The sequence below is a fragment of the Trichomycterus rosablanca genome, chromosome 25 (assembly GCF_030014385.1).
Source record: "Trichomycterus rosablanca isolate fTriRos1 chromosome 25, fTriRos1.hap1, whole genome shotgun sequence".
Taxonomy (NCBI): Eukaryota; Metazoa; Chordata; class Actinopteri; order Siluriformes; family Trichomycteridae; genus Trichomycterus; species Trichomycterus rosablanca.
In genome coordinates, this window is record NC_086012.1 from 17081595 (window position 1) to 17142538 (window position 60944).

At 42.2% G+C, this 60944-nt stretch overlaps 2 protein-coding genes and 1 long non-coding RNA gene across 5 annotated transcripts; 2 read left to right on the forward strand and 1 right to left on the reverse strand.

Moving 5' to 3' along the window:
• The first annotated feature begins 2763 nt into the window (after positions 1 to 2763).
• Positions 2764 to 37513, forward strand: pex5lb (peroxisomal biogenesis factor 5-like b). Its single transcript, XM_062988098.1, has 13 exons — positions 2764 to 2945; positions 21516 to 21627; positions 22278 to 22475; positions 22575 to 22701; positions 25395 to 25482; positions 25838 to 25924; positions 33013 to 33132; positions 35125 to 35268; positions 35449 to 35519; positions 36020 to 36238; positions 36556 to 36721; positions 36854 to 37011; positions 37097 to 37513. The coding sequence occupies exons 1-13, from the start codon at positions 2925 to 2927 to the stop codon at positions 37284 to 37286; spliced, it is 1701 nt and encodes a 566-aa protein (XP_062844168.1). The 5' UTR covers positions 2764 to 2924; the 3' UTR covers positions 37287 to 37513.
• A 1420-nt stretch (positions 37514 to 38933) lies between these two features.
• LOC134302889 (uncharacterized) lies at positions 38934 to 46702 on the reverse strand. The gene is made up of 4 exons (XR_010007592.1): positions 46620 to 46702; positions 46256 to 46376; positions 41317 to 41471; positions 38934 to 41233 (listed from the first exon to the last, which is right to left on the reverse strand). It is a non-coding gene; the product is annotated as an uncharacterized LOC134302889 (long non-coding RNA).
• Positions 43871 to 55470, forward strand: gnb4a (guanine nucleotide binding protein (G protein), beta polypeptide 4a). 3 transcript variants are annotated; one of them, XM_062988117.1, is made up of 11 exons: positions 43871 to 43897; positions 44008 to 44067; positions 47437 to 47544; positions 48118 to 48156; positions 49697 to 49803; positions 51035 to 51098; positions 51195 to 51357; positions 51438 to 51504; positions 51628 to 51829; positions 52137 to 52353; positions 52959 to 55470. In XM_062988117.1, the coding sequence occupies exons 3-11, from the start codon at positions 47488 to 47490 to the stop codon at positions 53063 to 53065; spliced, it is 1023 nt and encodes a 340-aa protein (XP_062844187.1). In that variant the 5' UTR covers positions 43871 to 43897; positions 44008 to 44067; positions 47437 to 47487; the 3' UTR covers positions 53066 to 55470. The 3 variants fall into 3 exon arrangements, with proteins under 3 accessions (XP_062844187.1, XP_062844186.1, XP_062844185.1); XM_062988116.1 differs by lacking the exon at positions 43871 to 43897 and having other exon boundaries at positions 43963 to 44067; XM_062988115.1 differs by lacking the exon at positions 43871 to 43897 and having other exon boundaries at positions 43963 to 44063.
• Positions 55471 to 60944: the final 5474 nt, after the last annotated feature.

Consider the following 60944-nt stretch of genomic DNA (forward strand, 5'->3'; position numbering starts at 1 on the left):
CTAAAAGCTTTGCACACTTGACTTTAGGCAGTTTATCCCACTTTTCATGGCAGATTAAGTCGAGCTCTATCAGATTCCATGGTGAGTGTCTTTGAACTGCAATTTCCAGGTCTCTCCAGAGGTTTTATGTGTGGCCCTTGGCTGGACCACTTGAGGATTTTCAGAGACTTGGGTATGCTTCAGGTCACAGTTGTGTGAAATGTATTTGGCTGCATTTGTTCATCCGAATACTTCCAGAATCCACTTTATAACATTTCGTGGGTCCTCCTGGTCTGAGAATCAATAGTAAAACCAAACAACCATTTTACTACATCGTAAAATCTTTTATTAAATATCAATGTCACCTCAAAGTGACTGTGTTTATGATGGATGACACTTGGCGCAGAGGCTATTCAACACACAACAAGGCTAGTTTATACAAGCGTGTAAGAGGGAATCATTATTTACATTGTGAAGAATTTAATGTATGATTTACAGTAAATAACTGGCATAAACGTTTTCAATTATCTGCTATAAAAATCAATTTTTCTGAAAATCTGTTGGCTCAAAAATATACATACAGCAATTTAGACGATTAATTTGGTGGTGGGGTGGCACAGTGGCCAGGTGGGTAGCACTGTCGCCCTCACAGCAAGAACGTCCTGGGTTCGATCCCCAGGTGAGGCGGTCCGGGTCCTCTCTGTGCTGAGTTTGCATGTTCTCTCCGTGTCTGCGTGGGTTTCCTCCGGGTGCTCCGGTTTCCTCCCACGGTCCAAAAACATGCAGTCAGGTTAACTGGAGACACTGAATTGCCCTATAGGTGAAGGGGTGTGTGTATGTGTGTGTGTATGTGTGTCTGCCCTGCGATGGACTGGTGCCCCGTCCAGGATGTTACTGTGTGCCTTGCGCCCATTGAAAAGCACCCCCCCCCATGTGACCCTAATTGGATAAGCAGTTAAGAAAGTGATGTGGAAGGTTCTATCAAGTTTTTCCATTGTTGCATGGTCTCCAAATTCATTCTCACTGGTTATGACTGACTGTAGTTGGTGACGTCTCTGTGTCTATACAAAACAGACTGCACCCACTTAGAATGACATGGAACAGGAGTGTTTTTACCAAGCTTAGAAGAACTGTCAACCAAACCATCACATTATGGGCTTAAGGGCTTCTGTGCAGGAAAGAATCCTTTGATCCTGTTTTTCCTTTATCCAACTGATCCACAACAAAGTTCATAAAAGCTTTAAGGTGTCTCTGATTTTGAAGCGGAGGCTTTTTATGTTGCACGGCAGCTCTTACGCCGGTACCTGTGTACCTATAAAGCTGTGCTGCTTCTATAGCTGCATAAAACTATTTAAATAATAGAACTTATTAACAGTAAGTACAAAAATGCTGAATATTTTAACTAATGCTAATGAGAGACACATATGAGGAATGTGTTAGGACATGAACAGAATACTAAGCTCAGTCTTTGCTGTGAAGTTCAACAACAAAGTAGTGTTTTAAATGTGCACCATTAAGAAATATTATGGGAACAGCGAGACACACAGTCAAAACTTATGCATTAGCACCATTTTCATCTGTAAAGCCTCACATTAGATGTAAATAATTGATCTTGTTTTGCAGCACTGGTAGCCATAGACGGCACTTTACAGATACACAAGTTCCAGTTTAAAGGCTCCTGTGGAAGAGGAAAAGCTTGTGCTTCAAAATTAGCACCTTAAAGCTTCATTTGAGTGGATATAACACACCAACATGGGTTCTGAGGACCCTGTGCAGGCACTAATTGTATGTTGGTATGCTGGTATGTTGTTTATATTGGTATGTGTACATACATCTAAAAGCGGTCCACAGTTGTGACCAAATGCAGTGCAATCAATTGGAGATTTGTTTAAGGTCAACCTGTAAGCGGTCACCTTTTGATCACTGGTCAAGGATCTTGACCTCTGAGCTACAACTGCCCTTAAGGAACGTTATTGTCTTTGTCTTACAGTGTCTCATAAAAAGGAGACAAGATATTCTTTAATAATCTTAATTAAAGTGACAAGTAATAATCTTTTAAGAATAGGTGCTAATCGATGATGTGTGCTGTGACACTGTATCCCACTGGTATGTTGTTATATTGTTATATATGTTGTTTTTGGGATTTGGTGCACACTTTCATCTAAAAGCGGTCCACAGTTGTGATCAAATGCAGTGCAATCAATTGGAGATTTATTTAAGGTCAACCTGTGAGTGGTCACCTTCTGATCACTGGTCCAGGACCTTGACCTCTGAGCTACAACTGCCCTTAAAGAATGTTATTGTCTTTGTTTTACAGTGTGTCATAAAAATGAGACAAGATATTCCTTAATAATCTTAAGTGGTGTAACAAGGATAGACTACTAAAATCGTACTGTTTATAAACTCCTGCGCATGCGCATTTTATAACGTGGACAGTCACTAGTGTGGTTAGTCATTCATTTCTTGTACAGTTTAAGCAAATTAAAGCAACACAATTCACATCCTGTATTCATCATCACCACCAACACCAACACCATCATCATCATCACTCCTAATAAAGAGCAGGAGAAGCGTAGTCCGCATGATTACAGCTGTACTGCTGGAGTGATGAAGTGAGGTGGTGCCGCCCTGACCAGTATCAGCTCCAGTACTGTAGGAGAGGAGGAGGATCCGTGCATAGTGGGAGGCGCTGGGAGTTGGGACATGTCCTGCAGTCACAAGGTTCGCTCGGGCTTAAAGCATGACACACGGAGGGAGTCGGGTCGATTTCACAGACTCAGCCGCGCGGTAGCATCCTCACATGTACCCGGGATTCAGGACGTGTGATGCGGGGAGAAGTGCACCTCTTCCCGCTTCCTTCCTCTCTGTAGAGCGGGACACGGAGTGAGAGTGGCAGGACCTGCGCACCCCACGGCTCCCTTCTTCATCCCCCCAAAAAACTGAAGATGTATCAGGGTCACTCACAGGTAAGATCTACAGCATCTTTTACCCAGTCCTTATGGAAATCGTTTGGAATAGAATGCGGATCGAAATGAAAGTCTACTCTGGATCATTTGTGTCGTGAGGCGCCGTCGACGGTGGCTGGAGTTTCTATTGTATTTCGTGAAGAACATCTGACATGGGTTCCACACTGGAGAAAACGTTCTTCAAGAGTTCTTGGGATGGGTAACAGCTCTAGAACTAAATCTGCTGACAAAAATAGGCTCTTCCATTCACTTTGTAAAGAAAATTATCCTGATGTTTCTTTAAGTTTTAATAATTTTAAGGGTTTACAGAAATTAATTCTAAATTTACATACAAATTAGGAACATTCATTATCATTTCTAAATTGCTGATTTCTTTTATTAAGGCTTTATTGAGGAAACAAGGTTCCTTAAGGGTTCCTCGGGTTTTATAACAAGCCATTACTTTCTTTATAGTGAACATTACTTACTTTCTAATGAAAACGAGTGTAATAGCTTCCAATAAATAGTTCCCATCAAGATCTAATGGTTTAATTAAGGAATTCCTCTCTGGCACATATGCATGTACAGTACAATGGAATTCAGAGCACACTCTCATCTATCCTACATTTATAGAATTAAGGGTCTTGCATAAGGGCCCAGAAATGGCTCCCTGGCAAAGCTAGGATTTAAGCTCTTTACTTTCGGATGGACAGCTCAAAGCTTAGATTCACACAGGGATTAATCCAGTATTTTTATTTTCTTTTTTATCCAACATGCACCACTTATATCTATATAACCAGAAATAATCTTTATCAGGGTCTAAATGTGCATTAGGGAAAAAAGGTTGGCTCTAATGGTGTCAAGTTGAACTAAAACCAGAAGAAGGCACATCTGCACAGAGCTACACCTGTCAGACTTTATTACGTTCACACACAGTAGGTTTCCAAATTAGAACACTCACATCTACCGGGTTTAGTCATCTTAACACTTTTTGAAGCAGATTATGGTTTCCCTGCAAGTATAGCTTCTTCAGATACTATCATTTTAGCATGACATGTTTGCGTTTGTGTGTATTAAAGATAGGGATGAGGACTAAGGGTCTTGGGGGCATGTCTACAACATGAAGGATGTAAACAAGCCGGCTCTGTGGTTTTCAGGCTCGCTTAGATTATATTGCTTTTACGATTCACTTTCATTATGTTCCCCAGATATCATTTATTTATTAATTCATTGTTTATTAATACCTTTAAATATTCATTTTGGGGTCGGGCAGCAATACAACAAGCTGTATAGGGTGCAAATTCATCGCAGAACACTCACTCATTGCATTTTAAAATCTGACAAATCTGATATGATGATCTTGTTCTATACTTAGGTCTGTAATAATTTCCTGAGAGTTTATGGTTAAAAGCTCCTCAAAACAGAAAAAAACTAAATTTTTTATAGGGTTACAGTTACAGGGTTCCACATGGCATGTTCAAATGTTTCCCCATTACATAGAATTGCTGACCATCGAAAGATCTCTTGAGGAACACCTTTTGTTTAATAGAAAACTAGATATAACTGTCGACAAAGCAACTTTGTGTGGTTGTAATTGGACTTATGTATACAATGCAAGCATTTTAGGGTTAAGGACCTTGCTCAAGGTCCCAACAATGACAACCTTTAGATGCCTAGGGCTTAAACTGGCAACCTTTCAGTTCCCAGTCCAGTACTGTAACCACTGCCCTATAATAAGGTCCACATACATGCATTGTATGTTTGTGTACACGCTGTGCTTGTTATGGCACAAGTTCCAAAACATCAGTTTGGAAGAAAACGAAACCATACAGCCTTTTCATTTCACATATAACGCATCTACATGGTGTGAGTATCGCGGACGTCTTGCATGTTCATCCGGTCTCCATCCATGTGGTGTGTACGAGTGCAAGATGACCTTCATAGAGTCAGACGAACTTCGGTGTTGCATGGCTTCTGTTCACATGACTGATGGTGCTGTGCTTGCACTTCCTGGACCGGCTATCAGGTGTTATTTGCTCCAGAGGTTTCGACACTAATGTACTCTGCAAATCAGAATGTGTGTGTCAGAACGGGTCCAGCTTGTTCCTCTCACGACGGGCCGTGTAGACTGACTGATGACTTTGGGAAGTGATGCTGATGTTATTTGTGAGTAATTATGCTGTGCAAGCAAAAAAAAAAATCTCCACAGATAGAATTAGGGTTTTTTGTTCTTTCCTGGTATCATTAATTCAGCTTCACAACATGTGACGTGGTGACGCAAACACAGTCTCAGACTCAGTGCTGAAGATTTTGACAGATGTGTTAAACCAAGGCCTGATGTGCTCGGCGTGCTGTATTCACACACTGTAAATAAACGTGGCTCGTTTACTCACTTCACATTGCAATCTGCCATCGTTTGATTAACGCCACACAGACACTGTGGCATTTGAGCCTGTTTAAATCCGACTCTGTGTTGGACAGTCATATTTCATATCCAGGTCTATTGTGCATTGTTTAGGGGGTAGAACCGCTGCTCCACATAAGGAGTGGCACATGCTGTATGCCTTGCAGTGTTGGGATTGTAATCAATCGTAAGCACATGTACATGTTCCCAGCTTTTAGTTCTTGGCAAATTTGTTTTTATTAGCTACTGGATTACATTCACCCATCTGGACAAATGTCAGCAAGCAGAAGCCGACAACAGTTTGGCTTTTCCTTCCAGACCTTGGTAAAACACCGCAGTTCCTTTTCATTTTAATGGGTGCAGCAAAAGAAGCTATGTTTATATGGGCACAGAGACGTCTGCAGCTCTAGTCAGAAGTCACTTATGATGGGTTAGGCTGTGCTACAAAGTTAAATGCTATAGTAGAACTTTTGAAACACCCAGATTAGCTCATATCCTCACTAATTTACATTAAAATTTTCAGCATTTAGGAGACGCTTTTATCCAAAGTACTGTGACAGTACACAATCTAAGCAATTGAGGGTTAAGGGCCTTGCCCAGGGGCCCAACAGTGGCAACCTGGCAGTGGTGGGACTTGAACTGGCAACTTTTTGATTACTAATCCACTACCTTAACCTCTACAGCTGCTCTCAATTAATTAAACTTAACTAATTACATTGTTGTATGTATATATTTCTTCTGGATTTTCCCCATTTAATTCCTAATCTAGTCATTTCCAGTTCCCATTTGTGAATCCTATGCCGCTTAGACAACCCCTGACATGATCATCCTCTCTAACAGAGAGCTGTATTGCGTACAGAGAGGCATGCTAGCCTTCATGCGACCCCCCCCCCCCCCCCCCCACACTCATGCAGGAGATGCAAGATGACAAGAGACCCCATCCGATCTTCCCTCTCTCAAACACAGCCAGTTGAGATTCAGATTCGCAATTTCGATCACTCTGCGGTGTGTTGTGGGCTGGCATGTTAGACCTCTGTGCCACCTGATTATCCTTTATCTTGGACAGTTTCGGCAACTCAAATTTCTCACACTTTTTGATTTACTATTTGGGCCAGTGCAGAACATCAGAAGTGAAGGACGGTCCACTCCCAGGATCAGCCATGGAATAATGTGATCGGTGGAAGACGGCACATTTTCACCCTGCTTTAAATTGACCCCAGCAAGAAATGGGATCCTGTGACCTTCACATAAATTATATAAAACATATAAAACTTTAAAATACTTTACTATGTGAGTGCAAATGTTCAGCCAAAATTCACTCAATCAGTGCCAAACAAAAGGAGCATCAAATACACATTATGAAAATAATGAAATAATAAGGAAACTCAGTGAAATTAACTTTAATGGCCAGATGCTCGGGTTACGCTGTCATTTGGAAGGAGTTCGCCTGTGGTAAAATTGAAATATCACAGAATTGATCCTGTCTTCAGACTCAGACTTCAGACCATTCGAGCATGTGCGCCGGACCATGACGTGACTTGATAACTGTACAAACACAGAGCATTCAGATGGGCGGGTTTAAAATATTTACTGTATGGATGCACATCAGCGCGTTTTCTGTAGCAGCGTGGATTTTTTTCAGCTGTGCACACATGCAGAACAATGCATCAGCACTACTGTATGAGACTCAGGTCTACAGGGAGTTGGGGGATGTGCTTTATCCTGCCCAGCCTTCAAATCGCCCTGAATATAAAGCAAAGAGGCGCTTCAACCACCGGCTTTTACTCTTTGATTGAGTATTGATGTTTAAACATGCATATTGAATATCAAGATTTATATTATGGCTATGGAAAAGTCTGGTTTCTGATAAGATGGCATTATTAAGCTTGTATGGCCATTTGCCATTCAATTTGGATGGGGGGCCACAGATATGATATCATCTCCTTCTGCATTTCCAAATTTGGCCGGTAAAGGGGGGCATGGAGGTGCAGATGATTGACATGCCAACAAACTGACACTGATGTTTACGAGCGTCTGTCATACTATACATCACAGGTACAGCACTGGGTTTAGAACAACTCGACTCATGGCCAAGATTAGTCAGCATTATTCAACATGATGTGCACATACAGCATAAGACACATCAGTGCAATTATCTGTCCAATACAGACCCAGCGTTACAGGACTTTATTGGTCCTGGTACTGCCACTCGGTGCATCCCTAATTCACGTTGCATAAAACGTCTTCTGCACTGCTGCTGACTTTGTAATTAAAATTTGTCCAGCCATTGAGCTGAATGGAATCAGATTTTTCACCAGCTTAGTAATTGTTTCAGTGCAGGCGGTAAATGTGTACCCAGGCATTGATTGACATTTCCCAGACATTTATGAAGGCAGCCAGACACTGTAGAAGGCTGTATTCATTTCAATCATGCTTGAGACAGCCGGCTACAAGACGCATGTATATATATATATAGACTCGGTTGCATGTACAGCAGAAACGTTACGCACTATAGAATCAATATGAAAACATTTATTCAATAAAGGAAAATGTGTCAACTTTTTTAGTGCAGGTGTCAACATAAATTAAAATAAATTTAAATATTTATACACCTCTTTATTGCTTGTTGCTTGTCTTTTAACTTGTTTGCTATATGTTTGTGTCAAAATACCAAGTCAGATTCCTTGTACTCACTCTGTACTTGTCCAGTAAACGTAATTCTGATTTGACACATGCATACTTATCTATTCTCAATGTACATGTAGGAGCTAAATCTATTTTCTAGCAATTAGATATAATATAGATATGATATAACACCTACCTGATATTATCTGGATAAAAAGAAATACATTCAGAGCTGTAGTTGTGTGCTCGAAGGCTACACACTGCGTTGTAGAATGTAAATATATTATTTATGTGTCACGCACAGATGTACCAAATCCTCCTTGGTGCGCTGGTGTCAACATGAATGTAATATAAAGACTGCGACTGGGGTTTATGGGGCCAATTTTGTTTTTCTCTGTTTATTCCCTTGTTATGACTTAAATTACACTTCTAACACCATCCGTGAACGTTGAGTGGCCACTGGAGAACGTTCAGTAGAAAGGTCGTAGGCCCACAACGGAACCCTAAGGACTAGCCCGCAGATGTAAACTCTGCCTAACATCTTGACGTCTGTGCTCTTTTAAAGTACACAAGCAAAAACAGCAGCTCAAACTCAAGAGAAGAAATGTTTACAAAAATATTTATAGATTTAGTCTTACTGTTTGAATCGAATCCCATAAAAGAAGAAGACAAGTGGGCATCTAGTCGTATCCAATTACTCTAATTGCGTTACGCTTCACCTCTACTGATAAAACCCTCCACTGCTGACTGAGGAGCTTCGCAACTGACACACGCCCCCTCCGACACATGCACAGTATCGACTGCATCTTTTCACCTTCATGAGGCGAGTTCACATGCGGATCAGCCTTGTGCACGGAGAGCCACACCCTGATCAACATTATTCCCCAACTCTGCGCATGCGCCATCAATCAGCCAGCAGTTAAAAGGAACCCTGGTCCGGGTCATCCCACCCTGTGAACAACAGCCAATCGTTCATGTAGCCGCCCAGCCCAGTCGGATGGCAGAGCTAAGATTCAATGCGATGTATTCGAAAACCCAGCTCTGGTGTGCCAGCGTATTTTACCGCCTTTGGATATATTTTTGATATGAATATTGTCAATATTAATATAAATGCAGTCTTGTAATAATACAAAATATAAGCACTGTCATTTGTTAGAATGCATGAGAACTACATTGGTGTTTTTAAGATAACTTATAAACAAAATAATCGCTAAAAAGTAAATATTTAAGCTTTCAAATGGTACCTTATTTACCAGCAGGGGATGTGTTGACGATATAAAACTTACAGATATTAATTCTTGTTAATGTCAGTGCCCGAATACGGGCACATGGACAGCCAAAGAGTTCCTACCTCCTAAAATACAAACCTGTCTTTTACAGCACAATGTTTCGTTTACCTGGTGACCTCTTGGGAAGCTTATCTTCACCATAACAACATGCTTGTTGCTGGCAGGACGACGTCTCTCCCGGTACACAAGTGCAATTTCCTGTTTCCGTCACTGCCGTCATTATTTTGACGTGATTGAGTTATGAAATTATAAAAAGGATATGAAAGTGTGTCCCTGCCCTAATAAGTCTTCGTTCCCACCCACCATCATGCCTAAATCTCAGACCCACTCTCCAGACTTAAATCTCATTACAGAAAAATTCTGGCCATGCGAGACTAGTGCATCCCTAATGCACATGGTTTAGGATTTCCTCTGCTCTGCTGCCGGATAATGACATTTATTTCAGCCGTTGAGCTGAAGTGAAACGAGCTCACACGATTTCACACGAGCTCAGTGATTGTATCAGTACAGTCGTGCCACACAGTACCCATACGGTAACGTTTAAGGATTATTTGCCATTTAAACAACATTTATAAGGACGCTTTATCTCTGTGGAATTTCCTCCTGCGTGAATAATGTGGAATAATATGCCTCTATGAAATACAGATGAAATAAATCTGTATATATAAACAAAGCAAAATGAATTCAGCGGCTGCAGGCTTGTGCGTGTGACCTACATACACTGTATGGACAAAAGTAATGGGACACCCCTTTTAATTATTGAATTCATGTGTTTCAGCAACAGCAATTGCTAACATGTTTAATAAATTAATTATATAAAGAAAATGATATCATTCCAACTTAGCAACACAAGTTTAGGAAAGTTTAAAGAAACTCTGGTGTCCTGCACAGAGCCCTGACCTCACCCCCACTTAACAGCTCTATATACAGTGTATCACAAAAGTGAGTACACCCCTCACATTTCTGCAGATATTTAAGTATATCTTTTCATGGGACAACACTGACAAAATGACACTTTGACACAATGAAAAGTAGTCTGTGTGCAGCTTATATAACAGTGTAAATTTATTCTTCCCTCAAAATAACTCAATATACAGCCATTAATGTCTAAACCACCGGCAACAAAAGTGAGTACACCCCTTAGTGAAAGTTCCTAAAGTGTCAATATTTTGTGTGGCCACCATTATTTCCCAGAACTGCCTTAACTCTCCTGGGCATGGAGTTTACCAGAGCTTCACAGGTTGCCACTGGAATGCTTTTCCACTCCTCCATGACGACATCACGGAGCTGGCGGATATTCGAGACTTTGTGCTCCTCCACCTTCCGCTTGAGGATGCCCCAAAGATGTTCTATTGGGTTTAGGTCTGGAGACATGCTTGGCCAGTCCATCACCTTTACCCTCAGCCTCTTCAATAAAGCAGTGGTCGTCTTAGAGGTGTGTTTGGGGTCATTATCATGCTGGAACACTGCCCTGCGACCTAGTTTCCGGAGGGAGGGGATCATGCTCTGCTTCAGTATTTCACAGTACATATTGGAGTTCATGTGTCCCTCAATGAAATGTAACTCCCCAACACCTGCTGCACTCATGCAGCCCCAGACCATGGCATTCCCACCTCCATGCTTGACTGTAGGCATGACACACTTATCTTTGTACTCCTCACCTGATTGCCGCCACACATGCTTGAGACCATCTGAACCAAACAAATTAATCTTGGTCTCATCAGACCATAGGACATGGTTCCAGTAATCCATGTCCTTTGTTGACATGTCTTCAGCAAACTGTTTGCGGGCTTTCTTGTGTAGAGACCTCAGAAGAGGCTTCCTTCTGGGGTGACAGCCATGCAGACCAATTTGATGTAGTGTGCGGCGTATGGTCTGAGCACTGACAGGCTGACCCCCCACCTTTTCAATCTCTGCAGCAATGCTGACAGCACTCCTGCGCCTATCTTTCAGAGACACCAGTTGGATGTGACGCTGAGCACGTGCACTCAGCTTCTTTGGACGACCAACGCGAGGTCTGTTCTGAGTGGACCCTGCTCTTTTAAAACGCTGGATGATCTTGGCCACTGTGCTGCAGCTCAGTTTCAGGGTGTTGGCAATCTTCTTGTAGCCTTGGCCATCTTCATGTAGCGCAACAATTCGTCTTTTAAGATCCTCAGAGAGTTCTTTGCCATGAGGTGTCATGTTGGAACTTTCAGTGACCAGTATGAGAGAGTGTGAGAGCTGTACTACACACCTGCTCCCTATGCACACCTGAGACCTAGTAAAACTAACAAATCACATGACATTTTGGAGGGAAAAGGACAAGCAGTGCTCAATTTGGACATTGAGGGGTGTAGTCTCTTAGGGGTGTACTCACTTTTGTTGCCGGTGGTTTAGACATTAATGGCTGTATATTGAGTTATTTTGAGGGAAGAATAAATTTACACTGTTATATAAGCTGCACACAGACTACTTTTCATTGTGTCAAAGTGTCATTTTGTCAGTGTTGTCCCATGAAAAGATATACTTAAATATCTGCAGAAATGTGAGGGGTGTACTCACTTTTGTGATACACTGTATATGCTGTAATCTGACTAAATGGGCACAAATTCCTACAGACATATTCTCAGAAGAGTGGCTGCTATTCTAGCAGGTCAGTCTAGTTTAATACTATTTGGTTTTAAAATAGGATGTCCAACAAGCTCATGGTCCTACCTGTTCCTGCAAGATCTATAAAGACGTGAAGAAAAGCTCGGTTTAAAAAACCCTGCACAGATCCCTGACCTTAACCAGACTGGAACAACATCATAAAAATCCTGATAATCTGTTTTAGGTTGTAAATATTCCAATATATCACAAGCAACTATGTAAGTAGGTTATGTTTTATATAGTATGACCTTATAATGATCTACTTTTACTATTCAGTACTGTTTTAATCCATACCAAGCTCTCTATACTCAACACCATCTATACATCTAATTAGCTGAAGTGTTACAGTTGATCCCTGATGCTCATGCTCCAGGCTTCTACCTCATGATCTAAGGTTCTCCAGCCACTAAGCTGGATGGAATCTGACTCCTCAACGAGCTCAGTAATTGTTTCAGTACACACACGTCAGCCTGCAGATGTGTACCCGCGAGTAAACACTCTGATTGTGAGGCATTGATTGACGTTTTAAAGACAGTTATAAAAGCGCTTGAGGTCTGTGGAAGCCTGTGTTCATTTCACTTGTGCATAATTGTGGCTGTTCATAATGCACGTTTGACAGCTTAATACATTTTGCAATACAGATTGCTCTAATAATTATATATGATTAGTGCTTCTCTTTATCTGGATAGTAAATAACAAATGTACTGATTGTTCTTGATACCTTGGTAGCGCATACATTTCAGTAATAAAAAAAATGTGGCCGAGGTTTAGGGGTCAACGTGGATTAGTTCAGTTTTGTTCCTCGTTGTGGATGGAATGGCACGTAGATTAACAAACACCAGGCTGTTTTAGTTAAGACTATTACAAATAATCATCGTAGAATAATAGTTAGTTATTATTAAACATGTCATAACTATAACTTATATTATAACTTATGTAACTTATATTAGTAAGCAAACAAAAACAAAAAGCAGTGATGATAAGTGAACTGTTAAATATTAAACAAATCGAAATAATTATTCAATTATAAACTATTAACTCAATGTAGAAGCACGGGTGGCACAGGAGTAAATTCTGCTTGCCCACTTTTGCTGGGATCCAGGGTTCGAATCCCCAGCATTGTTATCATACAGACACGATTGGCTGTGTCTGAGGGTGAGATGGATGCCGGAAGCCTTGAAGCAATTGACACCTAGTACTAATTGTGCCTTTTTTAGGGACATCTCTGCTTGTTTTAGCAAGATAATGCTAAGCTACATTATACACATGTTACTACAGTGTAAGTCAAAGCCTGTTTCACCTTTAAATTCACCAAGATACACCAAGTTAATTCATAGTGATGTATTTTAAAATAGTAAATCAATCTATAATGAAATCATTGTGGTTTATTTTAAGTTACATGGTTAAATAATAGAAATTCTGGTATTTAGCTAACAGAGTAGCACTAACAAAGTGGAATATTTTAACATTAAATTCAGAAATTACAGAATTAAATGTCAAGCAACTTATTTAATACAATAAAATAGTTTCAGGATGTTTCAGGGTGTATCCTAACTGATATATAATAACTGTATTTACAGGTAGCTGACAGCTTAACAGACTAGCAGCTAGTGTTCTTACTCTGTAAATCTGTCTGCTTATTATGTAAGATAAAGCCTGCTGAACTGTAAACAGAGTATATATTTGCTTTTCATTAGTGGTTAAGGCACCACCAGCAGCCTCGATCCTATTTTATTATCATTAGTGTAAATACAAGCTGACAGCTTGGAACAGCTGACAGCTTCTTTTCGAATGTAACTACTATCAAAACATTAAAATATTAAACAAGCTAAATTTATGATCTGTAGACGTTATAGCATCTGTAATAAAACAGCACAGGCTCTCTAAGTCTGACAGGATTTAATTTTATTGTTATTGTTTTCACTAAACAGTTATTTCGTTATTCAGACTGAATAGTTGATCATAAATATTTTGTGGAGTGTGTTTGTCCGACTAAACGGGAATAATAAAAAAAATCCATGTATGAAGATAAATGAGGAACTGGACGTGGGTTCCCTCCTCCAGCTGTAATGTTACACGTCTGGATTGATTAGCCGGACGGCAGCGGCTGAGCCACGGCGCACACATCACACATGAGTGCACAGAGAGGTCAGCACAGATCCGATATTGATTTCGAGCGTCTGATTTACCGGCACGTTACGGCTCGCATTTCATAAAATGATGTTACAGCGTTGGTAGAGATGGGAAATGATATTCCAGTACTGACAGACGCACGTCTTTATTTTCCATATTGAGATTTGTCTCAGTAAAAATTGCAGTCTGAGTGGGTACATTGGCACCAGTAAGAAGATTTAGTGGTACAAATGGAAGCCTGTAAAAGCTTTAAGTTCTGAGTCCTATATGTTGTAGTTATTGAGTGCAAAGTTGGCATAAACCTGTATTGCTGATAACTCCCTTAACTTTATCTCACACTTTATCTCTCCATCCCTGATGTTTTATGCTGTTTTATATTAATAGGGTTAAACATGGACTTATTAAATAATTACAGAGGAAAGGGCATTCGAGGCTTGGGTCATCGGGTCAAATGTAGAAGTCTAGAAGGTGAGCTGATGGACTGGACTTCCTGGGATTGATTTTACTACTGAGCAAACCTGATTGGATTAAACAGATGCTAATGCTAACCAGTTTTTATTAGACCTAAATGTTGTCCATGTGTCTGTGTGGGTTTCCTCCGGGAGCTCCAGTTTCCTCCCACAGTCCAAAGACGTGCAAGTGAGGTGAATTGGAGATACAATATTGTCCATGACTGTGTTTGACATTAAAAACTTGAACTGATGATCAGTAACTAGCTGTCTTGTCATGAATGAAAACAAAGTTTGTAAAACATTAAAATCCTAATAAATAAATAAATAAATAAATAATAGGGGGATAAGGTAAAGTTTGGGTGTATTGTGGTGCTGTGAATCATGGCAACCCGACTTTTTAAGTATCTTAGTGACATGATAAAAATGTTGAGATGATTAAAATACATGTGTTGACTAAAGGCTTGTTTACGGATGTGTAAGTGTATTGATTCATGTCCGAATGACTCTGTAGTCCCACTGATAATGAATTTGGTTTGTTTTAATAGTTCCGATAATAACTATATCGGCTTCAGCTCTGTGAGGACGACAGCTTTATGGCGTTGTAGTTATGAGGAACATGATCACAGACGTACCTGCTCTATTATTTTATTGTTAAATAAATAGTAATAAAGGCCGTCACGGCTGAGCTTTACGGCGGCTCAGGTTAACGTGTAGTGAAACGAAATCAACTGGATTTATGGATGTGAAATGTTGTTTTACTCCCACTGAGCCGGATCACACTTTACAGATCAGCCAGCACCTCCGGACGTGTACGTCACAGGAGGGGATGTTCAGCCTGCGATCTGAGGCTAGAACAGTCGAGGATTATTACAAAATGAGGCCAAAGCACAGATGCAGATCTTGTTAGCTTTTTGTATCACGTTGCACCGAGCCTTTTATCCGCCTGGCTCCTGGTTTCACTCCACAGCTGAACACCTTTCATTTCTAAACGTTTGCTCCTACTAATAAGTTTCCCAGAGGAACGATGCAGGACGGTGAAATTTAAATCATTTTGAATACGCTGACATTCCTGGATGCATGATTAATGCTAATTAGCCGCGGATGGGACTCGGAGGAGGCAGCGCTGCCCTCGAACGTACAAGATTAAAGCCTCCTCCGGGTGCTACCCCTGCTTACAGTGGACATTTCTACATCTGCACTAAGTACTTAGAGGGAAAGTCAAAGTTTACACACAGTTTATGGGACGTCTGTGGTATGAAAGTCATTTTCCAGTGATTTCTGCAGCTGTTCTTTTTCTTTAGACAGACAGATATAGATAGACAAATAGATAGACAGACAGACAGACAGACAGACAGACAGACAGACAGATAGATAGACAGATAGATACTTTATTTATCCAGAGGGAAATTATTACATCTTACATACATTAATTGAATGTAAAGATGAACTTTGTAGGTATACAATTACTGACTGTAGCTCATGTGTTGCTGTGTACACTTACTGTACCTTCCTGTACCCCATTTATCAATCAATCATTGTCAGCACTGCAACAATAGCATACATACTAATGATGGTAGTGTGTGTTGGTCTGTCTGGTTTGGCCCAACACCCAAATAACATGTGGTCAGTAGGGGTAATATTGGGGTCAGTTCATTAATGACAAAGTGTACAAAATAACAGATAGGTTACAGTCAGTAACTGTATACCCACTTAATTAATCTGTATAATAGGTGTAGCTTATAAAACTAATCAATGCCTGTACGTACCAGATAGGTGTACCCAATAAAGTGCTTAGTGAATGTACGTCACTTTGTCCTCCCGTCAGTGGTTTTGTGAGTCTACGGTCCCCCGGGTGCTGAGTAAGTGCGGTTCAGGTGTTCATGTACAGGTGAGAAGCTTCAGGATTCAGTGCTGATGCTAGCAGTCCACACGCTGCCTGCGTTAGCACTTTCACATTCAGCAGGCAGACATTTGTACACAAATAAATCCAACACAAACAGACCGAGACACACGGGACTGACGGTGTGCACTTATAAAAATGGATATTTGTCTGAATGAGTAAATAAACACTGTTGGGTTTTGTGTGGAAGATTGATGAGCAAAACTGCTGCTATTTATGTTTGACTTAGTAAATCAAGTACATTAACCTGCTTTAAGCTAGTGATTGCTGAAGTGCTGGTGAGTGAGCAACAAATAGCAGCAACAAACATAATGCCCATACCCATACAGTGTATCTGTAGGTCAAGCAGTTTTGACAGCATATTAGGCGGTGTTCCTATTATTTTGGACTATTATTTATTACCATTGTATTATGGCGGGATAATTTAAACACGTTGGCTGCATTTGGCAAAACACCCCTCGGTGCCGCAGCTTGTTAAAGTTTAATAGCCGCTCTATGTTTCGTGTTGGCGGACACGCCGTTCTTTTATTTTGCTAACCTTTGTCGGTTTGCTGTGTCTTTTATAAAAGTCGCCGCGTTCCTAGCCGGCCTTTGCAGAACCTCAATTAAGAAAAATGAGCGAGTGTATTCAGCGTGCGGTTTTCCTTTAATGCTCCGCCGACTTTATTTTTAGTTCTGATGAGACTGGAGAAGCCGAGGCACATCAGGCGAGGCGTTCTGGGAGCGTATGGGAGTTTAGACATGGGGAGTGCTCCTCAAAGTGGTCTTGAGGGTCTAAATTGTCCCTTGTGGTAATTCGGCGTGTGCATCGCCAATTACACGGATGAATGGTCGAATATGTTTTAAGATGTAAGTCAAAACAAAAAGTGCAGACTGAGAATAAGCTGTAACGTTCTGTCCTGACATGACCAGTCCAGTGTTTTTTCCCTGTTAGTCCCCTCCGGGGTTTTGATGTATTTTTCATGCTTTACCCGAACATTATCAAACACTGAGGGTAAGGATGAAGAAGGCACTGGTAGGGCGCTCGTCGTTAGAGCTTTACATTCGTACTTATTTTTATTGTTTTATTAATTTCCCAAGTTTCCACTTTGCTGACACATGCACAGACCTCTTTTTCTCACCCCTGTATTCTGCACAGGCGTCTCTTCCGCCAATCATAGTTCGGTCGTCCCACCCTAGCAGATACGGTGGCCAATTTGTTTCTGCTGCAGCCACTGCCAATTATTCCCGCCAGATAGTGCCCAGCCGGCCGGTGGCAACGCCGAGTTTCAGCGAGGGGTTTAGAATCTCTGCGCTGGTGTGCTAGCGTTATTTTATATCCGCTGCTGTTTTTCTAAGCAATCCTGGCTGTTCCAAATTTCAGATAACCATTACAGAAGACGGTTTGTTGAAAATTAATGAGGTATATTGAGAAAAAGGGCGCTCGGGTGGCTCAGCATTGTTGAGATTGGGCAGCACGGAGGCTCGGTGGGTAGCACTGTCACCTCACAGCAAGGGTTCGATTTCCAGGTGGAGCGGTCCGGGGATGGGTCCTTTCTGTGTGGAGTTTGCATGTTCTCCCCGTGTCTGTGAGGGTTTCCTCCGGGTGCTCCGGTTTCCTCCCACAGTCCAAAGACGTGCAAGTGAGGTGAACTGAAGATACAAAATTTATATTAAACTTGAACTGATGAATCTTGTGTAAGCAGTAACTACCTGTCCTGTCTTAAATGTAACGAAAGTGTAAAACATGATGATAAAATCCTAATAAATAAATAAATAATTAGAATCTAAGCAGTGCTATTGACTGGCTGGGCCTCAACACAGACATGAACAGCTATGTCTTTGCATGGGTGGCTAAAGCCCTGTGATGGATTGCAGTCCTGCTCAGAGTACTTCTGCGGAACCAGAAATGAGATGAAAAATAAAAAACGTTATTTTTGCAGAACAAGATGTGATACATCACTGAAATGCACTGAATCGGGCCACAGTGGATCTCATTTACACAACCTCTCCAATACAAAACCAAAAGATGATAAACTGTCAGCGGTGCTGTGAAAGCAGCTTCATCGGGCCTCATTAAGAATGGATGTGTCTCTGATATTTATGGGACCAGGAAGCGGAAGACAGTCAGCGGAGACTTGGACTGACTCGACACGATCCGCCGCTGTTTGCTAACGTCAGGCTCTCTCAGCGCAGAAAGCACAGCCGGGTTCATCCATGCATAACAAACATCATTAAATAAAGCACACGGAGGAGCTCGGAGACGCTGCGCATGCTTATTTTCAGATGAAGGCTGTTAGCTTAGCCATTTTATGACTTCATTTAGCGTGAGTGTGTTGATTAAATGAACAGCAGGCCACAAGAGCAGGGCAAAAGAAAGTTCAGAAGAGGCTTCTGGTGTTTTTATGATGGAGCTGGACGGACACGTTGTCCAAAATCTGCAGCAGACGTTTAATTAGGTTGATTTCTGGCGACTGTAAAGGTCATAACATTATGTTTACACAGTTATAACAGGCACTTGTGAGCCCTGTGCCCTGTGGACAAGCTAATTGTCATCCTGGAAGAGACTTTTTACATTTACATTTTCAGCATTTAGCAGACGCTTTTATCCAAAGCGACTTACACAATGAGCGGAACACGATGAGCAATTGAGGGTTAAGGGCCTTGCTCAGGGACCCAACAGTGGCAACTTGGTGGTGGCAGGGCTTGAACCGGCAACCTTCTGTTTACTAGTCCAGTACCTTAACCACTGAGCTATCACTGGCCCAATTTTTAGAATTGTAAATGTAATGAATCAGTGACTGGGCAATAAATGGACCCAGCAAATTGCCCTCCATGACAAAACAACCTCATATCGCCCTAATTGTAGTGGTCAAGCATTCAGGCCTGTACCGTTCTCTTTGTGTACACTTGACTAGTCTTTGCGACTGAATCTCTTGCCAGAGACGCCTTGATAATGAACCTTTTTTAGAGTCCTTTAGACCCTCTTGGCATTTTAATTTCAAATTCACGTTGGCGGGACCTAAGTTTCAAGGTACCAATGTATTATGTAGATGTCCAGTAACATATCTGCTCTCAGTGCTGCCCCAACCTTCGAAAAGGGGCAAAAAAGGAGGAAAAAACTCCTCTGGGTCAAATGTGGTCACCGGATCGCTTCCGTCCCTGCCTTTTTCCCTCCATGTTCCTCCGGTCTGTGTTAAGTGCTCAGCTCTGTCTGAGGGGATTAGGGGGCTGTTAAAAGCCCCGTTATAGGCACTGTGCTGATGGACGGCGACCATTCGGCGTGACCCTGAATAGGACGGTGCCGGGCTGGAATCATGTAACGCTCCAATTGAGTTTCCTTTGAGCTAAAGCGGTGATACGTCGCTGTCTGTCGGGTGACGTTAATGATGTGAATTCATGTGTTTACCACGGTGCTGGTGTGTGTTAAAACTGGTCTTTTTTACCAACACACACACAGATACACACACAGTCAGGAATTTAAAATGCATTGCTTGATTTCTTTGTTTGTCTTTTCTTTTTTTGTTAGACAATTAAACTATTAATGGTAATAATGTAGACATACTATATGGACAAAAGTATTGAGACACCTGAGCATTCCAAAACCATGAGTATGCTGGCTCTTCCACTTTTCTGGAAAGCCTTTCCTCTGTACTTTGGAATGTGTCTGTGGGAATTTGTGCCCATTCCGTCACTAGAGTCGGTGATATTGAAGGCCCGGCTCAAAATTCAAGTTTAATTCATCCCAAAAGTGTTGCGTTGGGTTGAGAAAGCTGTGTATGCACACAATTAGTCAAATCATGTCTTTATAGAGCTCGCTTTGTGCTCAGGGCCATAATCATGCTGAAAGAGAAAGGGGATTCCCCAAACTGTTGCCACAATGTTAAAAGCATCTTATTTGGTGCCCAGGTGGCGCAGCGGGATTTTCTGCTGAATCACCAGCACCGAGTGCTCTCCTTGGATGCAAATCTGGAGTCTGTCAGCAGCGGAAGACAAATTGGATGCGCTAAATCAGGAGTAAAAATTGGGAGAAAAATGCATAAAAACAGTCCACAGAACTGGTTGGGAGTTTTGTAGCTGCTTTACACTTCAACATCTTGGACATTTTGACTAAGCGATCGCTAACTGAATTGCCGTAGGATTGCTAGGACACCTCATAGTGCAGATTAGCCAGTAAACGTGACACACTTAAACTCTACACGGATGAAAAATGTTAAATCACTAAACACAAACTTTATAGTTTGAATTTCACAGTAAATTGGATATCCCACGGGAAACTGACACGGTTCACTGTTGATCTGACTGTTGTAGGGCAGAGACGCGAGGGTGGTTGCCATGATGCTGAAGGAGCTCCCACGTAAGGCCTCCTCAGATGGAAACCCCCTCCTCACCGTCACTACCAAGGTGGGCTGAGCACACACACCCACCTACAGGAAGCACGAGCACTTCCTCAGTTAGCGAACAAACACTATTGTTTGTGTTTGTTTGACTAAATGGGCACAAATTCCCATACTCCCATACTCCAAAATCTTTTGAGAAGCCTTCTCAGAAGAGTGGCTGTTTTAATACCATTTGTTTTTAATGGAAAGTCCGACAAGCTCACAGTCAGGTGTTCGAATACTTCTGGTCATATTGAGTCTATAATATGTTTTTAACATTAAATGTTAGCCAGAAGAACCAGATGGCAGATGGAAATATTCCCTCCACTAACATGACCATTTGATTAAAGAAATAGGGGTTTTTTTTCATTGCATTTTCACCAACCACTTAATCCTGGTCAGGGTCGCGCGAGGCAGGTCCGGTTCCACTGGGAAACACTGGGCGCAAATCAGGAATACCTGGACGGGGCATAAATCCATCACAGGGCTTTATTTGTCTGTCTGTCCATTGTCTAAGACCCGGCGTCGGCTATAGGTAGTTTAAAACAATTACTATTCTCAATAAATGCGACAGGACCCCCGTCTGGGCTCACTGAGGCCCCCTTGTGGGCCACGGCCCCCTGGTTGCATCTACGCTCCCGTTTTTCCACTCGTTTCTTTACTTTGTCACTAGTCTGTACTTGTCTTCTTTATAAAAGCTTTTAATTCAGTAAAACCAACACATTCTGACAGCACTGTCTCTCTATTTCTCTCTGTCTCTCTCTCTGTCTCTCTCTCCCTCTATATTTGTTTGTTGCAGTTGGGTAGCGAGCATCAGGAAAGCCGACCGCTGCTGAGTCCTTCCATCGACGACTTTCAGAGCGAGAGCAGAAGTGATGGAGCAACACGACCGGTCACCTCTAAGACAGCAGGTACCTCCTCTCACCCCTCCACTCTCATCTGTTCCCTCTCTCTCCTCCTCTCTCATCTGTTCCCTCTCTCCTCCTCGTTCATCTGCATTATATACAAACTCCGTCACTTTACTACATCGTCACTTTCCGATGCATTTTTCCAGCACTGTACCAACTTTTTAACGTCGTCAGCAAAAAATGTTTACGGTTGAGCGAGTAGCCACTGATGCGCCGCTGCTTTCACATCATCATCACATAAAAATCTTCTTCCCCTTAAAGCTTCTTTGAGCGTCCAAAAAGGTGGAAATCAGATGGAGCTAAATCCGGACTATAAGCATCTCTTAGTCTGTCAGACACGACCGATTACTCCTCCTCCCCTCTGCCCTCCAAAATATAAAAGTGAGGAAACTTTTTGAAGATCCCTCGTAGACAGATAGACAGACAGATAGAAAGACAGACAAACAGATAGATAGACAGATAGATAGATGGATGGATAGATAGACATACAGACAGATAGATAGACAGACCGAGAAGACTTTACTGGCGGGTACAGGTGGTACTTCAGCATCAGTCCAGGTTAACACCAGAATCTCATTTATTAAACAGTTTAAATAAATAACCTAACAGGTGAGACTCTGGTCCTGATTCACCGTGACGTTTTGATCTGGCAGTTATCTGTACGGCTCTGGACCTGGTGGACCTGAGCGAGCCGTGTGAGAGGAGATGGAGCTTTGACCGACGCAGTCCACTTTCTTCTGCCAAAAACAGCCTCCGCAGGAAGAAAACCGACGAGACCGAACTGATCCAGGTGGAGCCGGAACCCCTCTCGCTGGGACACGTGAACCCCGAGAGAGCCTCGTTAGACTCAGGTCAGTGTAGAGAGATCACCAGGTTTTCACACAGACTCCGTGTCTACTGTAAAAAGTTTATCCAGATAAACTTGGCGTGACTTTTCTCTCCTCCTGCAGTGAGCAGCTCACCTCGGGACAGATGGGACGAGGTGAGTCTCCACCCAGACAGTGCTTGGAACGGAGGGAGGAGGTGGAGATACGAGAAGAAGTGCACCTCACATCATTCGTCTAGTGAACTGCTTTGGTACGACAGATTATGACGGCGAGTTACACCAGAATAAAAGTCGTCCTGTGGTGCAGATCATATCATACACACAAAACGATAAACTACAAACATTTCCACCATCCAGACACATTTAGCATGAAATCTTCTTCTTATAGCAATCATTATATTGCTATAATTTTAATTTATTAATGCAGGCATCTATAATAAAGATTGAAGGTTTAGCTTTAATAACAAACAGTCTATGCTGTGTCTACGGTTAATGAACGTAATAATTGAGAGGGTTGTCTACATAGTTTTGGCCATATAGTGCACCTAGTGTATAATTCCCCTTGTAGATGTACAGTGTATCACAAAAGTGAGTACACCCCTCACATTTCTGCAAATATTTCATTATATCTTTTCATGGGACAACACTATAGACATGAAACTTGGATATAACTTAGAGTAGTCAGTGTACAACTTGTATAGCAGTGTAGATTTACTGTCTTCTGAAAATAACTCAACACACAGCCATTAATGTCTAAATAGCTGGCAACATAAGTGAGTACACCCCACAGTGAACATGTCCAAATTGTGCCCAAATGTGTTGTTGTCCCTCCCTGGTGTCATGTGTCAAGGTCCCAGGTGTAAATGGGGAGCAGGGCTGTTAAATTTGGTGTTTTGGGTACAATTCTCTCATACTGGCCACTGGATATTCAACATGGCACCTCATGGCAAAGAACTCTCTGAGGATGTGAGAAATAGAATTGTTGCTCTCCACAAAGATGGCCTGGGCTATAAGAAGATTGCTAACACCCTGAAACTGAGCTACAGCATGGTGGCCAAGGTCATACAGCGGTTTTCCAGGACAGGTTCCACTCGGAACAGGCTTCGCCAGGGTCGACCAAAGAAGTTGAGTCCACGTGTTCGGCGTCATATCCAGAGGTTGGCTTTAAAAAATAGACACATGAGTGCTGCCAGCATTGCTGCAGAGGTTGAAGACGTGGGAGGTCAGCCTGTCAGTGCTCAGACCATACACCGCACACTGCATCAACTCGGTCTGCATGGTCGTCATCCCAGAAGGAAGCTGACGCACAAGAAAGCCAGCAAACAGTTTGCTGAAGACAAGCAGTCCAAGAACATGGATTACTGGAATGCCCTGTGGTCTGACGAGACCAAGATAAACTTGTTTGGCTCAGATGGTGTCCAGCATGTGTGGCGGCGCCCTGGTGAGAAGTACCAAGACAACTGTATCTTGCCTACAGTCAAGCATGGTGGTGGTAGCATCATGGTCTTGGGCTGCATGAGTGTTGCTGGCACTGGGGAGCTGCAGTTCATTGACGGAAACATGAATTCCAACATGTACTGTGACATTCTGAAACAGAGCATGATCCCCTCCCTTCGAAAACTGGGCCTCATGGCAGTTTTCCAACAGGATAACGACCCCAAACACAACCTCCAAGATGACAACTGCCTTGCTGAGGAAGCTGAAGGTAAAGGTGATGGACTAAACCCAATTGAGCACCTGTGGCGCATCCTCAAGTTGAAGGTGGAGGAGTTCAAGGTGTCTAACATCCACCAGCTCCGTGATGTCATCATGGAGGAGTGGAAGAGGATTCCAGTAGCAACCTGTGCAGCTCTGGTGAATTCCATGCCCAGGAGGGTTAAGGCAGTGCTGGATAATAATGGTGGTCACACAAAATATTGACACTTTGGGCACAATTTGGACATGTTCACTGTGGGGTGTACTCACTTATGTTGCCAGCTATTTAGACATTAATGGCTGTGTGTTGAGTTATTTTCAGAAGACAGTAAATCTACACTGCTATACAAGTTGTACACTGACTACTCTAAGTTATATCCAAGTTTCATGTCTATAGTGTTGTCCCATGAAAAGATATAATGAAATATTTGCAGAAATGTGAGGGGTGTACTCACTTTTGTGATACACTGTATGTAAATGTTTATTTCTGGGTGGCGTGGTGGTGCAGTGGACAATCCCCCAGCCAGATGGGCAGGCTCTTTTCTGTGTGCAGTTCTGCACTACTTGTGCATGTTCTCCCTGTGTCCTTGTGGCTTTCCTCTGGGTGCTCCGGTTTCCTCACACAAATCCAAAAACATGTAGTTAGACCAAGTGAAGATGCTAAAATTGCCTGAAGTGTGTGTGTGTGTGTGTGTGTGTGTGTGTGCCCTGTGATGAACTGGTGACCCGTCTTTCACCCAATTAATCTGACCCACCACAACCCTGACCAGGTTAAAGGTTAAAGTTGTGGTAAAACAGACAATGAATGAATAAATGAATGAACGAACAAATGAATGAATGAACGAATAAATGAACTAACAAGTTAATGAACGAACGAACGAACGAATCAATGAATGAACGAATGAATGAATAAACTAATGAATAAATTAACTAACAAATTAATGAATGAACGAATGAATGAATAAATGAACTAACAAGTTCATGAATGAACAAACAAATTACTGAATAAACGAATTACTGAATCAACGATTGAATGAATACGACTGAATGAACAAATGAACGAATGAATGAATGAATAAATGAATGAACAAATTAATCAATGAACGAATGAATGAATAAACGAATGAATGAAAGAACAAATAAATGAATGAATGAATAAACGAATGAATGAAAGAACAAATAAATGAATACATGAATTAATGTTTATTTTCTCTCTTCAGTCTGAACCATGTTTCTTCTCTTTCCGCAGGTCGGCTGATTTTAAGAGCAGCCCGTCTAACAAGCACACGCTGGAGCTGAGCATGAGCATGGACTCCGACCCCGGGCCTCCAACACAGGTTCATCACTTCATCAGCTTTTTGAAAATGGAATGTCCGAATACTATTGGACATCTAAAGAATCAGATTTGATAGAGTAACACACAGTAGTTGCTAGACATGAATGTAAATGCCTCCGCTAAAAGCCGTAGTCGCGAGTGGTCAGCGATGAGAGCTGCGTTTCTGCGGTCAGTTCTCGTATTTTTCCCTCAAGAAATATGTGAGTCAGAAACTCCCGACTGTCCTCAAACTTTTATAAAGCTAATTCATCAGAACTTCTATGAGGACGGAGACAGTGTTACAGGTTCACACTGCTGACTGACCTTGTGTGTGTGTGTGTGTGTGTGTGTGTGTGTGGGACCATCTGTGTGCACAGCGGACGAGACTGAAGTTGGGCAGCTCTCTGCAAGGCAGGCAACACTCTCTGGAGGAGGAGTTTGTACGAGCCAAGGCCGCCGTGGAGGTGAGAACCAGTGTAAACGCGCACACACACACACACACACACACACACAGCCTGATATATACTGTCTTTATTTCTATAGAATTATGTACAGAAGAATAAAGTATACTTGCTTTCATGTCGTGCCACCACACTGGCTTCCTCTGCTTGCGGCTGATGGTCGTCTTGTCAGGTTTGTTTGGGTTTAGTTCTGGCCAATCAGTGTCCTTTTCTGTCTTGAAGATCATTCCTGATTGGCTTAATGTTTGTGGCAGCAGCAACTTTTGATGTGATTGTTGCAGCCACACATATCTGACGGATTATTGAATGGATATTGAAATATACAGGATATAGCGTCAGGTGGCGCAGCGGTTTAATGCGCCAGCCTACCTGCTACACTATTAACCGGTTGGGCGCCCTTACAGACACACAGTACGAGGGACAGGGGTAGAGAAGCTGCAGTTATGGCCCCTGCTGGCTAGTCGATGCGTCTGTACAAGAACTGGTTGATTGCAGATGTCAGCATGTGGCTCTCCATACGCCATGATGTGCTCTGGAAGACCCCGTCTCTAGCAGGTGAAAAGAAGCGGTCAGTGGCATTGTACAGATCCTTGATTAAAGGATATGACTTGATAGAGTCAAAAAAGGAATATGAATAAATAGAAAGTCTAAATAAATAAACAGGATGCGTTGAGGTTAAATCCTGTAGACACATAGCGTATTGTAAATCAGCTTTTGTAAGGTCATTCACATCCAGTCTGAGCCGAATCATGCATCACTGTACGTGTTTTAACTCTGCTGTAACCTTGTGGATGCTGATTTGTGTTCCTGTCAGCGTCTCTTCCTCAGTATTATGACCAGATATCCCTACTGGACACCAGGTTTCATATTACAGCCATGTATAACTAACCCTCTGTATGAGGAAGATGTTAGACTGGCCTTACACTGTATTTGTATTTGAGAGACAGCGAGGAACAGTAAAAGTCGATATTCTGTACAGACACTTCTTCAGACTCAGCTTTCTCACCCCGCTGCTATTCCTATTTTCCCTTACAGCTGAATCATCCAGGTTGTGAAGTCACTTTTATTTATATGCGGCTCAAGTATCAACCAACACTCGAGGAGTAAAACAGAGTCTAATTTTGGCAAAATTTCCAGTCTAACACCAGCAATATTTTCGAACATCTGAGTCTCTCACTGTCTTCAAAAGACGATTAAAAACCTTCGTCACCTCTTTACTAAGCTCTACTAAGTGTTCTTGGACTAGTAGGAAATGTTTACTGTGGAAGCTCCTCTGCTAAATGCCGAAAATGTAAATGTAATTTAATGTAAATTAAATGTAAATGTACTTCAAGAGTTGAGAGATGGATCATTTTTATCAAAATGACATTTAAGTAGAGTCAGCAGTATATTTCACCATAGTATCACTATTAAATATTCCAGTAATAACTTATATTATAATTTTAAAGCATGAAGATTTTAATCGCACCACACCCATTGCTACGAAACATAAAATCAAATGTACAGCCATGCAAATCCAAGCCAGACGAGGGTCGTGATGTAAAGTTCACTAATGTTTGACATGGCACTGTCACAGGTTGCCAGCTTTTCAACAAATCTGTTTATAAATTTTTGATTTAGCCGATACAATATACAAAAGCAAAGGGTAGGAAACACCCTGGAAGGGGCAAACACACATACCTAGGGCAATATTGTATCTCCAGTTAACCTGACTGAATGTCTTTGGACATGGAGACAGGGAGAACATTCAGACTCCACACAGAAAGGACCTGAATCGCTCCACCTAGGATTTGAACCCAGGACCTTCTTGCTGGGAGGTGACAGTGCAACCCACTGTGCCTCCCTCTATTAAAATTATGTTTAAGAAGAGTCAGCTGTACATTTCACTATAGTATCACTATCAAATGTTCCAGTAATAATTTAAATATTATAATTTAATAGCACAGTGTTCATAGATTTAGCAATTTTTATTTATTAGGACTTTAACATCTTGTTTTACACACGTTCATGACAGGCCAGGTAGTTACTGGGACAGGTAATCCACCTGGGATTTAAACCCAGGACCTTCTTGCTGGGAGGTGACAGTGCTACCCACCAATTCACAGTGCCACCCAGGAGCAAGAACAGCTCAGCCATAAAGCCAGACATCATATGGGATCAGCAAGTGCTCTTGGTTGAAACACTCACTAGCCAGTTTAAAACTTCCTCTAGAATTAACGGTCTGGAGTTTCGGGGATGTTACCCTTGTAGCCCCTGTAGAGAAGCGAAGACCCAAACGTCACAGACCGAACGCGTCTCGGCTGATTGACTGCGTCGCTTTAAATGGACAGGAAGTAATCTCGAGTGCGCCGAAGCGGAGCCGAACGACAATGAAGGATGGTAACGCCGTCGTAGCCGTACGAGAGCTCTTTATCACAAAGAGAACACGGACAGAAGAAGATTGATGATCCATACTCTTCCGGGCAGATAACCGAGCCCATGATTTTGCTTTCACGCGGTCCGGCTTCTTTGTTTAAATGCTAATGATGCGCGAGAGAAACGGGGGACAGGAACAGAATTTCCACACATCCAAACAAACAAGAGTTTGTGATTGACGAGCAAATTTTGACGAAAATAGCACTTTTGATTTGTTTGAGAGTATATATTAAACGATTTTCATATAAGCACCTACAGGGGTTGGACAATGAAACTGAAACACCTGGTTTTAGACCACAATAATTTATTAGTATGGTGTAGGGCCTCCTTTTGCGGCCAATACAAGTCCTGCACAGTGGTCAGAGGGATTTTAAGCCATTCTTCTTGCAGGATAGTGGCCAGGTCACTACGTGATGCTGGTGGAGGAAAACGTTTCCTGACTCGCTTCTCCAAAACACCCCAAAGTGGCTCAATAATATTTAGATCTGGTGACTGTGCAGGCCATGGGAGATGTTCAACTTCACTTTCATGTTCATCAAACCAATCTTTCACCAGTCTTGCTGTGTGTATTGGTGCATTGTCATCCTGATACACAGCACCGCCTTCAGGATACAATGTTTGAACCATTGGATGCACATGGTCCTCCAGAATGGTTCGGTAGTCCTTGGCAGTGACGCGCCCATCTAGCACAAGTATTGGGCCAAGGGAATGCCATGATATGGCAGCCCAAACCATCACTGATCCACCCCCATGCTTCACTCTGGGCATGCAACAGTCTGGGTGGTACGCTTCTTTGGGGCTTCTACACACCGTAACTCTCCCGGATGTGGGGAAAACAGTAAAGGTGGACTCATCAGAGAACAATACATGTTTCACATTGTCCACAGCCCAAGATTTGCGCTCCTTGCACCATTGAAACCGATGTTTGGCATTGGCACGAGTGACCAAAGGTTTGGCTATAGCAGCCCGGCCGTGTATATCGACCCTGTGGAGCTCCCGACGGACAGTTCTGGTGGAAACAGGAGAGTTGAGGTGCACATTTAATTCTGCCGTGATTTGGGCAGCCGTGGTTTTATGTTTTTTGGATACAATCCGGGTTAGCACCCGAACATCCCTTTCAGACAGCTTCCTCTTGTGTCCACAGTTAATCCTGTCGGATGTGGTTTGTCCTTCTTGGTGGTATGCTGACATTACCCTGGATACCGTGGCTCTTGATACATCACAAAGACTTGCTGTCTTGGTCACAGATGCGCCAGCAAGACGTGCACCAACAATTTGTCCTCTTTTGAACTCTGGTATGTCACCCATAATGTTGTGTGCATTGCAATATTTTGAGCAAAACTGTGCTCTTACCCTGCTAATTGAACCTTCACACTCTGCTCTTACTGGTGCAATGTGCAATTAATGAAGATTGGCCACCAGACTGGTCCAATTTAGCCATGAAACCTCCCACACTAAAATGACAGGTGTTTCAGTTTCATTGTCCAACCCCTGTACATGCCTGTATACACTATAGGGTCAAAAGTATTTGGACACCTCACCACCTCACAGCTTGTTGGAAATCCCATTATAAATAGAGTGACCTCTACGTGAGGTTTTAGCTACTCTTCTAATAAGGCTTCTCATAAGGTTCAAGTCCCAGTATTGCCAGTTTGTCATGGTTGGGCTCTTGAGCAAGGCCCTTAAACCTCAATTGCTTAGACACAGTACTGTAAGTCGCTTTGGATAAAAGCGTCTCCTAAATGCTGAAAATGTATGATGTCTAAGCAATTAAGGGTTAGGGGACTTGCTCAAGGGCCCAACAGTGACAACCTGGCAGTGGTGGGGCTTGAACCAGCGACCTTTTAAATACTAGTCTAGTACCTTAACCACTAGGCTACAACTGCCAAGCACTTTATAGTAAATGTATGGGAATTTGTGCCCATTCAGTCAAAAAATTTAAGCATTTGTTTGGGTACTGATGTTGGTTGATGTTCCAGTTCATCCCAAAGCTGTTCCAAGCTTTTCTTGATATGTGAACACGAAGGAGAAAGTCGGAAGCAGATCATTTCCTTTATATAATTGATCTATTACACCTGTTAGCAATTGTAGTGGCTGAAACACATGAATTCAATCATTATAAAGGGTGTCTCAATACTTTTGTCCATAAAGTGCATTTATAATCTGTATATGTGAGCACACGGAGCACATTCACACCCAAAGAAAGCCTGATTGAAAGCCGTGATTACAGAGGAAACGTGTGAGGGATTAAACGGCACCGGCTTGGCTCATGCGCCCGTCCGATAAAGTGCTGACAGATTTACACATCTGCCTGAGGATGCAAGATTACTTTCATTTTTCAGGAGATGCTGATTCTGGCCCTGGGTTAGAAAGTACGGGATTAAACCAATTACATGTTTTGTGGACGTCAGAACATAAACACGCACAAAGCCGACAGGAGGAGCGGATTACCGGTGGGGAAGTTTAACAGAATTAAAGAATAGAGGATTAACAACGTGGGCTTTTATCAGGAGGGCATGATGTGGGGCAGGATGGAGGGCAGGCAGTGAGATTTGGACACTTTTTTATGTGATCAGCTTTGCTGTAAAATTTAATTACATCAGGGCAGTCGTAGCCTAGTGGTTAAGGTACTGGACTAGTAATTAAAAGGTCACTGGTTTAAGCCTTACCACAAACAGGTTGCCACTGTTAACTCTTGAGGAAGGCTTTTAACCCTCAGTTGTTTAGACAGTATACCGTCACAGTACTGTAAGTCGCTTTGGATAAAGTGTGTGCTAAATGTTGAATATGTAAACAGATTTTGGATCGTGATGCTTTACAACTTCTATTCTAAACTGTAAACAGTGCAGCCCATGACGGGTCAAAAAGATGAAGCACCCTTGTATTAACGTGTAACTGGCTTTAATAAATTTGGGATTAGAATGAGACATCTTTGATCATGTTGTTATTAGGGATGTAACGATACACTCTACCCACGATGCGATACTGGGTTCACGATACGATTTTTTCCCGTTTTTTTTTTTAACTAAATGAAATCGAAGACAAATTATGACAAAGTTTCCTTTTATTATTTCTCTTTAAAAAATGAAATAAAATAAAATACTGTATTTGTGCTTATCTTACTTATCTAAATAATGAATGCCCTTTCATTCCTAAGGTAGGTGCAAACTATGCCAAATAATGCTTATTGTGTAAAAAAACTGCAATGAAATAAATTCCACATTAAATAAATAAATGAATAATACAAATAAAGAAAGTATCTTATAAATAAATCACATAAATACATTTGGCTGGAAAATCCCCTACTTGGCAACTTTGTAAAGTGCCGTCAACCAGGCGAGGTGAATAGCGCCAGTGCCCTCTGCAGTTTAAAGTGAATATCGATTCATCTTAAATGAATAACCGATTCAAATCGTGGCATGTGCACCGATTTTTAACTGTCTTGTGGTGCATCGTTACATTCCTTATTAAGCAAATCCCAAGCTGGCACCTCACAACAACATGGTTCCTGAGGACCAAAAGCTGCCTTCGGTCCCTTGATACGACATTTTTTTGTTTTTTTTCATGGTTTGCATATTTTTTTCTGTGGGTTTCCTCCGGGTACTGTTTTCCTCCTTCCACCTCCCGAAAACAAGCAGGAGATGAATTGGCTATAACCGTGTGACTAAGTGAATGGGGGAACGTGTGTCGCCTTGGGAGGTACAGGTGCCCACGCAGGATGGATTCCTGCCTGTCGCCCATTGTTTCCAAGTGGTGCCAGACGCCCAGGATGAAGCTCGCACTGTTCACACATACACACACACATACACACACACACACACGTGTTACTGGAGGGTCATTTGAAACGGTGATCCGTCTCTCTGCAGGCGCGGGCTATCTATAGACGTAAATGACTGTAAACAACTGATCTTATGAGATATAATGAAGCTGAGGCATCTCTTTTTTTCTCTCTCTAACACACATACACACACACACACACACACACTGACTGTCTAAATGAAGCGATGCAAACGCTGTGTGAAATTAGAGAGTCTAAATTTGCAGTGCATTTGAAACTGTGATACTGGATCAGTTCTGCTATGTAATGTGAATATGTTTGACATTTTGACTTTGAGGTTTAAAAGCTGATACTGATAAATAAAGCACATCGTAGACGATACACTGGTGTGAAAAAGTCATTGCCCGGTTTGCGCATGGAATCTGTGTTCATATTTTGGTCCAAACATTTGGTACAGATGATTTAACAGAGCTTTATATATTATATAGAGAAAATACAACATATATTGATTTATTAAAGAAACAAAACTATAAAACACCTATTTCTCCCTTGGTAAAAAAGCAGTCGATTCACCCAGTTCATGTTTTGGAGGGTGGAAAAAACCAAAGAACCATCCAAAAACTGAACATGGGTAGAACATGCCAAAAACACAGAGACATGAAGATGAGTAAACCAATTTTTTAAACCATCTTTGCCAAGTTGAGCGGTCAAGAATCCCAGAAGCTTGTGCCAGTTGTGCCAGAGGTTTGTCAATGGGATTTCAGCACTTGGATGGCACAGTTATCTGTTATGTAAGCCCATCAGTGGTTGGCAGGAGGCTGGCGGGAGTGGTGGAGGGTATGTCTGTTTGTACTCTATACTGTATGTCTATCTCTTATTTTCTCCTCTGTCTCTGCAGTCGGACACTGAATTCTGGGATAAGATGCAGGCCGAGCTGGAGGAACTGGCTCGACGAAACTGGCTGGAGGACCCAGAGAGAAAAGGCCCAGTTCCATTCAACCTTTCACCCAAAGAGACGGTAACAGTGATTAATATTACACATCAGCAGTTCATGGTTCTATCAGAGAGAGCTGTAAGGTAGCAGGCTAGTCACAAGCGGCTCACGGTTGGCAGGGAGATCGGGCTCATGGGATTGCTACAGTGATCACAATCTGCAGTCACTGAACCTCTGATTAGTGTAAATGCTGAACTGTTTATTTCTGTGTAAACGAAATGAAACAGAACTGGTACTGAGGTACGTTTTCACTTCAAAGGCTCCAGATGTGGACTGATGCTTCTTTCATCTAAAATTCCCTCTCATGTCCAAACCGTGTGTGTGTGTTGGATTTAGGATGGACACTGATGTTGGATGATAAGACCTGGTCATAGTGAGCATAAAGTCAGGAGGAATTTTTAACGAAGCTCAGTGGGGTTCATGCACTGCCACGCTTCAATGCTGCCGCAATCTTTGAGACTCTAGAATGTTGTGGAACATCTTCAAGCCATAAAACCTCCTTCACACAGATTCACAAACCAGTTGGATTATTTTAGCGCCATCTAGACCAGATTTATCTGTCAGACCTCTAGACAGTGTGACACGTTTAATTGATTCGGACTTTTCACTGTACCAGAGTCTAAAGTTGACATCTGATCATGAGCTTGTTGGAAATGCCATTAAAAAACGGTTCAAGCCCCACCACTGCCAGGTTGTCACTGTTCTGCTCCTGAGCAAGACCCTTAACCCTCAATTGCTTAGACAGTATACTGTCACAGTACTGTAAGTCGCTTTGGATAAAAACGTCTACTAAATGCCTTTACATCAGCGGGCATGCTTTACATCAGCGGGCATGCTTTACATCAGCGGCACCCAACCTTTTTTGCACCACAGACCGGTTTCATTGAAGGTATAATTTCACGGACCGGAGGGGGTGGGAGGATTTAAAATAAAATGATACGACGAGCATGATAAAAAACTCAAAGTGCATAATGATACTACTCAACAATTATGGAAAATCAGTGAGAACCCTGAGCTTTTTTTTGCTGCAACAAGATGATCCCACCTAGGGGTGATAGGAAGCAATAACATCCAAGGTGTGTTCTTATGTCCATTCTACTCCTTTGGTTGCTATTACCGCAGAAATTCCCACATCACAGAGATAGGATGTTAGAAATGGAAGCAGTGTTTTTATTGCTTTTGTAGCGTTCTCTAATTATTTATTCTTTCTAATAGTCTACAGACATTTTAAGTGGGTTAAGTGGGAGAAAGTGTCACCTGAACTTTAGGAACATTAGCGTGATCCATTCCCATCTTTCCCCTGTGTTTGATGTGCCTGGCAGAGAAGTCTCACCTGACAACAACATGTTATTCTAGTTTTAGCTACAGTGATACTTGTAAGTAGCTTCTCCAGGTGATTATAAGCCCAAATTAAGGTGACTGAGTTTGTTTACAGTATTTTTGGCCAACCCAAAAGTCTACATTACAGATCAACTGTTAGCACGGCTGCTCTGTATTCGAGGCACACAGAACTTCAGGTGGTATCCTGAGTGGTATGAGCTCCGTGCCCTTTTTCTCTCCACAAGATCTCTTTGAGCAGGTTTTACTGCAATATTAAAGAGCGCAGCTTGATCCAATTATCTACATTCCGCAGAGCACCTCTCCACATCTGTTTAAAGATTAAAAACAGCCTGTGCTTCAGCTCTGAGCCTCCCAAAATATCAATCACACAACTGCTCTACGACAGGTGTAAAGATTCGCTCACTTACATTAATACGCACGTGTCATTGTTAACAATATGGCTGCGTCTGAATCCATCTGAGCATCTGTAGTCCAGTGGGAGGTTTCTGTCAGTCCCAGTGGAGGACATATGGTCTTAGTGCCTATCTACTTGTCAGTTTTATTGTCTATCTACCTGTCAGTTTTAGAGACTGAGGTGTGGCCCTTGTGCCTGTCAGTCCCATTAAAATTCCATGCAGTTGATTACTGATTGCCCAAAATATTGTCTCTGCACTAAATGTTCCTTGTTGCTTACAGGGTTACGTCTTCCACATGGAGAACCCCTTTAAAGACTGGCCCAATGCTTTTGAGGAGGGACTACAGAAATCCAGAGAAGGAGATCTGAACAGTGCCGTGCTGCTGCTCGAGGCCGCCATACTGCAGGACCCACACGACTCTGAAGTACGTTCATTCTCAGGGTCATCTCAGGGTTATCCAAAGCGACTTACATTACTGTTACAGTATACAGTCTGAGCAATGACAATTAAAGCTACTTGACTTTTATGGCCTGAGTTAACAGGACGTTTATAAACAAATGTAGGAATGATAATAACCTGTGTTCATTTTTCTTTTCCTGTGAAGGCGTGGCAGGTTTTAGGGACCACTCAGGCTGAGAACGAGAACGAGCAGGCTGCTATCATCTGTCTGCAGAGGTGAGCGGGCACCGAGAAAATCCTGGCTCATGTTTAAAGTACCTTAGTGCTCTGCAGCTGGTTCAGGAGGGGGTGTTAGTGGAGCTTCCACAGGTTCATCACACAGTCGTCCAGCATTTTAATTTTCTCCGGGGAGGATTATGGGCTTTTCTGATATTTCATAAATGGCATGACATGCTCTGACATGCTTTGGCTTATCTGGCTTTAATCCGCTCAGTCCTGAAACAGGAGCGGTCAAAGCAGTGCTGGGATTTATCTGTGTTCTGTATTGTACATTAAATAAAATCCCATAGACCAGTCTGGAAAAGTCACATCATGTCCTAGCACAACATAAAGACATGATTTGATAAGCTTGGCGTGGAGGAACTGCAGTGGCCTGCACAGAGCCCTGACCTTAATCCTATTAACACCTTTGGAATAAATTGGAACGTCGATTGTGAGCCAGGTTTGCTTTGAAAGTTTTTTCCTGCTCTTTATATCCTGTTCTTTGATATTTTTAGGTGTTTGGCGCTCCACCCGAATAGTCTGAGCGCGCTCATGGCGCTGGCCGTGAGTCTGACCAACGCAGGCCGGCAGCAGGAAGCATGCGAGGCTCTGCATCGATGGATAACGCATAACCCCACCTACACACACCTCCTGCAGGAACGCAGTGCTCTGGACGGCTCACCTCTACCCCAGCGCAGGGGCTGCAGAATCTCCCCCATCCCTATGCCTGGGTGGTACGTTCCACTTATTAGAAGATCAAAAAAGACAATTTGTGTAGAACATTATTATTTCAATGTCACATCTTACTACCGCTTTATCCTGGTCAGGGTTGCAGTGAGTCTGGATTTCCCAGTTTTTCCCCATTCTTAGACAGCTAGTGTGTGTCTAGGATTTTCTGTGGTTGATGGACAGGTCGAAAAATGGGCAAATCAGAGACCTACTGACTCGCTTGATGGACTACATATTTTAACATGTACAAAGTACAGTAATTGTAAGAACAGTTCACTGTGCCAATACAGATACATGTGTTACAGTGTGTGTGTGTGTGCAGCTCTCAGCTGGTGGAGGTGCTGGAACTTTATCAGGAGGCTGTGCAGCAGAACCTGGGCATTGTGGACCCAGACCTGCAGACAGGACTCGGCGTGCTCTTTAATCTCAGCTCTGAATTCGATAAGGCCGTGGACGCTTTCAATGCAGCACTATCTGTTCGACCTGAGGTGAGGAAACTGGGGCGAATGCAGTGATTGGCTAAATAGCAGCTGTACATGAGATGCTAACTTGTATTTATCAGTCTCAACTCTCGTGTAAAAGAAGTTGTAAAATTCTAAGCAGAAATCTGTGTCCCTCAGGACTATCTGCTGTGGAACCGGCTCGGTGCCACTCTGGCTAACGGAGACCGTAGTGAGGAGGCCGTGGAGGCCTACACCCGAGCTCTGGAGCTTCAGCCCGGGTTCATCCGCTCCAGATACAACCTCGGCATCAGCTGCATCAACCTGGGAGCTCACAGGTACGAGCAGGTTTGAGCTATAGAACTCAGTGACGTCAGTTACTAATTGACTGTCTGAACATAGTCTCATTGTTTTGTGTTGTAGGGAGGCAGTGAGTAATTTCCTGACGGCTCTGAATCAGCAGAGAAAGAGCCGGAGCCATACCGTCATGTCCAGCAGCATCTGGGCGGCTCTGCGCATCGCCCTCTCGCTCATGGACCTTCCTGAACTTTTTCACGCTGCCAACGTTGGTGATCTCGACCTCCTGATGCAGGCCTTCAACATGGACATGTGACCTGAACACACAGCTGAAGTGAAGACCGTGCAACACACACCAGGCGCTTCGGTGTAACGAGTCACGCTGAGAGTTCTACTGTATTTATGCTATTACAGCGTGACATGCTACTTGCTACAGATTTGCAGTTTGCACACATATTTTATATACGGGATTTAGAGACAGAAAATGAATGTGCATGGTGTGTGTGTGTGTGTGTGTGTGAATGAAAAGAATGACCAGAACTGAAGCACAATTTAGAGACAGATGATCTTGTATAGTCTTTTAAATGCATTATATGTTAAATTAATTATGTTAATTGCTTTTTTTATTCCTGAATATGAACCAAATGTAGCATGACGGAACTACCAGTAAGCACATCACCTTTAATAAGCTCAGATTATCTGTAGTGAAGAGACCACCACCCTAATCACCCGTTTCAGTAGTTTTCTAACACAGCCTGGCCGATTTGTTGAATCTCGCATTATTTATACACATTGATTGAAGGTATTGATTGTTACCATGGTAACAAGCTCCTCGCTCTGCTTGGTTTCGTAAAACTTTTATCTAGCTGGTTGCACTGTGGTTGTGTGAGTTGAATTAAAGGATAAGTTGTGGTTTGTAGTTGTTATGCTCGCTGACTCACAAATGCAATGAAAACACAGAAAGATTCACCCACCACTTCGTAGGAAGAAATCGTAGGCCTTGAGTTTAGGAAAAAAGGTTCAGAATCGATCATCTTGTCTTATGTGTTGCTTTAAAACTGTTAAAGAAATACATATCAGCCAGTTCAATCATTTTTTTAGAAATGCTTTATCCTGGTCAGGGTTGCGGTAGGCCTGGTGCCCAATTTATTGTTATGCCCACCTCTTATTTTTCCTTTTATCTTGCATGTTTGTGACTTTTTAGCCTCCGTATTGTTCTAGCTTGTTTAAGCGTCCTGCAATTCCTGAAGGTGCTGAGCTATACCTGGCACCTCAGTGACACGGTGTGATCCATCCCATCACACTTATATTAACATTTTCATTTCACCATAAGGTTGATTTAATAGGTGTGAGTAAATAAAAATTAAGTGAATAGGTGTACATTGCCCTGCAATAGATTGGTGCCCTACCCAGGGTGTGTTTTCGCCCCACTCTCAGTGTTTCAGGGTAAAGCCAGACCCACTTGTGCCCATGAACTGGGCGCTAAGCAGATTAATGTGGGATAGGTGGCTTAAACTTGTTTTGCCAGGCGTTGACCAGGTTTTTTTGTTTTATTAAAAGAAATCATCACTTACTCTTTAATTGCTATCAGTAATGTGGTACCAATTGACCTAATGGTGCAGTTTAAGGTCAGAATGGTGATTTAGGCACGCAGTTAGCACAATGCTAAACTGGTGGCTATAAGCTTTTCTTAAACAATACAGAAGTAAAGAAGTAAACCTCGGACACTGAACCTGCCTCTGTTGTAAAAGTACATTTGGGGAAAGAGAAAAAATTAGATTTATTGATTTATTTGGCTGAACTGCCCACGTAAATATCATGTATTCGATTAGCTTGGCTGATAAACCAGTGTCACGATTTCACCAGGTTGCAATTACACGTTCATCCTCATGATGGCACTGTTGTCACTGTTAAATCCCTGAGATTAACCCTGCATGGTGAGTGACATTAACCCTCATCTCAGTTCTGTCCTCAGCTGCCTTTCTGAGGCCTGTCATGTGCCCAGGAGTGCCAGCAGGATGTGATGCCCCGAGCCATCTGTGTTCCAATACGCCCCTTTGACTGCCACCAGCTCGGGGTCACCACGGGGGGTCGACTTCAAACGCCTCGAATAAAAGGTCACGGCAAAAAAAAGCCTCCACAGCATCGTGTTGAAAGTATCTATTGGAGCGCAATAGCACAAAAGGCCAAGCAGATACTAAACAGATTTACAGATACATACATTTACAGGATACACAAATGAGCTTCATTAACTGCAAAGGTGGCATTTTAGGGTCTCTTTATCCCTAAACTGTTCATGAGACCAAATATTAAAGGTAGCATGTGAGGCATTACTAGCGTTTACTAGAATAGATTCATTACAATACTATGCAAGCCATAATTGTTGAGTACTTTGGCGTAATTACTGCTTTGTATAACATCATTTAATACACAATAAACAGAAGTGATTTGTTTCAAATACACTGCATGACCAAAAATATGTAGACACTCGAATCTCATATTCATATATGCTTGTAAACATTTGATTTCATATCCTGGGTAAAAATACAGACTGGGTACCCATAAAGGGCATTACATACACTGTTGCCAAAGATCACACATTGTTCTGTGGAATAGCATACTTATGGCATTCCCCAAACCAATATTCGACTGTTAGATTGGTATGTGTGATTGATCACACCAAAGAACAAGCTTCCAAATGCTTTGGAGTAATGATTGTGTGCTGGTGGTTCATCCCAATCAGAGGACTGTATGAAGCTAAACGACCATGCACTCCCAATCCATTAAGCTTGTGATAAAAAGTGTCACAACCAAGGACAATAATTTTTGCATGTAACAAATTGAATTATGTAGCTGAGCTGTTGTTGCTCCGAGACACTTCACAATAACAGCAGCAGAACTGACTTGAAAACGGCTTATTAAAAAGTTTAATGACAGTGCCAGACTGAAGTATGACCCATTCTGCCACTATATGCATTTCAGTATACTTAGTATGCCTGATTTTATGCCAATGTTAGCTATGGGAATTGATTATAAATGATCCAGTCCCACTAATTAAAAAGAGTGTCCACATACTTTTGCTAGTGTAGAAGGAAATATATAGAAGGAAATTCAAGTAGGGGAAAGAAACATGTCCTAATATTTTCCCTTTATTTAAATAAACATAAATAAAGCATTTTATATCAGAATGGTGCATGAATTACAGCTTGTAATATAAATTAGCTGAATGCTAAATCTGCTGTCTTGTTTGTTGAATCTTTATCATAGAACTGAAATTTCTACATGTGCAATATGCTTTTGCCAAAACAGTACATATCCCATCAAAAGCACCTCAGTCTGTAGCATAATAAAGCATATAACAGTCACAAGTGATATTTATTATTAAATTAAAGAACTACTATTTATTTAATATGCTAGTTATGGAATATTATAAGTCAGCATGTTTATCCTACTGAATAATTTAAATACGCTCTGGGACTGTTTTGTAAATTCTCCAGATAATTATACCTCTGTAAAAGGTAAAACATGATGATGTATTTAGAACCAATAATAAAACTATTTTAGAAGGAGTTGATACAAACGGTCTCCTGTGTGTGTTTGTGTTTTCTGACTTGCATTACCGGTAAAGCAGATTCTGATTTAGAATAAAGCTAAATGTTATTGCTGCAAGGTTATATTCATCTAATGAATTTACACTTCATTACCCAGCAGATATGATTATGTGGTCACAACGTTGTTGCAGATACAGCATGAAGAAACAGCCTCGTGTGTTTACAGCATGGTTTAAAATAGATGTGTGATATGAATAATTTCTTCCACCACAAATATAGTTCCTCAAAAGTGGACCTTTATCACGCATTTTAGTAATAAAAGAGAAACGAAGACATCAGATTATAAATGCATGTGTAAGATCAGTAATCAAGTTGATCAGAATGTAACAGGTTACACGGGCAAATCTTGATTGTGCGTTTTATATTTCCTCTTTCTATTTGCTTCTAATTTAACTTTAATTATTACTCTAATAATTCATTAATTCATTTTCACTATCCAATATTAATAATACAATTAAAAATAACATCAGGAACTTGGTTATTGCAGTGGGAAACCTACTACTGCTGGGATTCATTGGCATCTCTATACAGACATAATTGGCTATGCCTAAAAAGGTGGCCGGATGGCCGAGGCCCCTGATGGATTGCCGTCCTGTCCGGGGAGTGCTGCATTGCGCCCAGTGATTCCAAGGAAACCAAGCCCACCACGACACTGACCAGGATAAAGCAAACATAAAAATGAAATAATAACACCCACAACAATAACAGTATCATTAACAACATAATAATACAAACCTCATTATTTCTGGAGATGTTGGGACAGTGGCAGGTCTGATGGTTTAACAGTAAGTGTCATCCTGTGATTTGCTGTTGCCCTTTCCAGGGTGTTATTATTATTTTTTTTTACCTTGCATCTAGTGTTCCAGGCTGGCACCAGAACCAGTGCAATCCTGAGGAAGAAGATGTTATCAAACATGAAAGAATAAATAAATGAATGAATGAATATATACAATTTATGAATCAAGGTTAGTCCCTGTTCAGTTTACCATGTCAGGTGGTCTGAGCTCAGGAAAACCCATGAAAATGAATTTAATAAATGAGTAATAATACTGACGTGACAAATATGTGCACTAATGTCTTTTCTCACATCACTAAGGTCCTGACATTATAGGCCATGTATCGTGATATCAGTATCATGTCACACATTTCTTTCTTTCCTGGTTTTGTCCCTTTAAGACTTTCAAGCATCCTACACCCCTCCACCCTGGGTAGTATCCCGTTGGAGATGAGCTCCCAATTACGTCCCCTCAGCCCTGCACTGTGCCAGCACTTCACACACTGATCTATACTGGAAACACACACTATACTGTACCACCAGGGACCAGGACACAGCAGCATTATTAGGTAAGCAACTCTATTATTATGCCTCATCATTTATATATTTTATTTTCTTCAGTGAATGTTTTGTGAATTCTGAAACATTTGAGTTTTATAAGAATCAAAGACAGAATTCATTGCGTGCTGTAGTGTTTAAATTACACAGTAGGCTAAACATACTTCAATAGATTTTTTTAATTGATTTACTGTAGTTCACACATGTTGAATGTTAGTGTGTGTGTGTGTGTGTGTGTGTGTGTGTGTATATATAAACCCAAGCATCTGCTGATTTAATTGTGATGCTGAAACTGAGTGTGTTTGGCAGCAGTGCTCCCACCCAACGGATGTGGCATTGAAAATGAGATTATAACCATAAGTGCAGCTCATGGGTCCACCTAAAACCCACACAAACCTCATCAAACACTGATATAACTGGAAAAAAGCTCAGCAGAGGTAATTCCTGTCTAAAGCTGTTATATGTAAGCTGTTATACTTTGACTATATATTTTTATCTGATCCTTTTAACATTAGGTTTAATGCTTCCTTATTCTACTTATGAAGTTTTATCTTAGATAGATTTGTAACATTATCTATATGCTACTTTTAGACTAAAATTGGCATTTTAAATATAATATTATTTGTCTTTGTGAGACAGTTTGATCTGGAGCCAAAATCTAAATTAATTAATTAATTTATTATACTTTTATTATTATATTTGGTTCAGAGATCCAATAAACAGGTATTTGAAGGTTGACTTCAAAATATTACAATTTAATTCATTAACATTACCTAATTTACCATATTTAGTATTCTATATGCAATACAGTTAATTTCTGTGCATGCATTAAAGCTTTACCAGGTACACCAATACAAATTCTATTACATATAAAATGCTATTATGCCAGGTTTTACACACAGAACATGTAGTCTTTACATCTTGGTTGTATTTAGTAAACAGAACTTAAATTGTCTTGTATTGTTTTAGCTAGTGAAACTATTGGCTTCCTACAAATTGCAAAACAACCAAAGTTGCTGGTAAGGTGAGTATATGAGGCCATTTTTTATTTAATATTGCTCTACTTTAGCTTAAATTAATCCTTGGTGTAAATAAATATGTGTGCTATGCCCTGCAATAGGTCAGGAAACTGGCATTCAGTACAGTGATTATTATTGCCACCTTGTGATCTGTGTTCAGTGAATGGGCTGTGGGCATATTTGTAAAATGCAAACTCCTTAAATGCTCTGAATTCCTCTTAAACCCCCTAAACTGGGTGGCTCCTAATCTGACAACAACCTGCTGACTTTAGATTTAAATTGTTTGACATGGTACATATAATTTCTAACATATATACAGGCTTTTTTTGTTTTAGTTAACATTTAGGAAAAAGAGGGGCAAATTTTACAGTTTAAATTGTTTTACCACGTTTAACTGAATTGAAATGATGCACTGAATCTTATTTTGCCCTGAAAAGCTTTAAAATCACAAGACATTTCATGTATTATGCACAGGCTTCTGTTTAATAGGCTGATTCACTGCAACCATGATCAGAATAGTACTTATAAACAAAAGAAAATATGATAAATATCTCCTTTTCTATTCTGTTTAGTACTTGAAAAAGGAATATTTATGTGCAGAGTCGACTCGTGTATCGATTCAGTTGGTTGTTTATCAATTTACTTATCTATCCGAATCAGATTTGGAGTCGACTCCAAGATTTCTTAGTTCAGTCATTTTGATAATTGAGGAAGCTGGGGGACGATACCATTGTCATAAAAGGGGTGAACAAAATTCCTGTAGTGTAAAATTAGATCATAAGACGTGGCCATTTAGCATAAACAAACTGAAATATATTACGTAGAAGTAGTATTGCTATTTACAGCTCTTTTTGTAAGTTGGAACGTAATTGCTATATAAATGTCTCTTTTCTTTCGCCTGACTTCCCCTTTCTTTCGATTGTTGCCAGGCTCCAATATCGCTATGGGTGTGGCGGTAATCCCGGTAAGAATTGGTTAGCTTGCTTTTGCTTCAAATTTGGCGTTTCGTTTTTGGACCAAATAATGAGAAAAATGCGCAAACTACATTTTTAAAAGTTTCTCCTTCATTTGCAGAAGAATGAGTAGAAACTGACGGAGGGTTCATCCCTGGATCTTAAACGCTATCAACAGTAGGTAAAGCCTTTAAATGTTTACAAGCTCGTAGCTGTGCAGCTAATGCTAGCGGACAAGCTATTAAAGCTAATGTCAGCTAGTCTGTTTATAAAAGTGTGTATTTTATACATTTAAATTGATTCCGATTTGTTTTTAGTGTGTTAGGAAACGTATCTCGTTTTTTCTAGACATGCAACATGTGGTTAAAACTGTAGATTTCTGGACGCGTTGGCTAATGCTAGCTGGGTAAACGAGCTGGCAAAAATCTAAATACTAACTGAGAGTAAATAAAATATTTAGCCAATTTAATTACACAAAGAAAACACTATTTATTTATTGTTTAGATACAAGCATTAAAAGCCAGAACACGGAGGACATGTGTCAAAATAATAAAACAAGCCCTGATGTCTGTGTACACACTGGATGACCACTTTATTAGGAACACCTCAAATTAATGCAATTATCCAATCATGTGGAGGCAGTGCACTAAATCATACAGATATAAATCAAGAGCTTCAATTAATGTACATTTAACATCAGAATAGGGAGAAATGTGATTTAAAACACTTTGAATGTGTGTCCAAAATGGCTCATATAGGATAGAATGGATAAAGGATAACATCATCCAGTGAGTAGCAGTTCAGTTCTGTGGGTGGAAGCCCCTTTTTAATAATAGAGGTCTGAAGAAAATGTAAAGTCCTAGAATGCTTATCACTTGTTTGTTCTACAAGAGCAGGAGAGCACACCAAGTTCCTGTCCTGTTTATGACGAATTCTGTTCCTACCAGCCACACGTCACATCAGAACTCGAGAATGATCAGACTAGGCATCGGTTTCCGAATATACACCTGTAATACGCTCACTATTTGGGTGCTGGTGCATTCTCAACACAGCAGTAACAGTGACGTGATGGTGTGTGAGGTGCTGGTGCTGGTACTGGTGTATCATAGTAGCATGTGTGTGTACTGACGGCGTTTAGCAGATGCTTTTATTCAAAGGGACTTGCTGTTGTGACTAGAAACAATTCAAACCATTGAGGGTTGAGGCAACCTGGCATTGGTGTGGCCTCACAGCAAGAAGGTTCTGGCTCCGGTCTCCTCCAACAGTCCAAAGACGTGCAAGTGAGGTGAACTGGAGACACTAAATTGTCCATGACTGTGTTTGATATAAACTTGTGAACTGATAATCCTTGTGTAATGAGTGACTACCGTTCCTGTCATGAATGTAACCAAGAGTGTAATTGAGAGTTGAGGGCAACAGGGGCAATCTGGGCAACTGGTGTGGCTTGAAACAGCAACACCACAACTGTACAGTACAGCTAAGGTGCCACTGCTGAATCTCTACAACGTTTCAAACGCAGGAGATCCATTGTCAGGGTCACGTGTTCAAAGCGTAAGATACTTGAGACACTAAGAGCTCATTTGGCTGCATTTATGAAGCCAAATTCTGGTGAGGAAATTGTTTAGAGAAAGTGGAAACAGGTTTGGGACGTCTATTGCCCCTTACCGTACTGATTTTTATATAAACAAAGTATATAAACACCCTTCCTAAGTAATTAGATTAAATGTTAATTGGAAACGCCAACTGCTAGGAGAAGACATTTCTGCTCCTGCATGACTGTGTCACTGTGCACATACTGAGCTCCTTGAAGGACATGGTTTGATGTCTTAAGTTTGAAGGCTTGCACAGATTCCTAATTTTAACCTCACTGATCACCTTTGGGATTATTCGGAATGCTGATTTCAAGCCAGACGACCTCGTCCAACGTCCCTGCCTGATTACACAAATATTTGCACAAATAAAACATGGTGTGCTTTACCACACAAAGAGGGGAACTCCATATTAATCCCCATAGTTTTGGAAGTGGATGCCAAACAAGTTCATGGTCTGGTGGCAATGCCCATGTTAGCAATAGTTGTGGCTGAAAATTGCACTGTATGTGAAAGCGATACCCTCCAGAGGCTGTAAATATATTAAAATACATTAATGTGATTGGCTGAACATGACATTTTCACCTAGGTCCAGAACTTGTCTCTGATCAGTTAATAAAATGTAGATATTCCCATATACCGTATGTTTTTTTTGTTATTTTATAGAACGCTGGACTTAATAATTAAGTGTTTTTTGTAAGTGTGTTACTGTGGCTGAAAGGCTTCAGCAAAACTGTTGATTAGTGGCATGCAAAGAATATTGACTTAGAAGGGTCGTACCTAACACACGACGTGTGTGTGGTTGCCAGCTGCTTCTTTTTTACTTGCACAATGTGGGTTTGCATACGGAGAGTCACGCACAGCCGCCATCGACCACCCAGCACAGGCCGTATTGTTCCTCCTGCGAATAAAATAATTAAAGTATCGAGATTTACATTGAGCCACTATGTCGCAATTCTTACTGACTGTTTACACATTTACTAGTGTAAATTTGACCTTATGATCTAAAACAAATCCAAATTTAACTGTTTAAAGGTTATATGTATCAAATGTGATACCTTAATATATATATAGCTTGTTTTTCTTCCTGTATTAGAGGAAACTGCTCTGATAATGAACAATTGCTTAATGCACAAACGTTTACCTAAAAGCTTGGTGTGAGCGTGTTTATTCCTCTTGATATGGTCGGTGAGGAGGGAGTAACGCTCCTTCCTGTTTTTTCAAACACAACAGTGCTGTGGTTCCTTAGAAACTCAGGTTAAAGTGCACAAAGCATTGCAGCTGCCGAATGCGACCTCAGTGGTGCCTGATAGACACATCAGTTCTGATTTTGATCAGAGACAGGTGACTGTAGGGTGATTTATGAAACCCTTTAACTTTGTCTAGAGTGTCAAGGCTGTTCGATACCGCCAGACAACCGATGCCACCGTTCAGAAATGAGATAAACGATGAGAGAACCTCCCTCCCTTTATAACTGTTTTGGCCATGAAAATATCCTGCGATATTGCAGTCATGATTTTTGAATCCCACTAAAGCCATTTCAAAGTTCATTCAAAATAAGACACACGCATCTAGATCAGTATAATACAGAGAAATGTAAACAAACAAGCTGCTCCAGTAAATAAACGACCTTTTTCTCTTCACACAGGCATACAGTGATGCCATGTTAAAGAAATGTATGTGGACATGTTGAGGTTAACATAAATAAATTTGCACGAGCTTTTCAAACTCCATATCATACAGAGTGAAAAATAAAGCTTTTCTAACACAGTGCTTATGCATTGAGGAACTTCTCATGATTTGAGAAGCATAACTAGACGAGTCTGACACGGATTACTTATAAGATCCTTAAATCCGTTGAAAATCTCATTATGATTTGTTGATGCAAATGCTTAACTCATGAAAGGAGTGTAAAGGTTAATAAGCGTCGTCTGAGTGATGTTTCACTTTGCTGTCTGCAGGCCTTGTGTTTATCAGAGTAAGAAGGGAAGTAACGCCCTCAGCGGAGGACCATGAGCGAGCTGGAGCAGTTGCGGCAAGAGGCCGAGCAGCTGCGCAATCAGATCAGAGTGAGTACATGCACGTTAGTGTGCGTCCAGTGACACGACCGCTGTCCTGTACCTGTCTAATCGAGTACAAGCACATTAAACACTTGAGTGTGGCCAGCATGGTCCACTCTTCTCCACTATTCGATCATGGCTCAGTATGGATAGGAGTCTCTGTAGGTGTCATTGGATCGATTGATGTTTTTGGGAAGCGCTGTAACTGCGCTCCTTTGTACCCATTATCTATGAAAGATTGGCCAGTGACGTTCTGGTCAGTAGGGGAGATGGGTGTCATCTCTTCTACTCATGGAGCAGCAATGAATTATGCTCGCTAGCACTCCCGGAGGCATCATTCGGGCTCGAACTTGCCATATCTGAGAGATGACCATTGTTTTACACTATGTAAGCAGTGTAAACCATTTTTTTGTAGTTGGAAACTAAAGAACCAATTTTTAAAACCAAACTTCCTTCCTAAGGATCTGTTTTTGCTCAAATATTATTTTAATAACCCTAAAAGTGGTCAAGAAAGGTGACAAATCATGACAAAATGCCTGGTGTTTCATGATTCAGTCTAATATAATTTCTTGTTTCCTACAGGATGCCAGAAAAGCGTGCAGTGACTCCAGTCTGTCACAGGTAAGCACAGTGGCTCCTTCTGCCCGCCTTAAATCAAGAGTTTAGAAAGGGATGTTGAGATGAGAGGCATTTCGATTTCGATTCAGCATTTAGGATTTAGGATCAGGCACACAAACACATCGATTCTCAGCATTCCAGATTCCCACACTGTTCCATTATTTCAACAAACCGATGTATGGTTTTGTTTTGTTTTTGTTTATCAGGGTGTTTATCGTGGGCAGGGTTGCAGCGGGTCCGGTTTGACTGGAAAGGCCTGGCACTAGGTAGAAACAGTCTACACAAGGGCGCCCATCTATCACAGGGCCGAAATCTTTGAATAGATTCAGCTTTGATTTTGGAATGTGAAATGTCCAGTCAGTACTCGAGTATGTGTGTAGTTTTTGTGTGACCATTGACACAATGTGTGCCCCGATCGGTCATACCTGAGTAGGATTTCTTTTCTCAGCATAATAACAACTGTGTGTGTTTTCTTTAGCAGAAGAACACTTTCACTTTGATTTAAAACAGTGTTTTTGTACCAGTTAGAGGGAAAACTGCTTTCAAAAACAACTTACACACACTTAATTTAATCAAAATAATTAATGAAGCAGGTTGAACTGAGTATGTGAAAGCTAATACCCAAACAAGTCACATGAAGCCTTCTTCCATTATGAAACCATCGTACCAACCAAAACGACACAGTTACAGCACAGTTACAATCAGTTTGACGTTGTTCCTCAGTTCTTGGTACATTTAAGATGTTTAGACCAGTAGTCCCCAACCACCGGCGTGGGCTATTTATTACCGGGCCGCACAGAAAGAATGAATAAATAGAGATCGCTAGAAAAGCAGGTTTTTTTTTTCTTTATTTATTGACGTTTAACATCACAGAGACTTCAGTACAAACTGTTTTCTGTGTTTTATACACTTGGTTCAACATTTCCTTCCCCTTTCCCTCTCTCCCCACCCATGGAGGGAAGAAAACAATAATAATAACAACAGTAATAGTGGTAATAATAATAATAACAATAGTGATCTCTTGTGTACAACATGTGTATTATTTTCTGAAGGTAAAATCAGGCCCGTGTGGTGTTACATAGTTGACCCATTTTTTGTAGTCGAAAAGCAGTTTTCACTGCTTCTATTTCGGGTGTTATTGTCTTATCACCCCTAGGTGGGAGCAGCGTCTCGTTGCAGCGAAAAAAAGCTCATTTTACATCGTTTGTGAGCAATATTATTAAAATCTCTCGCCCCCGCCGGTCCGTGAAATGATATCTTGTATGAAACCGGTCCGTGGTGCAAAAAAAGGTTGGGGAAACGCTGGTTTAGATCTTTTCACCAAGGAATCTTGCTCAAACCGGTTTCCCTTCATCTGTAATTACTGTCTGTCTACTACATGTTTTATATTTTTAGATGAACAGCCAAAATGCTCCCATTGTTAAGTGAACCTGGACTGCATTTGTACCCGTAAAAATGTAAACATTACGCCTCAGTCGGTTGCTATTCATGCTTGTCTTGCATCCTGTACATGACGACTCTTTGTTTCTGACTTCTATGATAGATCACAGCTGGACTGGATTCGGTGGGAAGAATCCAGATGCGCACGAGGCGAACCCTCCGAGGACATTTAGCCAAAATCTACGCCATGCACTGGGCTACTGATTCCAGGTCAGTACCGAGTCGGAGGGAGGGAGAGGGAGAGAGAGGGTGGAAGCGAAAGTTCAGAGAAGAGTGGGAGGATGGGTGGGTCCCCTTAGAGGAAACCCTGCCGCTCTGCCGGTGTATACTCGATGAATAATGCAGCGACCTGCTCACAACTCAATGGTGGCCTGAGATTATCCCGCTCCCCATCTCGCTCTCTTTTTTTTTTTTTTCCTCTCTCTCTCTTTTTTACCGTGACCCTCTTTCAGCTCCCTTCCTGCATCTGCACTCGGCTCAAAGCGGTTCCAAGCGTTATACAGTCGAGTTAATCTGTGCTTATGGCTGATTTGTCTCCATGGGGGAAAATGAAGAGCTTTTAAATGTCACCTAGGCGAACGATGTGCTGTAATTAAATCAGCATCGCACCGCTGTTAGCCCTGCTTCTCCGGCTTCTTTAAAACATTTACTGTTTTGCAATAGGAGACCGATTTAACAAAATAAAATAAATAAAATCATTGTCAGTGTCACTTTGCTCTCTAGTTGCATTATTGTAGCGTGTTCATTTAAGTCAGTAGGGTTTGTTCACTGGCGCATCGCCCCTGTTACTAATGGTTTCTTTAAGCTGCCTCCGTCAGGGGGTGCCACAGCCGATCATTCACCAACATATTTGATTTAGCACAGTTGCACCAGATGCCCTTCTGACGCACCCCTCCTATTTATCTTAGATTGGGGAAGACACTAAGGGTGCACCCCCCCTTGTCTTTTATGCATTTTACCCCCTTTTTCTCCCAATTTAATATAGCCAATCCGCTGCTGGGGACCCCCAGGGCGTCTAAGGAGAGGGTGTATATTCGCCTGACACACTCTCCCTCCGATGTGTGTGCAGTCCACCAATCCCTTCTTACTCTCCCATACTGTGAATTTGCGAGGTCGACTTCGTGTATGGAGAGCCACGGCCCGATCTCTGTGCTCCTTCACTTTCTGTACACAGCGTTGATGACACCGCCCCTTAGTCCGGTCTTTCCCAACCAGCAGACTGGAAGCCAGTTTTGTCTGCTGCAGACATTAGGCAATTGTGCCTGCTAGAGGGCGCCCACCTGGGAGCTCAGAATCTTGGTGCTGGTGTGCCTCGCCACTTGGGCACCCCACTATTACTGTTTAATAAATGCAAGCTGTATAATCTGGAAACATGGTACAGTCATTATTCCAGATCATTATTGAAGCTGCTTTTGTCTTTTTTTCCCTCTCAAATGTTTAGGCTACTGGTGAGCGCCTCACAAGACGGCAAGCTCATCATTTGGGACAGCTACACAACTAACAAGGTAACTACAGTAAAAAAATGGGCCATGGTAAATTTGTCTGAAGTAAAACTAGGGGGTCCAGTCATTAATTGTATTGCCATGTTGCCCTGTCCACAGATCCACGCTATTCCTCTGCGCTCATCCTGGGTGATGACGTGTGCCTACGCCCCCTCTGGGAACTACGTGGCCTGCGGAGGTCTGGACAACATCTGCTCCATCTACAGCCTAAAAACCCGCGAGGGCAACGTCAGGGTCACCAGAGAACTCCCGGGCCATACAGGTACTGTAAGTGTGGATCTGGAACAGTAGTCCTGCATTGTGGTTTGCAAGACATGCTTATCTTTATCCTTCTGTTTTAAGGTTATTTGTCATGCTGTCGTTTCCTGGACGATAGCCAGATAGTCACCAGCTCTGGAGATACAACGTGGTGAGTGACACGACGATCTCCCATTCCTATTAGATACACCTGTCATTCAGTAGTGGTCCGGCATGTGTGCAAAACAGGCACCACTCCTATCTGTCGCTGAAGTACCGCTCTGTTATTCCTCAGTGCTTTGTGGGACATAGAGACCGGTCAGCAGGCCACCATCTTCTCAGGCCACGTCGGGGACGTCATGAGTCTCTCTCTGAGCCCCGACTCCAGGAGCTTCGTGTCGGGGGCCTGCGACGCCACCTCCAAGCTGTGGGACATCCGAGACGGCATGTGCAGGCAGTCCTTCACCGGCCACGTCTCAGACATCAACGCTGTTTGTGTAAGTGTGAGAAACGTACAAGGTGCTGCCGGTGCTGGTGCCGTCAAATTAAACCTGTAATAGTTTAGTAAAAGTAGAATGATTGATTATGATGAACCTCGAACCTCTGCGATGGACGGGCGCCCAGTGTTGGGCCATATTCCCAGATTTTCATATTCAAATGGACCAAAAATCAGTTTTCTGAACCACACTCGATCTTAAACACCGTTTACCCCAGAACAAAAGTGTTTGCGCCCTTAGATCCTGTATGTCTCCATTATCACGTCCACTCCAAAGCGTGTTCACGGTTCACCCTTCTCATTCTCAGTTCTTCCCCAACGGAAACGCCTTCGCGACCGGCTCCGACGACGCTACCTGCCGCCTGTTCGACCTGCGAGCCGATCAGGAGCTGATGATGTACGCGCACGACAGCATCATCTGCGGCATCACCTCGGTGGCCTTCTCCAAGAGCGGCCGTCTGCTGCTCGCCGGCTACGACGACTTCAACTGCAACGTGTGGGACACGCTGAAGGGAGATCGTGCAGGTCTGTTCCACTCTCTCACATAAACACACACACACACACAAGGTCATAAAGAATGCTCATTCGTATATTACACAGCGTACAATGTTAATAGAACGTTACAGTAACTGCAAGCATGATGGTCACTCTCTCTGTTATGCTCTACAATCTGGTCTCCCTGTGGTTTACACGACTTAACATAAAGCCTCCACAAAGGGGCGATCATGTACAGGTTTATGTGCCACCTAAGGATCGTGACCCAGGGTTTAGTGTGTGGCCAACTATTGGTGATTGATTTTGTATCATGTGCCACCCTGGGATGATAACATGACAGTTATGTGCATTTTAAGTTACACACACTGTATTGACAAAAGTATTGGGACACCTCTTCTAAGTATTAAATGTATTTGCAAGGGTTCCCCTCTATTGTTAGCAATTTAGGTGCAATATCTGTATGTGTAATATTCAACGTTTTAGTTAAAAATAAAAACAGTACGGAAAGAAACGGGTGGCTCAGTGGGTAGTTCCCTTTACTTTCACTTCCAAAATTCAACAAGAGTGAGAAATTCGACCAGGCTGCCCAAACATTCGTAGAAAGCTGCATATCTGACGTTGTATTTCCTCCGCAGGCGTTTTGGCGGGACACGATAACAGGGTGAGCTGTTTGGGCGTGTCCAACGACGGCATGGCCGTGGCCACCGGCTCGTGGGACAGCTTCCTCAGGATATGGAACTAACCTAATGGGACAGGACTGGAGATTGATGCACCACTCTGACCAATCACAGTCACTGTAGCGGCCTTCTGCCAGAGGAACTCTTCTCCCCCTGTTACCCCACCTTTCCTCCCCCCTCCTTGTTCATACGAGACCCCTTTCCTACCAAGCCTCCAATCAGCTGAGGAGGAGGAGGAGGAGGCCCAGCTACCAGGACTCTGTCTCTATATCCTTCTCTATCTGTTTATCAGTTCGATCTTTCTATCTTTACAGCCTCCGTGTCCTGAAGAAGTCGAGGAATAGACTGTGTTGTGCGTGTGTGTGTGTGTGTGTGTATGTATATATATACCATATTTGCTATTCTGTGCTTGTATGTAATACGTGCGCACTTAAGTGTTTGGATGTCGTGCGGTAGGTGTGTTAGTCGTCCCCGTCGTGTTGCCTTTAATTCCTGAAAACGGCTTGCGATCGCAGTGCGGTTCTGCCGCAGGTGCTGAAGTCCACCCGCGCCGCCCGCGGGTTCGTGTTCGACGTGCTCTAATGTTTAACGCGTGGGTTCAGTTCAAGGGGCGCGCCAGGCGTGCTGGAGAACATCAGTGACACTTTGTTTTCTTTGCCTCCATCGATCCAGGCTTATTTAGGGCATTAGCCAGCCACGGTGCCTCCTGCTCGCTCAGAGCGGAATTGATAGCTGCCATTGTGCCCTTCACGTGCAGATCTCATTTGCTGGCATTTCCTCAGTTCTATCGTGCAGTATTGTTTTGGACGTCGGCCTGGCTGTTGTGTTAAACCGCCTGAAGCGAAAGCTTTGACGTGGAATTCTGTATTTGAGGCTTGTGGATGGTATTAGAACTGTAGTGTTGGTCTAGTATTGAAACCATTTAGTTATCAGGCATAAAACACTGAATTCATATCAAACATAGGACCAAACTGTCTCCAAACATGCCACCATCAGGGTTTTGTTGCATTCCTCTGTTCAGTCACTATGAGGATGTCCTTATATGATTGGTATTATTGGTATTGCCCCATACTCAGAGCTTTGATCCCAGTATTATTGTGTAAGAATGGTATCAGACTACCTATATGTATTTGTATGCATTATATTGACCAACATCACATCACAGCATCACAAAGGCCAGTAATCTCATAAAGGCTACATAATATGCCGTGTGTTCTCTAGACGTGCTGCATAATTCAGTATTCTAGCTGTACTGTGTCACGTAGGTCCAAAATCCTAACGCTGCAAGGAAAATACAACCACTACAGCGTCCCTAGTGTTTCTAGAGCCTGACATGTGAACATGGAGTAAACCCATCGTGTGTGTAACATCCCTTTAGCCATGAAACAAGCCAATAATGCTGCAAATCTATCGAGAAAAGCATTCCCTATCAGCCACTCTGTTCAAAACGCACCTAAAAACACTAGGCTCCGATATATAAATCTGTCAGAACAGGGTTCCCATTCACATCGATTACCCTTAGCATGGTGGGTCACCGTTGTATTTACCAGACGCTTTAAATTTACGTTTAAATTTGAGCCCTCTGGTTTGTTTCCAAAGCTGCTCTAACTGATCGAGTGTGCCAAATCAATCAAAGAAACAAAGAAGGAAATGAAAGTGAAGTATTTCGGGATGCCCTGCAGTGGAGCTCACCGTATTCTGGCAGATACGTATCGCTTTAGCTGAAGGATAAGCGAGCGGATTGTTTCGATGTTCTAGGAGCAGAAGCTTCACCGTGTTCTTTTTTCTGGTGTAAAACGGCACTGAGGTTCCGTCTGTGTCGTCAGAGCGAGCCTTAACCGTCCTAGTTCAGTACTTGAGTTCATTTTGTGCCAGTGATATGAATGAATTAGAGAATTAGAGTAACGACTGTGCAGATCTGTCGAGCTGTCTTAACACTTTTGCATCAGTGCTTTACTACACACCTGAGCTTTAGGCTTTTTTCACTGACGGTTCACAAGGAATCTTTTATAAACGTTTTGATTTTGTCTTTTCTTACAGTATTGTATTGATGTTTTTTTTGAATGGGGGGGGGTTGAATGGTTTGGATCAGATTTCTCTATTTACTGTGAGCTGTGTGTTCGACCTTTAGTTCATTAACTTTAATCATGTCATATTAAGCGTGGCGTGAAAAGCCAGTCCGAGTGTTGAAGGGCGTGTGAATACTCGTACACTTCGCCTGCCGTGTGTCGAATCAGTTTTTCTGTATTTTCGGTAGAAAATCAGCTTTTAAAAATCGGTGTAACAACAAACGTGTATATATTTCAATCTGAATGTATTAAGCGCAGGCTGATCACGGGAATCCTGTATTTTCTGGATTCGTTTCTGTATTAAAACGTTTTATTTACCTTTAAATTCACCCACTGTTGTCTTCTACATATTTTTTATAACACATAATACGAACATTAAAAGCTGATACCTGAAGTGAAAAGTATGTGTTGTGATTTGTTCTTATGTGTATAACCAAACCACGGTTGGAAATCCATCAGGGGGCTGCACGGTGGCTTGATGGGTAGCACTGTCGCCTCAGCAAGAAGGTCCTGGGTTCGATTCCCAGGTGGAGCGCTCCGAGTCCTTTCTGTGTGGAGTTTGCATGTTCTCCCCATGTCTGTGTGGGTTTCCTCCTACAGTCTAAAACATGCAAGTGAAGTGGAGATACAAAATTGTCCATGATTGTTTGACATGAAAGATTTGGGCTGATTAATCCTTTAATGGGTAATTACCTGTCCGGTCACGAATGAAACCACAAAGTGTGTAAAACACGACATTAAAATCCTAATAAATTCATAAATAAATGAGTGTGGAGTTACCCTGTACTGGACTTTCCTTTCGTTATGCACACGTGCTTGTTTTCACACTGCAGTTTTACCCTTTACACTCATAAACGACCTGGTACGTCAGAACGAATTCCACCGGGATGAACGGGGTCACCGTGGGCCACACAGTGTGACTTTTTGAGGAAGCTGACTCGGCTTTGTGGCTCTAGTTAACCAGTATCGGCTCTTTTGCTGGGTTGACCTGGAAGTGCGGACAGTGGACGTATCGACTGTCTGTGTACCTGCTGAGAATCGTTCGACTACACCAGGCTGTTATAATCTAATCGAACCGCTTTGTTGTATTTCATTGAAGCATCAACAGGACAAATTTTACTCTTAAAATGAGTTCTTTCAACGTTGGATTAAACATGAGATCTGCCGTCCAGCACAGTTCAGTCTAAACCAAGGGAAGCTTCACAGCGAGGTCCTGGGTCCTTACTGTGTGGAGTTCGCATGTTCTCTCCGTGTCTGTGTGGGTTTCCTTCGGGAGCTCCGGTTTCCTCCCACAGTCCAAAGACGTGCAGTCAGGTGAACTGGAGATACAAAATTGTCCATGACTGTGTTAGATGTTAAAAACTTGAACTCATGAATCCTGTGTAATCAGTAATTACACAAACCGAAGTGTGTAAAACAGGACTTTAAAATCCTAATAAATAAATAAATAACTAAACTGGCTGTGAAAAGTGTGAAATCTCGGTCACGTGGACCAGACCAGCGTCGCTCGGGCGTGACTGGTGTTCAGAACAGTCCTCACTTCCTCTGAGATCTGTGTGAGGGGGAAATCCAGGCTGCAGCGATGCATTTACGCTCGTTTAAATGATGCAACGTTCTGCAGGGTTGCATCAGCTTTGTTTGTTCATAACATGCTTTTAGAAGTCGGTTATACTCGTGCAGTGCTGCTGCATGTCCTAAATCCTTCAGGGAGACTTAATATGAGAAATTACAATTAAAGAAGGGCGAGATTCATTTGTCACTTCACAATTTGATGCTGTTCCCTTTTCGGGTTTAATGCTACATATTAAATTGATGTTTTGTTATTAAAATCTGAATAAGTAGCACTATTTCATCAGTAGACAGGAAATGCTCTTGGCCTGCACGTCTATTCTGAAAGTCTAGAGTTGTTAGCTTTTGAGGTGCACCTTTAAAAACCTAATAATGACTTGTTTGCTTGTTGGGGTATTTAAATCACCATAAATAGTTTCACTTTTACACTGTATGGCCAGAAGTATGTGCATGTCTGACTGGTATCTTGTTGTAAGATAATGTAAGAGATAAATAGTGTTGTTTCACTACTGCTGGAATCCAGGGTTTCGAATCCTTGGCGGTGCTATCGACCGGTTGGGCATCTGCATACATACTTGATTGGCTAAATCTGAAAGGGAGGGAGGGAGGGAGGGAGGGAGGGAGGTGGGCAGCCGGGCAGCCAAAGCCCTGCAATAGGTAAGTGTCTTGTTCAGGGTTTGGTTCTGCTTTGCACCCAGTGATTCTGGAAAACTGGACTCACTGTGACCCTGATCAGCATAAAGCAGAGGTAATGACATGAAAATGAAATAAATATACATGTAGAAAAGTGTGATTGAATGACTGCTGGAGGTGAAATCCTTAAACCAGTGAAACCAGTGACATCATGGAGTTCCAGTAGCTAACACTGGAGGGCGCTGTGATCCAGTGCATCAGCGAAACAGGACTCCCCTGACTTGCATCTCCATACTATGTATAACATACTCAGATTTGAACTTATGACCATTCAGTGTATTTTTCAGGATTTTCAAGATTCAGGTTTGGAGTGTGTCTGTGAGGATCTGTGGCGCCCAGGGTAACATTCATTCAGGAACAGGAAAGAGACCTTCCCAAATGATTAGGAGAGGTGTCTACATACTTTTTGCTTTTAATATGTGCAAACCTTTGAAAGTCATGGTGTTTTGAGACTATCTGTGGTGTCTAGAGCTCAAACTTAAACCTAAAGGCCAACTTAAATATTCTGCTTGTACCAAGGATGTGGTGCCAGTCCTGGGCAGCAGGTGGCAGCAGTACACTGTTCAGGAGGAGGAACTTCGGCATTTAGTAGACGCTTTTATCCAAAGTGACTTACAGTACTGGGACAGTATATTGTCTAAGCAATTGAGGGTTAAGGGCCTTGCTCAAGGGCCCAACAGTGGCAACCTGGCAGTGGTGAGGCTTGAACCAGCGACCTTTTAAGTATTAGTCCAGTACCCTATCCAGCATTCAGTCAAAGTCCTGTGTTTTTGACACCCGAACATCTTGCCACGTAGACTCGGTCTTTATTTTTATTTTGGAACATGACTATGGGGATTTTCTAGCAAAACTGCTGTTGCACTCACTCCTACTTCAGCCATCTGCTCTTTCTCCTATAGTAAAGCATTTATGCACATGGGGCACCACAGAATGTCATTGTACACCGAGTGCTGAAGCAATATCAGATTTACCCCCAATGTGTCCGGGCACTAAAAGCAAATTCTCTCCACACTAATGGATTATAAACGGATCGTGATCTCCATCAGTTCCATGAAATAAAAGCGCTCGAGAGAAAATACACTCCTACATTTCTGTTCCGGGTAATTTGCTAAAGCTGCAGGAACGCGAGTCTGGTGTCTCCGAGGCGAGCGGCGCATCTCGCACGTGGTGTAGTCGCTCCGATTATCATTGTTTCCAATCCTGGAAAAATACAAATCTAGACTAGACTAAATAACACAGAGACGCGACCTGCCATTTTCCAAACGCAGGTTTCCAGGCGCTCATAATCTTAATTATTCTCAGGCCGCCTTCGTCCAGACGGTGATTGTTCTGGAGAGGAGGCTGCGAGCCGAGCGCCGCCTCGCCTCGAACGTTCCTTTGAAGCCGTGGAACCCGTGGAATTCTCAGCCAAAGCTGGCATCGACTATTAATAAAAAGCAGATGCGGAACAGGTCAACATTTGAGCCCAACGGTTTATAAAATGAGAAGTGAAGCGCGGGCGAGGTGGGCTCGTTTCTGTTTGTTTTATTTACGCGGTGCCATGCCTCCGACTGGCGGCGCGTCTTGAGGCACGGCATGCCAACGCGTACGTGATTTGTTTGCATTTCTTCCAGGATGATTCAGGACTCGTTCTCGCTAAATTTCAGTTCAGACGTTTCCAGTGTTCTGTTCTGTCTGGCCCTGATCCACGGCAGTGTGAAGAAATGTAGGCCCTGGAGTCCACCAGTCTCTGGTATGTCAAGTGCCTGCTGGATACTGGCATACAGGGCTACCTTGGCAGGCGTATTGGCAGAAGATGTGCTTAGGCATCCAGTACAGACTCATCACCGCCAGCTCATCCCGCTACAAACTGAATCATGTATTTAGACAGCAGAAAAGCTGAGAGGAGACGAGAAACTATTGGTCGGCCGATAGCACAGCATAGATTAAACAGCTCATTAGCCCAGCATTCAGTTTCTCCTCATATCGCTTCTAGAAAAATAAAAGTGTTTTAATCTCATTATTACATGAGTTTGTTGTACACCATACTTTATAACCATTGGCATTATTATGTCTATATTTATTATTTATTTATTAGGATTTTAAAGTCATATTTTACACACTTTAATTACATTCATGACAGGACAGGTAGGTACTGGTTACACCAGATTCATCAGTTCAAGTTCAATATCAAGAAGCAAGAAGTTCCTGGGTTCGATCCCCGGGTGGGGCGGTCCGGGTCCTTTCTGTGTGGAGTTTGCATGTTCTCCCAGTGTCTGTGTGGGTTTCCACCGGGAGCTCCGGTTTCCTCCCACAGTCCAAAAACATGCAGTCAGGTTAATTGGAGACACTGAATTGCCCTATAAGTGAATGAGTGTGTATGTGTGTGTGTGTGCCCTGCGATGAACTGGCGTCCCGTCCAGGGTGTTACTGTGTGCCTTGCGCCCATTGAAAAGCTGGGATAGGCTCCAGCACCCCCTTGCGACCCTAATTGGATAAGCGGATAAGAAAATGAATGAATGAATGGGTCGTGACCCTTGGGTGTGTCATGAGCCTAAAAAAATGGGTCGCAGAAAAAAAATAATAACCTTGGGGGCTTATTATTACATTTTGTAAACCACAGTGGGACCAGATTTGTGTTTTGTTTTGATGCATCGTTTGTATTGCCTGGGTCGCAGTAAAAATCATGGGTCACTTGTTTTGTGCATTATTAGTTTCACTACAATTATATGCAAAGTTGAGCGTTTAAAATTAATTTTTGCACACAATATTTGTATCATCAGCATTTTTATTTATCTTTATTTATATGAATGGAGTCAGGTCATCATGATTTCTGTGGCACCTGTTGACCAAATAATATTAAACCGACGTTTGAAATCAGCCAGATTGTGTTTGGATGGTTTTTGCTGTCTGAATGAACGGGCACACACCTCCAAGGGACTCCAGTTGCCAGAAGTCTAAAAACATAAACAAATAAATGCAGATGAGTCTGCAGTTTGTGCCCAGCAAGCTGTGAGAACCTGGGAACATGGGTTCTAACCTCCCAGGGAAAACATGCAAAACTCCTTACAGACAGTGATAATAACAATATTATCGAACTGTCCCTAAAAGAGCACGAATAACAGCATTACTGTAATGAATGGAAACCGTGTTTACGTCTCTAAACCAAACTAAACAAACAAACCAAACAAAAACACGTCTCTTATGTGTGTGTGATTTATAGCAGAGCTCCGGTAGCCAGAACGGCCCAATTAATGCTCATAAAATATTCCATTTAACAGCCTTGTTTATAAACTGAGAAGCACAAACACATTTGACTCAGCTTTTGGCTGGAGCTGCTCGATTCGTTCACCTGCATGCACACACACACACACACACACACACACACACCAGGCAGAAAGACACAAAAACATAACACACACACCAGGCAGAAAGACACAAAACATACCGCACACACACACACACACCAGGCAGAAAGGCATAAAAACATACCACACACACACACACACAACAGGCAGAAAGACACAAACACATACCTCTCTCTCTCTCTCTCTCTCTCTCTCTCTCTCTCTCTCTCTCTCTCTCACACACACACACACACACAACAAAACAGAGCAATAAAGAAACTTAAAGA

What these genes read in the sequence shown, in the direction of transcription:
- pex5lb (XM_062988098.1), top strand. Translation starts at nt 2,925, where the DNA reads ATGTATCAGGGTCACTCACAG. An exon ending in GGTCACCTCTAAGACAGCAG is followed by an intron (nt 21,628 to 22,277) that starts GTACCTCCTCTC and finishes TTGATCTGGCAG; the next exon opens with TTATCTGTACGGCTCTGGAC. An exon ending in ACCTTTCACCCAAAGAGACG is followed by an intron (nt 33,133 to 35,124) that starts GTAACAGTGATT and finishes TGTTGCTTACAG; the next exon opens with GGTTACGTCTTCCACATGGA.
- gnb4a (XM_062988117.1), top strand. Translation starts at nt 47,488, where the DNA reads ATGAGCGAGCTGGAGCAGTTGCGGCAAGAGGCCGAGCAGCTGCGCAAT. An exon ending in ACAGCTACACAACTAACAAG is followed by an intron (nt 51,099 to 51,194) that starts GTAACTACAGTA and finishes CCCTGTCCACAG; the next exon opens with ATCCACGCTATTCCTCTGCG. An exon ending in CAGACATCAACGCTGTTTGT is followed by an intron (nt 51,830 to 52,136) that starts GTAAGTGTGAGA and finishes TCTCATTCTCAG; the next exon opens with TTCTTCCCCAACGGAAACGC.